Raw genomic sequence first — 70935 nt, forward strand, 5'->3', positions numbered from 1 at the left:
TTAAGTGACCTCTCCCAGGCCTACGGCATGATGGGGATCAATCCAAGGTTGCCTAATTCCCTCAGTTAAGATCAGGATTGATTGCACTGGAGGCATAAAGGGAATTAACAGCTCCCTTTTCTAGGCAGCTTTCAGGCTTATGATAACCTTGGGAAGCAGGCAAGACAGGTTATCATTAGTCCCCTGTTTTACAGATGAGGAAAACAAGCATTTATTAAGCACCTACTACATGCCAGGCACTGTGCTAAGTGTCTTGTAAATATTACCTCATTTGAGCTTCACAATAGGCCTGAGAGGTAGGTGCTATTATCATCACCATTTTACAGATGAGGAAACTGAGGCAGACAGAGGTAAAGTGACTTGCTCCGGGTCACACAACTAGGAAGTGTCTTAGGCCAGATTCAAATTCAGGTCTTCCTGACTCCAGGCCCAGCACTCTATCCACTGCACCACCTAGCTGCCTCTAGAAAGGGGAAGTTACTCGCTCACAGTCTTACATACCTAGGAAAGACCAGACCTGGGGACACAGATCCCAAGCTTTCCAACTTCCACTGGCCTTGGCATGACCTGGTAAAAAGACTTTGGTTTTAGCTCTGCTCTCTGTCTTATAACCACAAGACTCCAGACAGGTCACTTTCATCCTTCAAGCTATAGTATCCCCTTTTCAAATTAGGAAAAACATCATAAAAATTCAAGCCTCAATGACCCAAGGGGTATGTCTTTCTGTTTCAAGTGTGTCTCCTGTAAACGACACATTGTTGGATTCTGGTTTCTGTTCTGCTATCTGCTTCTGTTTTATGGGTGAATTCATCCCATTCACATTCAAAGTTATGATTACTAAGTATTTCCCTCCATCTCATTTTCTTCTGTTTCTTCATCTCTGTTTTTCATCCTATCCCTCCCCCAAAGTATATTTTGCTTCTAACCATTGCCTCCCTTAATCCAGACTCTCTTTTATCATCCTACCACCACCTTCTCTTATCCCTTTCCCCTTCTATTTCCCTATTGGGTAAAGTACATTTCTATACACAACTGAGGGTATATATACATATATATATCTATATATCTATATAGATAGATAGATAGATATAGATATAGATATAGATATAGATATAGATATAGATATAGATATAGATATAGATATAGATATATTCTTCCCTCTTTGAACCAATGCCAATGAGAGTGAGGTTCAAGCATTGCTTGTCACTCCCTCATCCCCATTTTTGCCTCTGATGAAAAAATTCTTCCTTGTGTACCTCTTTTATGTGAGAAAATGTACCCCATTTCTACCTCTCCCTTCCCCCTTCTCCCAGTGTACCCCTCTTCCTTACGTCTTCATTTGTTTTTGGAGGCTATTCCAACATAATTGGCTTGCACTCATGTCCTCTGTCTATGTAAAGTCCCTTTAACTGCCCTAAAAATGACAAAGTTCTTCCCATATAAAAATGTAAACAGTTTAACTTTATTGAGTCCTTTATGCTTACTTTTTCATGTTTACCCATTTATGCTTCTCTTGCATCTTGTGTTTGAATGCCAATTTTTTTTTTTACTTTTATGGGATTTTTTATTGGTGAAGAATTTCCCACACTCATTACATTTATATCCTTTTTTCTTCACTATGCTCTTTATTAGAGTAAATAAAATCTGAAGGGCAACTGAATAAATTGCTGCATATATTAAAATTAAAAAGGTTGTTCTCACCAAAGATGTTCCCTATGTCTGAATACTGTTGTAAGTTCGGTCCATATATACCACACTCTTAAAGACTTTGACTAGTGTGAACCCCTTCTTGTGGAACAAGGATTGACGCCAGACTGAAATAACTTCCAAACATAGATTCAGTAGAAATTTCTCTGTGGATAGTTGTCTCTTGACTGGCTTGTCTGGCCTGATTAGAATTCTTTTGTTCTACTCTGACATCTTGTTCACAGGCTTCTCCCAATCCATATTCCCAGGAACCATCTGTCTCAGCCCCCTCCTTAGATGACTCTTCTGGAGAAAAAGATGGATTTACAGTTGACTCTGCTGTTTCATACCTGGCCATCTGACTAAGAAACTCCAGGTTTGAAGGCTAACTTCTTTACCTTGAGCAGAATGTGCTGAACCTGGGTGATGCTTCCAGGCAAAGGCTGCCCCAGGGCCCAAGGTCATTGCCAGGTGGGCCCATGCTGTAGCTGCTGCCCCTCCTCCCTCCTTCCTTTCCCAGGTGGGAGAGGGTGAAATCAAATGTGAGGGGGAAAGGGTGAAACTCTCTTTTCTTTTGAGAGGGGTTAACAGTTACCCTCTTGACTCAAGGGAAGGGAGTGGGAGAAAGGAGTGACCAGGGTTATAAGGAGGAGTTTCAAAATAATCAATCACAAAACCTCCAGAATCTGCCAAGATATTTTTAGGTGTTCTAACTTTTCCCTGTAATGTCCATGAAGGAGGATTCAGGGGTGTATAGGGAAGGAAGGAAGTAAGCCTCAGGGAACCAAAATGCAACTGCAGTTTTCCTCAATTCTCTAACACCAAGACAACTGACAGAATTGCACATATACTTCCAGATAGGTCGTCTGTCCTTGTCTTCTGTGCTTCGGAAGGTGTACTCAGGTCCATGGCCTCAAACCAACTCAGTGGACCAAGAGCCTGAGAGTGTCAGGCTGAGAGCGAGACAGCCTCTTAACTGTCTGCCCAAAAAGCACCTCCAAGCCTTGGTGCTTGGAGAGCGACCCCAACTGCAGAGCAAGAAAGGATGTCTGGGCGGGGAGGGGCTTACATACCTTCCAGTCTTGGCTGGAGAAGAACTTGGGGTTAGGCAGTTTCCCCTTACGGGCCACCAAAATGATGCAGTTTAGGGGTTTTGGGGGTTCTGGGATCCCAATGAAATTTGGTCCTGCTTGAAAGAATTTGACCCAAGCCTTCTTTCAGGCAAAGACAAGGTTTATTAGAACATCCGTCATATTGGGCAGACTCTTAAGGAGTCTGAACATTAGTAAGCTATTGGCTAGATTATAAGAATCTGACCAGTGGCTAGATCTTAAGTATCTAAGCCTGAATGTCAAATTTTCTATTCAGCTCTGGTCTTTTCACAAAAATGCTTGAGTGTCCCTCTATTCATTAAATATCCAATTTTTCCCCTGAAAGATTACACTCAGTTTTGACAGGTAGGTTATTCATGGTTGTAATCCTAGGTCCTTTGCTTTCTAGAATATCATATTCTAAGCCTTCTACTCCTTTAATGTGGAAGTCTTTAAATCTTGTGTGATCGTGACAATACTTGAATTGTTTCTTTCTGGCTGCTTAGAGTCTTTGACCTTAGCTTAAAAAGGTCTCCCATTGCATCCTGGGCCATCTCCAGTTGTCCTGATCCATATCTGGCCACTGGACCCAGATGGCTCTGGAGGAGAGAGTGAGCCTGGTGACTTTGCACAGCCCTCCCTCACTCAAATCCAATTCACTTACATGACATGGCATCACCTCCCTGATGTCATTGGTCCTCTTCAAGAACAAAGGACAAACACTACCAACAACCCCAACTGTGAGTGACATCTCTTTTACGTATGAGGCACAATGATGATGACAGTAAATATCTCTATTGTTTTTCAAAGGAGAGGATCATAGAGTTGTAAAGGACCCCAAAGTCTGTCTAGTTCAACCCCCTCATTTTACAGAGGAAGAAACTAAGGCCCAAAGTCATGCCAAGCTTCTTAGATCTAGAACTGGAAGGGACCATGAAGTCCAACCTCTTTCATTTTACTGAGGGCCAAGGAAAGGAAGTCACTTGTCCAAAGTTCACTGCTAGTAAGTATTAGAAGCAGGACTTAAACCCAGGTCTTTATGACTCCAAGGTCAGTACTCTATCTACTACACTGTGCTTCCTCTACATGAAAAGACTCATTATAAATGTTATAGGAATGTGTGCAGAGAATACTGACTGCATCATTCACCCTAACAATTCAGATAGAATCTGGCCCAGAAGCAGACAGAGCATCCGGATGCTGCTGAAAGACAGAGTGCTGGGCCTGGGGTCAGGGAGACTTGAGTTCAAATCTGACCTCGGACTTAGCTGCGTGACTTAAGTCACTTAACCTCTGTCTGCTTAAGTCTCCTTATTTGTAAAACAAAGATAATAACAGCATTTACTTCCCAGGCCTTTCATGAGGATTAAACCAAGCTAATATTGGTAAAGTACTTTGCAAACCTTAAAGTACTATAAAAATGCTAGCTATTATTATTTTTATGAGGAACACTTAATACAACTGTCTTATAACGTGTGTTTTGCATGCTCAAAACACATTTGAGGTCCATAAAGGAAAGAAGTTGTTGTTCAGTCATTCAGTTGTGTCTGACTCTTCATGATCATAGTACACCAGGCCCTTCTATCCTTCACTATCTCTTGAAGTCATATTCTTCCTTTTTTTTCTTTTTTTTTCTTTTTTTTTTTTGGCTAGGCAATGGGATTAAGTGACTTGCCCAGGGTCACACAGCTAGTAAGTGTCAAGTGTTTGGTCTGAGGCCAGATTTGAACTCAAGTCCTCCTGACTTCAGGGCTGGTGCTTTATCCACTGCAGCGCCACCTAGCTGCCCCAAAGTCATAGTCCATGTTAAAAATCTCTCTTAATCACAGACTCTCGGAGCCTTTTGAGGTATAAGGTGTATTTCTTGCATAGGGAATTCTTTAGCAGGCACAAGTTGAACTAGATGGCTCCAGAGGCCCCTTCCAACTCAGAGCTTCCATGATAATTCTCTTTCTAGCACTCTTGCTAAATCTCTCTATTTTCCTAAGTAGAAATTAAGTGAGCATGCCTGTATTCCCTCATCACCCCCCTACCCGGACTGTTCCTTCCATCATTCATGTCTTTCCCTCTCACTGCTAGTTTCCCAGTGACTGTGTTTTACCCACTCCTTTCCACAGATATCTTTTGGCATCATATTCTTGGCATTGTGCTCCTTCTCAGGGAGGAAGCCCTTCTAGAGGGAAACTGGTTAGCTTGGCATGTTACCTGCCCATTAGAGAAGTATTCATGTTCAAAGATGCATAGATAATCATCTTGGGTAGATTCTTTTTTAAAGACCTGTTTGTCAAGTTTGTAACACTTGGAAAGTTTTTCTGATGATCTCAAGAACTAAGCGAGTGCCGTTGGGTTCATGATTGCCTCATTTGGATGCATTTCTTTTCGGGAAGGTAGCACAGAGTTCTTTTATATAAATATGATCTTCCTGGAACTTTTCCCAATAGCAAAGATATTTAGGGAGAGATGAGAGAGAGAAAGAGAGAGAGAGATAGAGAGAGAGAGAAAGAGAGAGAGAGACAGAGAGAGAGGTGGGGGAGGACACTTGAAGGAACAAGTTCCTGAACGAGCTAAGATGGCACAAGTAGAGGTCTTGACAAGGAGAAGAGACACCTCTTTGCCAGACAATGGACCAAAGGAGGAAAGAATCCGGAATAGCTGCAGAGGGGTTTTGAGAGATCAATGTAAAGTCTTAGACTTAGGTTGAAATAATCAAAATCCAAAGTTCAAGATAGAGGAGATGTGGTGGTGTTCAGTCATTTCAGTTGTGTCTGACTTTTCATGACCCCATTTGGGGTTTTCTTAGTAAAGATACTGGAATGGTTTGCCATTTCTTTCTCCAGCTCATTTGACAGATGAAAAAACTGAGGCAAACAGAATTAAGTGACTTGCTCAGGGTCATACAGCTAGGAAGTATCTGAGGCCAAATTTGAATTCAGGAACATGACTTGCCCAGGGTCACCCAGCTAGTAAGTGTCTGAGGCCAGATTGTAACTCAGAAGAGGAGTCTTTCTGACTCCAGGACTGGCGCTCTATCCATTGCACCACCCAGCAGAGGACAGGTACCTTCTGTAAATACTATTTAGAGTTTTGTGTGAACTGAACAGAACTCATTATCCTTCCCCTCTTCTGAACTTCTCTATTATAATCTGCCCAGTCAGCCAAGCTCATAACCTCGGTGCCACCCTTGGCTCCCCTCTCTCACTCAGCCCATATATCCAATCCATTGCCGACTTTCCTTATTTCTCCCTTCAGAACATCTTTCCGATACAGTATGTTCCCTTACATCCACTCATCCTACTTCAGGCCTTCATTGTCTCTCGTCTAGACTGTTGTAATAACCTAATTGGTCTCCCTATGTCAAACGTGTCCCTTCTCCAATCCGTTTTCCATTTCACCATCGAGGTGCCTTTTCTAAAAATGGATGTCTGCCCGTGTCGAGCCTCTGCTCTGGAATCCTTGGTAGCTCCCTATTGTCCTTAGGAGAAAATGCTAACTTCTTGGTTGAGTATTTAAAGGCCCTCATAGGCCAGCTCCCACTTGCCTTCCCAGACACCTCACTTTCCCCCCTCTCCACATCCTCCACATTTCAGCCATACTGGCCCGCTTGTGCCTATGCTCATGTTGTCCCCTAGACCAGGAATGTATGACGTACTCCTTCTTCACCTGGGCCTCCTAGAAATCTGAGCTCATTTCAAGGCTCAGCTCAGGTACCTCCCAGAGGAAGCCTTTCCTGAACCTCCCAGTTGCTGGGGTTCTCTTCCTCAAATAATGTTGCATTTACTTCTCTGTTCGAATGCTATATCCCCCAGTAGAATGTAAGTTCCCTATAGTCCGGGACTGTTTTGGGGTTTTGTTATGCAGTTCTCACAACAGATGGCTCATTGGGCCACTTACTTGGGCATCTCCTTTGGATCTCCAGTCTGGTGGGTTTATTGGAAAAAGCACTGGATTCTTAATTGGAAGACCTGAGTCTGAATCTTACAGTACTTGTGTGACCTTGGTCAAGTCACTGTGCTTCTCTGGGTTTGAGTTTCCCCCTCAGTAAAATGAAGGGGACTGGAACAGATGAACAAGGTTTATTCTGGCTCTGACACTAACAATCCCTCGATGTTGCTCAGTAAAGGTAGTGCATAGAATCACAGAAAGTTAGAGTCGAAAAATGCCAACCCTCTCATTTTACAGAGGAAGAAAACTGAGAAAACTCTTCCCAGAGAGAAGAGATTCACTCAAGGTCCACATGGGTAGACCCTCTGCTACCCCATGAAATACATAGAATGGTTTGGATGTTTCTCCCACTATATGAAGATCGCTACTGTCCAATGATGCCTCTATTTCCCGCAGCATCAGCTTGGCTCCAGTTCCTGGAATGATGCCCAAAGCCACAGAGCTTCAGGAGACCATTTCTCCCTGCCAATAGCCTGGCACCCCCAGATCCCAGTCCCTGAAGTGGCATAAGCAGAATGCAGCTTCAGATCCTATTCTGAGCAGGGAAGGATAACTAGAAGGGTTCCCTGACCAAATGGCAGCTGTATGGGGGCATGGTGGTGCTGCCTAATTTAGCTGCTGGCACTGGCATCTAACCTCTGCCTTCTGAGATTGAATCGTAACCCACACCAACCCCTACACCACAGCACCTTAAGGGATGAGTTCCCTGGGCAGGCCCAGAAAGGAGGAAGGATGGTGTCATGGAAATCAATCAACAAGCATGTATTAAGTAGCTACTATGTGTTTACTATGTAGTAAACTATACTACGTATACTACTTGTGCTGGGAATCAATAGACAAAAAAATAAAAATCCCTGCCCTCAAGAAGTTTACACTCTACTGGGGAAGTGGAAATAGCAATGCTTTTGGAGTTGGAGGACATGGGTTCTTACTGCCTTACATGGGACACTTACTGCCTGTGTGATCTTGGGCAAGTCACTTACTCTCCCTCAGCCTCAGTTTCCTCAACTGTATAATGAAGGGGTTGGACAAGATGGCCTCCAGGATCCTTTCCAGCTCAAAATCTATAATCCTATGATTCTGTGTATTTACTAATACCTAGGAAAAACAATAAAGGCCTCATGTAAGAGAAGGCACTTGAGCTAAGCTTTGAAGGAAGCCAGGAATTCTAAGAGGTGGGGATCAGCATGTGCCAGGCCCTGTGCTAAGTACCGGGGATACAAAGAAAGGCAAAAGATAGTCTCTGTTCTCAGGGAGCTCACACTCTAATGGAGGAGATAACAAGCAAACAAGATATAGACTGGACAAATTGGAGAGAATTAACGGGGGAAAGGGCAGCTAGGAGGCACAGAGTGCTGGGCCTGGAGTCAGGAAGACTCGTGTTCCTGAATTCAAATTTGGCCTCACACACTTCCTAGCTGTGTGACCCTGAGCAAGTCACTTAATTGTTTGCCTCAGTTTCCTCATCTGTAAAATGAGCTGGAGAAGGAAATGGCAAAGCACTCCAGTATCTCTGCCAAGAAAAGCCCAAAATGGGATCACAGAGAGTCAGATACAACTGAAGCAACTCAACAATAACGACAAGGGAAAGGCACTAGAATTCAGAGGGATTGGAAAAGACTTCCTCTAGTAACACGGCCGCTGCAGTGGTGAGCAAGAGACCAGCTCAATACTCTTAACCCAGAGGCGCATTGATGAGGCGGGAGACAGCAAGATAGCAGAAGCTCCATTTATTAAGTGCTGGTAGCTTTCTTTTATATCCTCAGTAACACCTGATCAAAGCATGATCTCCACATGTTAGCCAATCACCAAGTCTGCTGGACACCTGCAGCCCTCATATCAGGGGTATGCGTAGGATTTTTCTCCCAATGAGAGGAAAGCCAAGCCAACTGTGGGAGCTGCATGTCAGCAAAGAAGAGGTCTTGTGAGACTTCCTTGTTTTTGCCACACAACAGGTTGTGACCCTCAGCTTCTGCCAAGAGAAGCTAGAACTCCCATGGGAAAATTCTCCCAACACTCTAGAAGGTGGGATTTTAGCTGGGATGTGAAGAAAGCCAAGGAAGTCAGGAGGCAGAAGTGAGGAGGGAGAATATTCCAGGCATGAGGGACAGCCAGAGAAAATGCCCAGAATCAGGAGATGGAGTGTCCTGAGTGAGGAACAGCCAGGATCCGCTGTCCCTAGATCACAGAGTAGTGGAGGGGAGGAAGGTGTAAAAAGGCTGGAAAGGTAGGAAGGAGCCAGATTCTGAAGGATGTCAGATGCCAAACAGGATTTCGTATTGAATTCTGGAGGTAAGAAGGAGGCACTGAATTTATTTATTATTTATTGAACGGGGGGAAGGGTGACATGATCAAACCTATACTTTAGGAAGATCAATTCGATAGCTGCGGGGAGAAAATGAACTGGAGTGAGGACAAACTTGAGGCAAGGAAGCCAACCGGAAGGCTATCGCAATAGTCCAAGTGAAAGGTGGGGAGAAAATGAACTGGAGTGGGGACAGACTTGAGGCAAGGAAGCCAACCAGAAGTCTATCGCAATAATCCAAGTGAAAGGTGGGGAGAAAATACTTTCCATGTATGGAAGACAGACTGTGAAAAGTTACTGAGATGGGAGATAGAATATTGTGCATAAGAAACAGTAAGCAGGTCAGTTTGGCTGGATGGTAGAGCTCTTGAATGAGAGTAATGTGTAATAAGCCTTGAAAGGTAGGCTGGAGTCAGGTTTGTCTTTACATGTCTAAGGAGTTGGTATTTGATCAGCCTGTGCTTTAGGAATATCACATTGGCAACTGTGTGGAAGACAGTCTGGATAGAGAAGAAATTGGGGACAAGGAAATCAATGAGAATGTTGCAACAGTCCAGGCAAAAGGTGATAAGGTTTTGAACCAGGATTCTGGCCATCATGGAGGGAAAAGGTCAGAGGCTAGAGAGTTCATGGAGTTAAGAGTCAACAAAATTTGGAAACTGATGGAACATGGGGGTGGGGGGGATTTGAAATCAAGACCGACTCCATGACAAGCTTGTGAACCCAGGTGAACCTTCCATAAAAGGATTTGTTCTGTCAAATTTGGACTCGGTCAAAAGGCCACACTTGAGGACCTAGAGGGCCACACTGGCCTCAAGGCTGCAGGTTCCCCACCCCTGCCCTAGAGGTTCTCTAGTCCCTTCTAGCATGAATATTCTTTGGTTCTAATCATAATACATGACCCCTGCCTTTAAGGAACTTAGAGAAGCAACTATAATTCAATGTAGTCTGCTAATTGCATCAAGAGGTAGCAGAAAGTGCTGTGCGTTTGGCTGGGCTCACAGGAACTAGAGGCAAGGAGCTAGGAAAGAAGGGGGAGGTAGCACTAGAGCTAGGTGTTAAAGGATGGGCAGGAGGAGATGGGAGGGCAGGGACTGTGTTCTTATTCTACTTTTCAGTCCTGTGGAGCAGGGCACAAGTGGTTGAATGAGAAAATAAAAAATCTGTTGTAGGCCTAGGGCACAAAGAGCAATTTAACCCACCAATTAATGTGTGTGTGTTGTGACCTGAGGCCTTTCTCCACCCTCTAACTCAGTTTCCTCATCTGTCAATTGAGGATATTGGCCTAGGTGTTTTTTAAAGTACCTTCTGGCTCTAAATTCTAAGATGTATTTGTTGAAGAAACCAGTCATGCCTTTATAAATCAGGAATAACCTTACTAGAACAAAGCACTGCCTAATCATGGCATCAAGGTCATTCTGAAACTTGTCTCTGTTTTATTAAGGCCCACTGAGCAGACATTATCTCAAACAGAAATGCCTGGCCTAGGGAGGGGAAAGATGGGCTGGTCTTTGAGGAGCCTGCTGATCAGCAAGTCAGATCCCAGGGGCTCACATGATTGTACCAGCTCTTTCCAATGGACAGATCTCCAACCTGTTCCTCCTTTCTGGGGCTGTAACAAATAACTTGAAGGAAGTGACTGTTCTGAGGAGCCAAATCAGGCCAGTGGTGAAGCATTCTAATATCTTGCAATCAAATGCACTCAACCTCCCTTCCAGCTCCAGTTGTGACTCAGTGCCTGGAACAGACCAAAGGCCTTTATTATTCTTGAAGACGCAAGCCAATGGCAACAGTTAGCTTTCAGGCCTGGGCTCAGTGGGGGTTCAGTGGAAAAACAAATTACCCTTCTTGTCCACCAGAATGGAGCTGAAACGCTGATTGAAATAACTGGGTGACAGAGACACCTAGTAGGAGAGGAGAGGGGGACAGGGCTGGAATTCAGACAACCTGCATTATGTTATTACAAAATGTTGACTACATGGGCGTGCAGAGGGTAGGTGCGTTTCCCAAAAAAAAAGAGGATGTGAATGGGATTAAATACTCTATTTCCACAAGGTTTCCCCTATGTGCTGCAGACACCCCCATCCCTAATCCCTAAAACTGGGGGTGGGAAAGGGAAGGGCTCCTGATAAACAGTATCCACAGAACCCAAAGCAAAAAATCCCTATTAAAGGTTTGGCATTAACCAAGCTGTGGTTACATCAGACCCACTGTGTACATCCCATGCCAGCGGACTACGGTTTCATTGTCAATAGAGGTGGTGATTCCTTCACCTTGAAAACTCTTGGAGGGCCCCTCTTCAGGTTCCTTCTCTTCTAGTCTCCTTGCATAATGCTCTAGTCATCTCTAAATAAAATGCTAGGGATGGAAGGTCCATGGAATCTGGAAGGGTCTTAGGTACATGGAAATGTCAGCACTAGAAGGAACCTTAGAACACAGAATACTAGTACTGGAAGAGAACTCTTCGTATGAAATAATTCAATTTAATTTCCAAAGACACTGGGAAACCCTGTCTACTGGGTCTTTATTCAGTTTGCTGTGCCTTTCGCATTGCTGATGGGTTAAAAAAAAATTAAGATGATGATTTATTTGCCTGATATTGTTTTTACATGTTTAGTCAGGTTGAGTAGTAAATCAAGTAGATGGTGTTAATCCTTGACTTCTTCATACACCCACTGTGGATCACCAAGCTCTCTAGAAGAGCAGATTCCTCCCCTCTTCAACAAAGCACTAGCATTTAAGTCTTATGTTCAACTAGGTCTAGTTACACCTGGTTACTTGTCTTTGCTTTTCGATTCCACGGTGAAGAGGTAGTGTTCTGGATCAAGAGCAAAGTCATCTGAAATCACCTCCCTTCTTGGATGAATTCCAAAGCACAGACACAACCCAAAGTACCTAAGAGCACTGCAAAATCAGGCATGAATCCATCATGGACTCGCAGTGAATTGATGACATGCCAAATTAAGGCTGGAGAGGAGAGCCTCGAGTATCTACTTTGTAAGGATTAGTACAGAGGGGAGGGAAAGATACCCCCCCCTGCCAAAAACAGGACTTAAAATGACTATCATTGGTTTGTACTTGACTTTTATTTTGCAATCCTGAGATAATCAATTTTACATCTGACAAACGAACAAAGACAAAAGCAGCACTGAAAGTTTCATAAAAGCATGTTTCTTCAGTTTTGGCACAGCTATATAAGAGTTCTTCTGGGGGGGGGGCATTACTACATTCTATAGGAGGGAAAAATAGAATTCGACAGGTTACGTAACATTTGAAGATCCAGGAGAATTCTTGGTTTGGATAGAAATGATTATCATTCTCCACTGGTAAAGCTGTTCCAACAAGAGTCCTCTGCCACGAAACAGAAAGAGTGGGCAGTTCGACAAAGTGTCTTGTGAAATGGCTCCTCTCTGGCTTTTTGGCCTTGCTGTTCGATCATCGTTCCAGGAAACACCTTGGAATCCTCTGATGCCTCTGTTTGGCAAATAACTAGGGGTGCCAAGTGAGCTTGGAGATTATGCTTCATTTAAAACATCCATAATTAGTTTAAAAGCTTCATCTATTTTAAAACACTACATGATTTATTGGGGAGACAACAAATCAAGTTTAAAATAATTTTTTTACAAAATAAACTGAAAGGATGAGAACACAAGTAACACTTGAGACATTATTGCTTTAAGTTGCTGTTTATATTAAGTTTCCAAGCAGAACTGATTTTAGTTGAAGATATTTGGGAATTCCAAGTCCCATGCTGGAGCATAACAGTGCAACATTCTCAATATCTGCAGTACTTTGTATATATACTAAATGAAGTCGTTTAAATATTTCTTGTCTCAAGCAGAAGCAAATGCTAACCTGAAGCTACAACACATCCCCAGTGTGGCAAAAACAGATCAAGAGTTTGTCATCTCAGACAACACTTACAGTCTGCATAAGTGGGGGGGAGAGAGAAATACTGTGTGTTTGAAATCGAAGGGTGTTTCTGTCAGCAAACCAAGTCGAATAAGAAGGGAAAGGATAGTACAGACACATAAGAATATGTGAAGTACAATCTGCAGGGGGAACTCCCAAACCACAAGTGTTTGTCTAACAGGTAGAAAGCCACAGACATAGAGAACCTCAGAGCTGCCCTAAGCCAAGCTGTGGCACTCATCTTGTGTGGTTCAACTAATAAACCAAAGATGGATCTAAAGGGATCACTTCTGAAACATCCACAATGGTGGCATTCAGAACGTCCAGTCAGTAGTCATCCAGAACACTAATGCATGAAATGAGCCTCAATTCCCCTGTGAGGTAGGTCCGGATTTGTTATCCTACAAGGACATGAGGTACAAAGGAATTAAGTCACTTGTTGAAGAGAACTCAGCAGAGCCCTGAATTCAGCCAGGAATGACTTGCATTTGAATTTCTAAACCACTTGACTTTCCATGTCTCCATAGCATCCATCCTATTCCCATAGATCTGTAGGGTGTGGCTCTTTGAAAAAAGTGAGCCAGATGCCAAGATGTGAAATTCTTACCCTATAAAATGTCAAAATGGGGCTTCCCTCCCACCCCCATCTGCCCCTGTCATCATAGTTGGGATTCTTGCCTGGATAGCAGTTAGCAGCTGTGCATTCAGATTCCACAGACTCAAGGAGCCAGAGTCCCTCAGGGCCTTAGCCCCTCCCTGGTGATGAAGAGGTATTAGTGCTTACCACTAGGGAGGGGCTCAGGTTGAGGCAGATGGAGGGGGTAAGGGGATGGAGAGGAACTTCAGCTTCCTTGGGTCTTTGGGATCTAAATATGCAGCAGCCACTGAACACTAAGTTGATCACCAAATATCTATCTGGTCAATGGCTACTAAGTGTGAGGCATTGAGAATTGAAGCTATGTGTGGCAGAATTAGGGAGGACCCAGGTGGTGGTGGTGGTGGTTCTTAGGCGTTCTTCCTCTAGGGTAAGAATTCAGTATGAGGTGTTCCACTCCTGAATTTCCCACGATCTGGGGGACTGGAACCAACAAAACAGAAAACGTGTGCTCAGAGTCAGGACGCACAAAACTAGAGAGGGAAACATAAAAAACTCCCTTCTCTTTCATCTGCAGAACACAGATCCCAACCAGGCGCTCCCTTCTCTGTGGAGATGAAGCCTTCCAAGCCAGCCGAGCTGGGCATAGTCCTTGATAAAGGCCAAAAGGCACCTGCCTGCATGGCCATCAGAGGCTTTCCCTCAGGCCTCACATCTGAAACTTAAATGAATTAAAAAATAGCCCCACAGGTCAAAGTGCTCCAATTAACCAGCTGGGAGTTAAGTTCTGCCTCCCTGACCTGGCCCAGGCAGGTTAATACAGTACAGTCTCAAAACAACAAGCTTGTATGATTTTAAGCTCAAGTAGTGAGGGACTACTTTTTTTAAAGTGGCTTTTTTTTTTACTTGTAAACAAAATAAAAGTGTTAAGAATTGGAGAAAAATAAAAACTATTTTCGTAAATCTACAAATGTTACAGCCTTTTTCATTAGGGCAAAAAAAAATACCCCTCAAACCTTAAAAAAAAAAGTATTTCAAACACAACTCAGTAGAAATAGCAAATATTGCTGATCACAACTAACAACAGTGGGAGTTATTGCTTGAAGTCGGGCAATGTATCTACAAGTGACTTGTCAGTGGTCACTCATACAAGGCTCAATTTCCCAGGGCTTCTCTTTATTCCAAAAGGAGGTACAATGCCACTTTCCCATGCTCAAGAATTAGCCTGAACACTGGTTTATGGGGCAACATGGAAATGAAACTTCCTCGGGGGAGTGGAGGGCAAATATTAGTGAACTGCCAATATTTTCTGACACTGACATTCACCATATGACTGAATTTTCCCCTCAAAAAAACCTCCCAAAGAACAGACCTTAAACAAGAAAAGAATAATCTAGTCAGATGGTTTATAGCTATTTGAAGAGGGTGACTTTTTTTTAGCCTATTTGTATATAGTCCTATCGACCAATTTGTTTTGCTTCTCCCCCGCCCCCAACTTCAGCCTAATAGCTTTACTCAAGACAGACAAGGCACTTTTCCAACAACACCTTTACACAACAGAGGTCCACCAACCTCTGCTAGTGGACTCTTATGGTTGTAATCCTAATCTATCACAGGGAAGGGAGGATGGGAGACGTGAGGCATGAAGCACCCCTGACCCCCTGACCAGGAGAACTATAACCGAGGAATGAATGAACACTTGCCTGTATTGGCTAGCAAAACCATATAAACAGTTTCCCTTCTACCAAAACCGAAACATAATCAGTTGGACCAAACTGTCCACCCAGGACTGGGGGAGGGAGGGGTGGGCAAGGACATCCATCCATCCTACCCTCTCTGTCCTTGAAGATATAAGTCTCATTGAGTAGAGAAGCACACACAGTGTACTGTCTCAAAGTGGGGAAGGGGGTGTCCAAGGGAGAAAGGAGAGAGAGAGAGTTGGGGGGAAAAAAAGAAATGTGATAGGAAGGCAAGAAGAGAAGGCAGGAAAGATGAGCTTGGGGAAGGACAAATATCCTGCGGCCTCTTGGGCAAAAAGATCTCCAGGCTGTGGGTAAGGAAACATTACTTTGAACTTTCTCCTGGCACTGTTTTGTGAAAAGGGCAGCTAGCTGCATGAGCAGGCAATTCCTTTGGAATTCCCTCAGTCTGGCCCTACCTTTCACAAAATGTGACAAACCCAAAGGACAGATCCTGGTGGAATCAATGAAAACCGAGTTCTAACTCTGTCTGGGGAAGCAATGAGCAACCACAGCACTCCAGTGTCATCATCTATCAATAAACCATTGTGACAATGTCATTGAAAAGAAAACAAAATCCTCCAAATGCTCGACTACACCTAACTTTTTGTCTGACTCCTCCAAAGAAAAACCATTTGAAAACACAAGCAAACCCAAAAATGAGAGAAATCTCAAGAAAGAAAACTGGGTAGGTAGTGTCTGGATAACTTAAGAAAATGAGATGAGCCCATGAGTCAATTCTAATGTAATGAACGGCAGCATGAGAATTACTTTTATAAAGCTATCAAAGTCCTTTTTCACAATTAACTCTCTGTGCTAGCACAAGACTCTGCACCCCACACTCACTCCTCCCTTGCCACAGGCTTCCCTCACCCTGGATAACTTCTGCTCCTGGTTATCTACACTTACGTGTTTCATGTTTCATGGAAACAATTCCAAACTTGCTGTCATTCTTCTGACAAAACCAAGGTGGGGCGGGTGGGTGATGTGGGTTATAAAAATGACAGCCAAAGGGACTGACCAAATTTCAGTTCCTCAAAGAAAATGAGACTTGTGAGGTTAACACTCCACAGCTATTATTATATTAATGAGAACCAGAAATTTCACACTAGGCTGGAAACCAATTTTTGGTATTCAAATGTCACAGTCTAAAAAGGCGTCATTTGGATGATGCTGGTTGGAAACGAAACCACAGTTTTCCCTAACCTCCACAGGGAAACAAAACGTGTTAGATGAATTTTCAGAGGTGTCCACTTTACTACCTTGGCAAATGAACCTCTCATTTTGCAGTAGGCAAACATGTAATTATTAGCAGGCACACATAAGTATATTTTTATTTTGCTTTTTTGAGGGGGAAAGGGAAGAGAATAGAGCTGAAAGTAAAGGCAGGAGGGAGTCTGAACAAAATATCTGTAACATGACAGTTGGATGAAACAATCTTGGCCTTTTATGGTCTCTAACAGAAATTGTGCCTAAAGGGCTCCTGATGGCCACTATCATGAACACCATGGACCAAACAATGCTGCTCAATTCTAGATGCTCATTCCTTATCACTGTGCATCTCCCTATGTAACCTTATTAATTTGATCTGGGCCTCCTAATATTTCATTTTTAAACTTTAGAGGAGTTAGGGAACGGGGTTCCTTCCTCTCACACTTAACCAGGGCCCAACTGGGTACCCTGACATGGAGAATGCAGAAGCTACAAAGAGCTCTAGCTAAATACATGCGTTGAATTACTGCTAGTATCCAAATGTTTCAAATAATTTTCAAATTTCTCGTTTGGGGCAGTTTGAAAAAAATGCCCTTAAACACAGATTTGGGACCCTCAATCGGTTCTGAATCAACTACTGTCTAATCTTAAACTGTAGCTTCTCCATTTCAGGCTAAGCAGAGCACCCAAAGTCCAGACAGCAGTGGTCAGTGGCTCACAATGATGCCTTCCCAACTCCCCCAGACACTGTTATGAGGCACCAAATGTATAGGGGAGGACCTAGGGTTTTGTCTTCTTTTTTCCTGACAGGGGAAAGGTAAAGAGAGAGGCAGGGACATGGCTGATGTCATTAAGGGCAGAGAAATTTGTGTGGGGAAAAAAAAGCAAGGTAGAAGGGGGCCGCAAAATGTCCTGGATGGCACAGGGAAGTGTGTATTCTCTGTGTGTGTGTGTGTGTGTGTGTGTGTGTGTGTAAACAAGTAGTCCAACTTTTCCAAACTAAGGTTTTTGTTTCAGGAACAGTGCAGAACATCAGTACGGTTATGCATTTTAAGTCTACTGGTTACAACAGACAACTTAGATTAACACCTGAACAATGCCAAGACAATTTGTTACGGCTTGGCCATAAGCTGGCATATACAGGTCTATACAATCAAGAGGATGCTTCCAAATGTCATTCATAGTTTCCAAATCTACGCAGACTCATTGGCAATGCAGTAAAAGTAGTTTTACATTCTGGAAACCATGGCATATCACAGTTTAGATTAAGCAAGGAGGCAATATTTACAAGTCCTAAGTTAGGGCTTAAGGAGCCAACTCACTAACATAGGTGATGATTTTGCAAAGTGCTATCGATTGCATGCCCTTTGCAAGCAGGGTACAGTAAAATGAGCTCTGGTTTCCAAAAGCTTATCTGTAAGGGTTTACAGGAACACAGTGCTTTGAAAGAATGTCCTAGACAAATGAAACATATTGAGAAAGAGACAAGGGCTATACAAATGAAAAGGCAGCATGCTCAGGATAAGCTCTGTTTGTTTGAAATCAGCACTGATGTTAGATCCTTAGTGGAAACTATTGTTCACGTTAAAAACTCTGAGTGGAAAACACAAACCTCATTTAACAGGGGAAAAAAATGTGCAAATTGCTTTCTTCTTAAACCAACAAAAATAACTGAGTAAGGAGACTATTCTAGCTAGCATTATAACATTCTGAACACAACAAAATAGACCATCTCCTTTCCAAAATCATCTAACAAGGCACTAAGGGTAGAAAATGACAGGTAATGTGAAAGTGATTGGATTATGATGCTTTAGTCGGGTCGGAATATGGGATACTTTGGTAGGAATTCTATTAGGATTACCTGCAAAACAACCAAAAAAGAACACAGTGAGAAAATTATTCCATTTAAACATTGACATCTATCCTCACTTGCTGTGGGAGCATACTTTGGACTCAGTAATAAACACAAGGCAAGCCCAAGTCTATTCAAAACAGTCTCTCACAAATAAGTTTGTCTCTAAAGAGTAAAATGATCGTCCCTTTAGGTTACATATGATACAATGGCAAGGCACATAGCTAAATCGTTCCCCCCACCTCTCCAGACCACAGTTTTCTCACCTGTAAAATGAGGGGGCTGGCTGAACTAGTCAGTTTCTCGGGCCCCTCACAAATCAAACCCTCTGTAATACTGTCAATACTAAAAGTCTTAATTGTCTAAGTAGATGTTTGTTTATATTCATCAAAACAACATCTTTAACATTATCGCTGCTCTTTTGGGGGGGCAGGCACTACAGAGGGGTTCAGTATCGACAGGAGAAAAACATGCTTTTTACAGGGAAGACTGGTTGGATGAATCTGAGTCGTTTCTTAAATGAAGACTCAAATGGACCGATCCCAAATCTGAACAGGAGATATGATATTCGACAAGGCAAGATACTCCACTGGGGAGCTGTTTATATCACAGCTGTGATCCTAGGTCTCATCCAACAGTGAATTTTGAATTTGTGATTGTGGGTGTTTTTTGGCTCAAAAGGGCTCGAAAGAGAGATTACAGAATTCTTAAGAGCTTGAAAGGAACTTCAGAGACCATTTAGCACAGGGATTTTTAACCTGAAGTGAGTAAACTTTTATTTTAATATTCCAAAAACTGTACTCTAATAGAATTGGTTTGCTTTGTGATCCCATGTATTTTATTTTTTGCATATAAAACCTGAATTCTGAGAAGGGGTCCACAGGCTTCCCAAGGGGACCATAGCAGAAAAAAGGTGTAAAATCCCTTCTAGTCCAACATCCGAATTCTACAGCAGAGGGAACTGGTGGGGCCCAGAGAAGTAAAACGTCCAAGGTGACAATAGCTAGCAACTGCAGAAAGGGCACCCAAACTCAGGGACTTCAGACTTTGGGGCTAGTGGTCCTTTTTTCTCCACCACACCTTTTCATAATTCAACTTGAAAGTCCTCATAAAAATAGATTTTTATTAAAACATCCACTGAAGGAAAGCAATTTGCTGTTCTGGACATAGGAAACATAATACTCCACATGTAGTTAAATGGCTCTTCTGTCTCTATGTAACTGACACTAGGGTTTCTCAGGTTGACCATATGTGGGGATCAGTGGTTTATGAATTAAGAACACTTAAGCCCATCTTCAAGTCAAAAACACAATTCACAATCTGTTTTCCTCTGCTTTCATCAAAGCTAGGTAGCCAGAAGAAGCCAGGGCCCCTTCCACAAAGACTCCAAGTCTGCCTGGTATTTTTCATGCATGTTTTCACAAGATGCCATTCCCAAATTCTGCATCATGCAGCAGCAGCTGTTGCCGTCACATCAACTTTGTTGCTATGGCCTGTGAATGTTTCACGAGTGGATTATTAAACTGGTACAACATTGTTTGTACCAGCAGAGACTTTTCTAAGGTATAACAACTGGTTGTAGATTTCAGGATAATTATGTTATTACCCATAACTCTAAAAAGAAGACTGATGTTTACAGTAAGCATACCAAAGTAAAAAGAAATGGGGGGAGTCAACAATAATATCTGCTGAATTATACATTTTAGAATGGATACCCTCAAAGTAATGAGAAAAAACCTATTTTTATACATACTTACACATTCCACCATGTTACTACTTTCACATTTCCTTTTACTCAACTTCCAGTGCAGACCAAGCTAGGCAAAGAAAATCCGTTAAAGGTGATGTCAGTTTCCTTCTGCAGAGATTTGGTCAGGTAACTTCTCTGCTCAAAACTCCTCAGGGGCTCCCTAGTCCTTCCTAAGGAAAGAGAAAACTCCTCTGCCCAGCTCACAGGGTCCTCCATAATCTGGCATTCTACCTGGCCATCCTTAACTCATTCTACTCCCCTCCTTACGCTCTCCATCCCTACTGCAATGAGTTACTGGCCCCACCCTCTCCTGACTCTACAGCTGTGCTCTTGTCCCCTGTGGTCCCACCACCCAAATAAACCACTGGCTTCCTCCCCGTCCATTCCAACACCACTCGAATGGCCTCCCTTCTAGTCAATCGAGAAACGTTTGTTAAGCATTTGCCACATTCCAGGCCCTGGGCTAAACACTGAGGTTAAGAAAGGCAAAAAGCCACAGGCCCTTGGCATCAAAGAGCTCAGAGTCCAGTGGAGGAGGCCATACACAAACAGCCATGTACATAACAAGATAAATACAGTGTGCTTAGAGGGAAGGCACTAGTAGTGGGGAGGAGTGGAAAAGGCTGACTGTAAAGGTGGGACTGGAGAGGCAGAAGTGAGGAGGAGACCGTTCCAGTGTGGGGGGCAGCCAGAACAAACACACAAAGGGAAGAGACGAAACGTCGTGTTTGAGGAATGGCAAGGCCAGTGTAGCTGGACTACACAGTGCACAGAGGAGAGGAAAGGATAAGAAAACTGGAAAGGTAGCAAGGGGCCAGGTTGTGAAGCGCTTTGAGTATCAAATGGAGGTAAGAGGAAGCCACTGGAATCTGGGGGGGGGGAGAAGGGTTCACATGATCAAACCTATGCTTTAGGTTTGATCACTTTGGCAACTAAGTGAACTGGAATGGAGAGAAACCTGAGGCAGGGAACCCAATTATGGGGTTACTGAAACAGTCCAGGTGAGTTCGATAACATTCTAATGGGGGAAACAACAGGAGTAGAGAGCTTACATGGTGAGACCTATATTTTAGGAAAGCTGAGGGAAAGATGGAATGGAATGGGAAGAAATCTGAGGCAGGAAGATCAAATAGAGGCTATTGCAATTGTCTAGGCACAAGGTGATACAAGCATGCACCGATGTGATAGCTGTGTGAGTGGAGAGAATGGGACATATGGAAGAAAAATTGTGACTGTAGAAACAAGACTGAAAACAGACTGGCTATGTGGGGCAGCACTTGGAGACTCAAGACCAGAGATTATGAAAGAGAACAGGGCTGGACAGAAAAGTGGACAGACTTGGAAAGACTTGTAGGGTCTGATGCTGAGTGAAGTGAGCAGAACCAGGAGAACATTGTACACAGTAACAGCCATGTTGTGAGATGACTAATATTGATAGACTTGGCCCTTCTCAGCAATGCAAGGATCTAAAACATCTTCAAAGGCCTCATGATGGAAAATGCTATCCACATCCAAAGAAAGAACTATGGAGTTTGAATGCAGATTGAAGCATACTGTTTGCTATTTTTTTTTCTTCTGTTGTGTTTTGTTTCCTCTTTCTGGTGGTTCCTCCTATTGGTTCTAACTTTTTACTTACAACATCACTAATATGAAAATATGTTTAATAGGAATGTATATGTATAACCTATATCAGAGGCTTGGGAAGGGTGGTGGGGAGGAAGGGGGAGAAAAATTTTAAACTCAAAAGCATATGGAAGTGATTGTTGATAAATCAAAATAAATTAATTAAAAAAAAGAAAAAATAAGAAAAAAAAAGAAACGTGGACAGAGAGCTGGGCCTGGAGTCAGGAAGACCTGAGTTCAAATACAGCCTTAGACACTAGCTCTGTGTCACCTTTTTTGTGGCATGGATCTTGTCTGGCAAAATCTATGGACTTCTCTTCAGAATAATGTATTCAAATGCATAAAGTAAAATACAGGATTTTACAAAGGAAACCAATTGTAATGAAATACTGTTATCACAATATTTTAAAAAAAACCATGTAGTGGACACAGTCAGCATAGATTTGGGATTTTCTTCAGCTCTATTAGCAGCATGTAGGTAGAAATGAAGGAGGCAGATGGTGAGAGTAATCCAATATTGGGGTTTGGAAAGGTGTGATCAGCAACAGGACAAGGGAGAAAGAGATTCAAGTGTGGAGGATATTGTAAAGTGGAACTGAATTTACCAAGAGGTCAAGATAGGAAAAAGAGAAGAGTGTAGACGGTGCAGGCTGAGGGAAGGAGTGGCAAGAGGTCATGGTGAGGCTGAAGAACAGAGTTAGAGGTTAAAAGGCTGAAAGAAAGGTGGAATGACAAGAGATTATAATCAAAGAAGGGAATTTCAGAGTTTATGAACATGGAAGTGGAATATTTGAGGGTGATGGCAACACCATCCCTGAGTATAGATGAGGCGGCTGGGAGGTAACGATTTTGCAAAATACAGGGCAACACCAGTGCAGTTAAGTTGCAAGTCCTTTACAAACAGGTTTGAGTAAAAATATATCTAATTACCAAAAGCTTATTTGAATGGAACCAGTAAGGGTTTACAGGAAAGTGATGCTTTGGCTAAAAATCCCATTCAACATTTCTTACCTTGTGGTATAATCTGTTATTTTCCCATTCCAACAACTTCTGAATTGATCTTCTTGTCTACAGGAGGAGGGAGAGAGAGGAAAAAAGAGCCAATAGCTTTTTAGAATATAGTTTACATACATTTTAATCTACCTAGGAAACCGTATTATTTAATGTTTTCTATCTATAAGAACCCATTACCTCCCATTACCCATCATCCCTTCCCCCTCCCATACTTTCTAAGTCAGGAAAATGATAACTCTAACACAGGCTAAAATAGTTGGTGCTATTGGAAAGATCAGATTTCCATGAAAGAGCTCTGTGCTACCTTCTCAAAAAGAAATGCATCCAAATGAGTCAATCATGAACTCAAATGCACTCACTTAGTTCTTGAGACAATCAAAAACTTAACCAAGTGTTTCAAGCTTGACAAACAAATCTTTAAAAAAAAGAACCAATCCAAGATGATTATCTATGTATCTTTGAACATGGCTACATCTCTAATGGGTACATAACATGCCAAGCTAACCAGTTTTCCTCTAGAAGGGATTCCTACCTGAGAAGGAGCACAATGCCAAGGCTATGATGCCTAAGGATATCCGTGGAAAGGAGTGGGCGAAATACAGCCACCGGGAAACTAACAGTGAGAGGGAAAGACATGAACGATGGAAAGAATGGTCTGTGGCGGATGAGGGAATTCACTGAATTTCCATTTAGGAAAATGGAGAGATTTGGCGAGAGTGCTAGAATTTAAAAAAAAAAAAAGGATCACAGAAACTCCTAATTGGGAGGGACCTCGGGGGCCATCGAGTCCAACAAAGAAAAAACTTGACAAAGAATCCCCTCTGCACTAAATCCACCTCCAAAGCCCCTGACATCATTCCCTCCTCTCTCCTTCTTTAGCTCAGTATGGCAAAGAGGAGAACTTGCCTGTTCAATCATTCTCTCATATTCTCATTCTCTCTCTCTCTCTCTCTCTCTCTCGCCACTGCCTATAGACATGCTCAGGTCCCCCCAACCTGAAAAAGCCTTCACTTGGCCCTATCATCCCCTCAAGTTGACCTCTCCTCCAGAACAAACTCCACACTTCCTCTTCCTCTCCTTCTACTCACTTCTAAACCCTCGACAGTCTGGCTTCTGGCTTCAGCATCCAAGGTTACCAAGGACATCTTCATTACTAAACCTGATGGTCTTTTCTTAGTCTTGTGCCTTCATGACTTCTCTGCAGCACTTAACATTAGAGGCCACTCTTTCCACCAGGCCACTCCCTTTGCTCTTGGAGGTTTTCAACAGTGCTCTCTCTCTTCAGTCTCCTCCTTTCTGGTCATTCCTTCTTGGTCAGTCTCCTTTGCTGGAACGCCATCCTCCTCCTGCCCACTGTAGACGTCCCCCAAGGCTCTCTTCTGGGGCCTCTTCTTCTATACCCTTTCTCTTGGTGATTTCCTAGGGTCCCTGTGGGCTCAATAATCATGCCTATGGTGGATGATTCCCAGATCTATATAGTTAGTCCCAGTCTCTGTCCTGAACTGCAGACTCCTATTACCAACTATCAGATAGCTACAAGTAGATGTCCCGTAGACATCCCAAACTTGACACATGTACAGACTTCCCTACTTCTGTCGAGGGCACCACCATCCTTTCAGTTACCCAGGTTTGCAACCTAAGAACCGTCTCTGCCTCTTCATCCCATCTCACGACCTCAACCCTAGCCAATCAGTTGTCATCTTAGTAATTCGACCTTCAGCACATCGTTCACACCCACCCATACCACAAGCACCCCAGTTCAGGCCTTCCTTACTTCTCATCTGGACTGCTGTACTAGCTTCTTCCTTGGTCTCCCTCTATTGACACTCTCCCCTCTCTGATCTCTCTTCCACCCAGCTCCCAAAGTGCTATTTCTAAAGCAGACGTGTGCCTCTGTCACTCCCCCAGTAAAGAAGCTCTGGAAACTCCTCATTGTCTCTAGCATAAACTACAAACTGTTTTCTGGGGCCCTTCAAACCTTTCTCAGTTTGACTGCCAACAACTTTTCATAATTTCACATCACTTCCACTCCAGCAGTACTGAGCCCCAGCCCTGCTAACCTGCCTGCTCCTTCCTCTACTGGCTCTGGTGGGCCACAGTGTCATGCCTCTTTGCCTGCCCCTCTCACAAGCCCCAGCTTTCTAGCTCAGCCATAGCATCGCTTCCTCCAGGAGGCCTTTCTTGAGCTCCCCAGTTGTGAGCCATCTGCCCGCCAACATAACTTGGTACTGATGTGGCATCTATTTTAAACTGACTTATATACTCTTTATCTCTAACTGAATGTAAATTTCTTGAGGACAGGGGCTCTCTCAATTTCATCCCTGTACCCCCAGTGCTTGGCACAAAGCAGATACTTAATAAATATTGGTTGGATGAATATGTTAACAAACCCTGAAATCTTGAAAGAAGTAATAGCTCCCATTTCCCAATTTACTTACAAAATCACAGATGAGCAAAGAGAGGTTTCAGGAAGTGAAGTGACTTATACTCCATATCACCATCCTCTATATGCCCAAGGTTTCTGATGACAGGTGTGAGCTGGCTCTGACAACCAAAACATCCCCCCAAAACAGAGTATGTGGGGCCTAACCCTCCAAAACCCTTTGTCTGAGGCTCCATCCTGACTCCAAGTACCCTGGCTCACTTCTGCTCTGTCAGAGGAGTGCCAGTGCCAGCCAGGCACTGGGCTGGGGGTGGAGGTGGTGTGGCCTGCTCCTGATTATCTCTTCCAGTCTAAACCAGTGAGGGAACACCAACAGACAAAGGCAGGTCTGTGCCAGCTGTGTATGGGTAGGGGAATCTCCCAGAGGCAATCTAGCTGGAGTCAACTCATGTGGGATTCAGAGTTACTGGTGGCATGGGACAAAGAGCCCCGTAAGGAAGAATGCCTGGCTTTGGATGGCAACCTTGACACTTAGCAAGTCAGTGACCTGTCTGAGGGGCATCTAGGTGGTGCAGTGGACACAGCGCTGAACCTGGAGTCAGGAAGTCTCATCTTCCTGAGTTCAAATCTGACTGCAGACACTTCCTAGCTGTGTGACCCTGTGACCCTGGGCAAGTCACTCGACCCTGTTTGCCTCAGTTTCTTCAACTGTCAAACGAGCTGGAGAAGGAAATGGCAGACCAAAGTCTTTGCCAAGAAAACCCCAAATGGGGTCATAAAGAGTCAGATACAACTAAATCAAATGAATGACAACACCCCAGGGAAGGTTATGTGGAAGGTTGTCTGGCTCTTGTTATACTATATAAACACAGCAACAGTTCTAAGCCCAGCAAAGGGACAGACAATTTATTCCTTCAGTCACTTGATGGCTATTTATTATGTGCAGGGAACTATGCTCAAAGCTGGGGGATATCGAGATTAATAATGAAGAGGTATTTCATGGAGCTAACCCAGGGAGGGGGAGACTGGATGAGAAAGGCTGGCGAAGGAAACTAGGATGACAAGAGTCTCTGGGTTTGTTTTTGGTCTGGACCTGTGCTTCATCCAGGCAGGGAACTTTGGGTGTGGAAATTCCCTCCACCAGTACAAATGAGTAACTCTCTTATAAGCCAGGCAACTGCCTAGAGCATGGAGAATGAAGGGACCTGTCACCTAAGACGTTTGTGGCAGAGGGAGGAAATGGCCTCACTGGCCATTGTCCCCCCTCCCCCTGCCCCAGTCTGACCTTCTTTCTCTCCTTCACTTGTGATGCTCCAGCCAGCATTTCCAAGCACTCCCTCCCTCTCTCCTTACCTCAGGCTCACTGAGTCCCTGTCTTTCTTTAAGGTGTTGCTTAAGGACCATCTTCTATATGAAGTCATTCCTGAGCCTTCCAACTCTTCACAGTCTTCCCTCCCAAACCGCCTTGGATTCAAATGCTCTGTGTGTGCACAGGTGCATATGTGTGGAGATACACATTAACTTTATATCTTCGTTGTATATATACTTATATTATTTAAGTATCTATATATATGTGTGTATATACACACACACACACACACACGCTCCTTGTGAGAGAACAAATTGTTTCCTTCTTTGTCCCTGTATTCTTGGCAGCCAGCACACAGTAGGTGCTTATTAAGTACTTGATGACTGATGGAGTAGAGATTCCATGACTGCAGCCCTTTATTCACTAGGTCAGGTCGCCTCTCATCAGTACAAAAGGTACTGGCACTAAGTTTCTAGTCTTTGACTATCTCTGCCCAAAAGGATGAAATGTACTCTGTAAGGCATGACTGCAGGGCCACACCATGTTACGACTGTCTACTTAACTCCAAGCAGAACCACTTGTCTCTCATTTTAAAGACTGAAATGGAAAGTGGGGGCTCTGAGGTTATCCACGCACTAAAAAGTTATGACCTTTTGTTTCTGTATAGCTGATGCTAGGGGGGTTTTTCCCTTTCTTTTTGGAATTCAAACATGCAAACAGAACCAGAGCTAGACTAGCCTGTCTATACTTTAACAGTCAATTTCCTCCATCTGCATGTGTACACACACACACACATCCATTCTCTCTGTCAGTCTCTCTCTCTATCTCTCTCTTTCTCTCCTTCTATCCCTCCCTCCCTCTCTAAAACTTAGTCATGATAAATGAAGACAAGTTAAGAATAGGTGACGTGACTAGGTCTAGAAACAGATCTACAATCACAATTGTTCTTTTGAGTAATCTAAAATGTCTGAATTCAGGCAATAATCACAGGCTAATTGACTCAGAGCTGGAAGGACCCTTACAGACCATGCAGTCCAAACCCCTCACTGTGCAGATAAGGAAACTAAGAGGACAAGGGAATTGGCAAACGTCAGCCAGGCAGTCTGTGGAGGAGCCAGAATTCTCGGCAAAATCCTCAGACTTCCAATCTCGTGCCCTTTCCAAGGCATCATGCTGCCTCAGATTGTAGATTTATGAAAAGGCCCAGCCCAGGCTTGCTGCCAGTCGAGAAAGCTAGCAACAGACTTTCAGCAGGAGCCACATATTAAAGGGGAGTCGCGTCCTTAATAAAATCTTAGTTACTCAATACAAGAAATTCATTTATGCATGTTAATGAACAAAAGCAATAGCATATATGATCCTAAGAGCCTTTCTATTTGAAATCACTAAGTACTTAAGTTCATGTATTAGGACATTTATGCTGCAGGTTAAGAGAGAAGGCCCAAGTATGTTTAACTTGGACTACCATTGGTAGAAAGTAGGGAGCAATGGGCAAAGTTTTAGAAAGCCCCAGGGAGTCAGTGTGTTTATCCTTCTGCCACAGCCTAGGAATTGTGATTCCTGCCCAAAGAGCAGCTGGATCTCAGGGACAATGGAATATTCTTTTAAGAAACTAAAGAGCTTCAAAGTGAAAACCAAGAAAAAGGCTCTGAAGTGTCCGAAGGCTGGAGCGTAAAAGAATATGACATAGAGAAGGAGGGAAAGAGGTCTACAGAACACCAGGAGACTGGCAAAAGAGCCCCCGCTTTTCCCCAAGGGAGTCTGGGTGGAAGTGGCTACTTGTCCTTCAAGGAGAGATGCTGTGGAGCTCAGCTGAAAGCTCTCCCACAAAGGGCCAGGGGAGAAAGAACTAAGCAATGGTGGTCGGTGATTCTCTGCTTATCTGATGAGAGAGAGATTTCTCTTCCTGGGGTGTGCATCCAGAACAGAAGCGAGTCTCCAAAGTTTGTTAAAACAGATGACTACTACTACCCATTCCTGGCAATTAGACGGGGAGGTATATACAAGGAGGTGTGGCACAGCTGGCCTCGAAGTCAGGAAGGCCTGGGTTCAAGTCCCTCTTGTGACACACACTAGCTAAGTAACCCCTCAGGGCATTAGGTGCCACTGTGAGATTCTAAGTGGCAGAGAAAGTGCCAAGCTGCATTGGTAGAGAAAGCTTCCTATACCAATGACATTCCTTGCCCTCTGGAAGACAGGCTCAGAGCAGGGCTAGGACCAAGAAAAGGCTCCATTCTTATGTGGACACTTTTCTCTGTCAAGAACGATTTTTGGATTGGAGAGGACAAGAAAACAATGGCGAGTCAAGAGATGAAGGCCAAGCTACGTAAGAAAAGAATAAGTGAACATGTCTCTTGTCAGCAGGCCATACCCTGGGAGTAAGTCTCAGAGCACTGAAAGAACCAAACAACATGACTGCTAAGTCACTCTTCTTGTGGTTGCTGTCTAGTCGTTTCAGTCAGGCCCAACTCTCCATGACCCCATTTGGGGTTTTCTTGGAAGGGATAATGGAGTGGCTTTCCATTTCTTTCTACAGCTCATTTCACAGATGAGGAAACTGAGGCAAAAAAGATGAAGTGACTGCCCAGGATCATACAGCTAGGAATGTCTGAGGCCGGATTTGAACTCATGAAGAGGTCTTCCTGACTCCAGGCCCCACACTTTATCCACTGAGCCACCTAGCTGCCCTAAGCCATTCTCACAGATCTAGAAACCATCATGGAGAACAGCAGAGGGATCACAGACCTGGGAAAGGGTACATATTTCCCAATTTTTAGAAAACAGAATAGACTGAATTCAGCAAACCAAAGTAGGTAAATTTGACTTCACTTTCTAGCTGTCTGCCATCTGTGTGATCATGGCCAAGTCATTTCCCCTCTGGGCCTGATTTTTTTCATCTGGAAAAGGGGATGGGGGCAGCTAGGTGGCGCAGTGGATAGAGCACCAGCCCTGGAGTCAGGAGGACCTGAGTTCAAATCTGGCCTCAAACACTTGACACTTAATGAGCTGTGTGACCCTAGGCATGTCACTTAACCCTGATTGCCTCACCAAAAATAAAAAAAAAAAGGGGTGGGGATGAGAATGGTTGATCTCTAAGGACTCTTCCAGGTCTAAACCCCTTTGATTGCACCTAGGATTAAAAACTCTTTAACTGAGCATTTCAAACCCTCTACCATCTGACTCCAACATACCGTGAGTAACTTACTTCCTATTATTTCCCTTCCACACTCTGACATTATAGTTAAACTAGCCCAGGGGTGGGGAACCTGAGGCTACGTGTGGCCACATGTGGCCTCAAGGCCACAGGCTCCCCACCCCTGAACTAAGCCTATCTCCCCAGGCCACATTCCATTCCTTCACCTTGGGCCCACACTTTGGCCACGTCTGGAGTACACTCACTCCTTGCTTCCACCTCAGGGCTCAGCTGGGGTGCCACCTCCTAGGGGAGGCCTTCCCCAACGGCCCCCAGCTGTTAGTGTTCTCTTCCTCTTGGCATTATTTTGTATTTATGTTTCTGTGCACATCTGACATCCCCTAGTAGACTGGAATCTCCCTGAAGGCAGAGGCTAGTTCATTTGTCTTTGGATCCCCAGTGCCCAGTACAGAATAGAAACTTGATAAATGTTTGTTCACTTGTTTTGAATAACTGCAGAGACTGATAACTCACAGAAGCCCTACTGAGTCTCAGACTGGTGGGAGAGTGCTTTAGGGAAACCACAGCTGTGTCCAAGGAATGACTGTACTGCTTATTCCCTTTGGGTTTAAAAAATGAGGGGCAAGAGGGCCCCAAAGGTAGACACATACCTCTGCTGTAACAAGTTGTACTCACTCTTTTGTTAAGACAAACCACAGGCCACAGGCTGCACCCCAGGGTGCAGCAGCAACACAGGCATCCACACAGCAGCCACTTAATGCTGACCGGAAGGTTCTTCTGTAAGCATCCGTTCACACGGCCAATACTGGTCTTGAATTCTTCTGGGGCCACCTGCAAGAGAAGCAAAGCTCTTGAGTGATTTGCACTGGAAGGCTCAGCACGATTATTTTAATCACATGCAAAACAAATGTGTCTAGTGTCCTCTTCCATCTCCCATATAATTACAAACAAGATGCTTAGAGGATGTTAAAAAGTAAAAGGATCTAAGGCCATTTCCACAGAAGTTAGTCAACTCTTCCAATAATGGAGGAATGAAAAGCAAGCCAGCAGAAGAAAAGTAACCATTAGTGATATTTATAGTAAACAATAATATTAAATAACCCCCTTCAGATCCCAGGAAATGGGCACATATGCCTGTTTTCTTACCATTTGTCCACACAAATAAGAATCTTTTTTTGCAGCATTCATTGATTCTAATTCAATATGCCAGACACTGCCAAAGGAACAGGAGTAATAACTGAAAAAAAAATCAAGCTTTTGGTGGTCTCTCAAAATTCAGGGGGAGAGGCAGTCTGACAGAAAGGAAAGAAAACTGAACCTGAGATTAAGACTGGGCTCAAAGCTTCACTCTATTACTGAACAGGGAATGCTGAGGCCCAACCACAGGGCCAGAGGGTTACATATTCCAAGCTGGAAAAGACCTCAAATGTGAAGTCCAGCAACCTCTTCATTTTGCAGAGGTGGAAACTGAGGCATGTTACCTCTTTTCAAACTGAAAGGTGAACGTGTTTAAAGGCCAGAACACAGACATCACTGATAAATATTAAACTACAGGCAAAATTTTCTGTGGGAACCTAACAAAGCTTACAGTACCCTATAAACAGCTGTCAATTTTCTCATCTCTAAAATGTAGATTACAGTTACCTGCCTACCTCTTAGGGTTGTTTTGATAATCAAATGAGATTAATTCAGAAGAATACAGTGCCTTGTAAAATGTGTTACATAGATTCTGGCTAGAATTATTATTAGTGTTGTTCATAAGCTGTCTCAAAAACAAGGTGCTCCTAGGAAACATTTTCTCCCCCCAGAAAACCTTTGACATGCCAAGCAAACAGTGCCGAGCATTTGCCGAGGATTAAATTCATGCATGTTTTGTTAATATGTAACATGAGAAGCTGCTGCTTTGGGTCTGGATAGGAGCAGAGTGGTAAAGGATACTGAATCCAGAACTCGGGGAACCAGGTTTGAAGGCTGGCCAAATGAACCTGTTACCTGCCCTCTGTGGGCCTCAGTTTCCTCTCCTGTAAAATGAGTGGGTTAGACTAGATCTAAGAGCTACAGCTTATGAACCACAAAATGGTTTCAAATTCCTGGGCCTCAAATTTCTCTAATCATTCTTTCTCCTCTTCCCTTCTTGCAAATAACCTCTGGGGTCTCACCACTGAAAATAACAGAAGCAATTCAAAAGTGGTAGGTACTACAGGTTTCATTAGATTTGCATGGAAAATGTAACCTCACATTTATGCAAGTTAGTGGTATGCTGAAAGCCATGCACCTCAAAGTGAAATCTTTATTCCGGACTTGAGAACCAATTCCCTTTCAGGGTCAACTTGTCCGTCTTTGTGAGTTTGGGGCCCAAAAAATCCCATGCCAAGCTGTGAAATGAACAAGTGGTGAAATGATGCCTTTGGAAAAGGAAAGGCACAAAAATACATACAAATCAAAAAAGGTAATTTTGGCATCAAAAGGGATTTACTGGCCTTCAAAACACTGTCACACCACTTGCTCCATTTCCATCATTAAGCATCAAGATTTTGGGCCCAGTATGAATCAAGAGGATGGCAGAGGCAGATAATTGCCATAGAACCCAGTGCCATCATTTGCTGTTGTGGGGCAATCTAGGATATTAAGTATATAAATAATCAGACACATCTTCGACTAGTTCATAATAACCAATTTGCTTAATTGCTTTGACTATAATTTGGCACACTGCCCATTGAATCAACTGCCTACTGTTGTGACAGGTAAGAGCTTGAAGCTTTATTTGCAGAGGAAATTTCAAAAGAGAGATATCCTTAGGATTTTCAGCAACATTTGCAGAGCTAAATGTCTTAACAACATTTAGTTTAAATGTCCATTAAAAAAATAAGGTTTGGGGGCTGCTAGGTGGCGAAGTGGATAGAGCACCAGCTCTGGAATCAGGAGGACTTGAGCTCAAATCCAGCCTGAGACACTTACTAGCTAGCTATGTGACCCTGGGCAAGTCACTTAACCCCCATTGCCTCCAAAATAAATTTTTAAAAAAGGTTCATGAAAGTACAAATTTTTTTATATGACACAAAATCTAAAATTGTTTATACATACACACACACAAAGACACAATTTAATTTATACAAGTGATAGACCAGCTGAAGACCTGTAATCTAATATAAATTGGAACCAGCTTGCAGTGATTTTAACACTCTAGGTACTAATTAGCAAGTACAGTCAAAATCTAAGATAAAACCAATCTTGGTAACATTTTTATTTTAAGTAATATTATGGTGATCAGAAAACACTCTACTTACTTGAATTGTACTTACTTAAAAAGAGCTGTGCTTTCAATGGTGTGGATACTTCTGCCATGCCTTCGACTCTGGTCTTCATGAATTTCCCCCCACCCCACCCATCTCGCTCTCCAGGGGGAAGCCATCCCCTGATGAGCAGCCTCTGCTGCTGGGCATCTCCAACCTTTGGCTGGCCAAGCAACCCATTCCCCAGGCTTTCTACTTTTCTCCCTTGTCAGAATACAATCAAGTCTATGCTCTGTCAGCACAGCTTTTAGGAACCCAGACAGTCATGATGAGACTTAGATTGCATCATGTGTTTTCAGTTTGTTGTAAGGCAAAATACACTGACAGTCTCCAAGAAAGAAAATGGATTTACACAGCTTGAAGAAGAAAATGTTTAGAGGGTATTTAATATTTCAAGTACATAAAAAGGTCTTCTCTATGTGGGAAGCACGACTGTCACAAGGGGAAAGCAGTGGACTAGGGAGGAGTCAAAAGATCTGCATTGTCATCCTCAACCTATCATTAACTAGCTGGGTGACTATGGGCAAATCACTTCATTATTCCAAGATTCACTTTAAGAAACAAGAGTCTCTGAAGTAAGTATCTGAGCATCCATCTTATCTACCCTAGAGGAGTGAGAAAACCCAACAGTTAGGTATGGGAAAAGTGTTTTGCAGGGCACAAAATGATAGAAACATCGAGGCTTCCAACCACTCTTCTCTCCTGAGAAGAGAACAAAAAAGGGATGAGCTTCCATTACAGCCTGCTGGATTAGGAGCTGGATGGTAGGAAGACTGCGAAGTCTCTCTGTAGACGGTCAAGGGAAGGAAAAGCGAGGTTATCCTCTGGGTGTGGTTTGCATCCAGTCTCACCTGGAAGCAAACAAATGGCAATCCACTGTGTGGCAAGGTGAATAGAGCACTCAACTTGGAATCAGGAAGAGCTATGCTTGAATCCTACCTCTAATATTTATTAACTATGTGACCATGGGCAAGTCACTTCAATTCTTTTGAGTCTCCATTTCTTCATCTGTAAAATGGGAATAATGAATACCTAAAGCATTGATATTATAGAGTTTTGTGAGGTTCGAATGAGATAACATACAAAGTACTTTATAAACTTTAAAGGACTTCATTAACAATGGGTTTAAAAGGAGCTAGATAAATGTAATCTAGGTCTAGGCTGAGTAAAGGGGGAAAGGATTGAGATTAGACAGTTCAGATTATTAGGATTGATTTTACTCTCTTTCTTTCCCCATTTTTTTTCCTTTTAAAGAAAAGGCACGGGGGACAAAGAGAGGAAAGAATGGAATACATAACAGGGAGGGAAAAACAAACCTAACAATCATATCTGTGAATATGAATGCAACAAACTAGTCCATAAAACAGAAAGTAGAAACATGTTATTTATAAAGAAACACATTTACAACATAAAGAGTCACAAGGAGTAAAAATGAGGGGTTGGCCTAGAATCTATTATATCACTACTGAATCCAAAAAAGCAGAGGCGGCTACCAGCATCTCAAACAAGGCTACAGTAAAAACAGATGTAGTTAAATGAGATAAACAGAAAAGATGCTACATTACACTTAAAGGCATCACAGATTATGAAACAACATCAATACTAAATATACATGCACCAGGCGGCATAGCGTTTAAGTTCTCAAAGGAAAAGTCAACTTAATTACAGGAAGAAATAGACAACAAAATAATTGTTGGAGGATTTCGCTGTGTCCCCTTTCAGATCTATAAAAATCTAATAAACAAGAAGTTAAGGGACCTAAATCAATAGAATTTTCAAAAAATTAAATATGCTAGGTTACTGAATGGGAATCATAAGGAAAATGCCAATTTCTGGGCTCTGCATGGTACCTTCATAAAACCAGACCATATACTCAGATACAAATAACTCATAACAAATGAAGAAAAATTAAATGTCCTTTACAGGCTAAAGTGAAAAAAAAAATTAAATGAAGATCAATAAGGGGAATCTGAAGAAATGAGTCAGACTTATACGTAAACTAAATAATATAATCCTACAGAATGAGTGGAACAAAGAACAATAAACATAAAAAGAAACAAATAATTTCATCAAAGAAAATAATAATGAGACAACATACAAAAACTTTTGGGATGCAGCCAAAGCAGTCCTTAAGGAAAAATTTTTACCTCTAAACATTTTCATCAACAAAAGAAAGAAGTCTCTTAAGTTAGCTTGCAATTAATGTTTTTAAAACCTAAAAAATATCAACAAATTATAACACTTTGAATAAAGAGAAAAACAGAAACTCTGGAAATCAAGGAAGAGAGAAACAAAATTGAAAAAAAAATTATTGTATTGATAAATAAAGCTAAGGGAATGTTTTTTTCCTAAAACAATAATAAACTCTTAGCTAATTTGATTTTTTAAACCATAGAACACTATAAATGTCAGTTAATATCATCATCAAGAAACTGACATAATCCTTTTTACAATGAGAAACACATATTAAAACTATGCTGGGCTACGTTATAGTTAATTCTTGACTTTTCAGGGATAATAACATAATTGAAAATAATATTTGAGACCATGAATACAAAGCAATAGTTCTAATAATAAAGATACCTCATATTTCTACAACATTTTAAGGTTTATAAGCATATGTTCACAACAGTCCTGTGAGGTCAGAAGTAGAAGTATCATCTCTATCTGAAAGATAAAAAAACTAAGGCTCACAGAGTAGAAGTAACTTGTCCAAGGTTCACAACCTAGAAGTACTGAAATAGGTATCTAAACCCCGGCACTTTTTTTCCCTACACTGCTACTCAAAGCAAATAGAAACAGAAATGTGGTAGAAAGGATGAATGCTGAAATCTGGAGTCAAAAGATTTAGGTTCAAATCCTAGCTAATTAAAAGTTATTTTCTTTCTCATGAACTCTATACTCTAGTAGAGACCATCTGCCATTCCCATATACGGTATTCCACCCCTTTGCACAGGTTGTCCCTGGGACAGAAGGGAATGTTCTTCCCCTCCTCACCTTCACCTCTTGAAACCTGGAGCTCCCTTAAAAGCTCCACCCAAGTGTATCTTCCTACAAGAAGCCTGCCCTATTTTCCCCAGTTGTTTACAGCACCCCCTTTTCTCATGAAAATTTCTTTCTGTCTCAATAGAGATAGCTACAGATAGAAATGAAGATATCTATTCACCAGTTTATCTGGGAAGACTTGTATCCTTGCAGAAGAATGTAAGGTCCTTAAAGGCAGGGACTCATTTTTGGCACACAATAGATGCCTAATAAATGCTTGCTGAATGAATGAAATGAAAACAAAAGTGTATACAGAGGAGGTCAATGCTGGAGACAAGCCAACTGTGAGGGGATGGAGAAATCAATTCCCAAGGTATGTGAAGGCAGGGAAGAAGCCAAAAGCATAGGGAAAAAATCTCACATATTATTTAAAGGCAACTGACAGAACATTACTAACTGCTGACCCATGTAGCTATTTCCAATCTATATAAAATTTTTATAAGAATAGTGTCCACATTTGAAAGCTAGAACTAGAAGGGATTGGGCAGGTTGTTGCTAGGCATGAGACACAGCAAACAACATCTACTGTCACACAACTGACTAAAAGAGGTATAGAATGCAAGATCTCAAGATCCCACTGTGTTTATTGTTTGCTGGCTACAAGAAAGCTCTTGATTCAGCACAGCAAAGCCACCTTAGAGCTCGGATCTCCTCCAATCATGCGTCTCCCAAGAAGATGCCAAAATGATGCAAGATTCCTTCAAAGTTATAACAAAAGAGAAAGTTTTGCTGATCTAAAGGTGATTTTTGTTTTAAGTGAAAAATGAAAGAGGAAAATAGATAAATTAAGTTCAAAACACTCTCTCTGAGTCTATCTGACTAGATTCTCAAGAAGAAGCACGGTGAAGGCACAAAGTCGTGAGACTGAAGTCGGGGTGCTGTGATTTAAATCCTTGTACTCTTACTTTCTACATAGATACCCATAATGCCTCTCTGAGCATTTGTTTCTCCATCTGTAAAATGAAGAAGATGGACTAGCTGATCTCTCAGGTTCCTTTTAACTCTGAATTCTATGAATTAGGCTTTCAGATTGAGTGTCCTTCGAAAATAACAGATACATCACTTCAGGTTTGGGGGTGGGAATGAGACTGGGATATGGATAGTACGGCATGACATCATAGTAAAAAGAAGCCACTAATATCAGCAGACAAACTTGATCCCCAGAGGCCTCCATGTGCTACTGAGTCAGAAGGAACTAAGAATTCAAAGGGACAGGAAATGGCCTAAAGCAGCAGCTCCAACCTTGGCTTCTCTATATGTCAGATTGTCTACAATTTTCTCTGAGGAGCTATTATAACAATCTCAAAACAATGTTTTAATACACATTAATTTACAATATAAATATATGCCATAAAAAACTTTCAGGAGGAAGGAAGACCAGTGCAAAGCCAACATTTCTGTAGCCCTTTAAGGTTTACACGGCACTTTCTGCACACATGCACCCTGCAAGGTAAGATCCTATCAATCATGTAATTTAGTCCTGGAAGGAGTCTGGTGAGCAACCTGGTTCAACAAGCAAGGGTTATTAATTCCTTTTTACGGTGGAGGAAACTGAGGCTCAGACAAATTGTTCCTTGCCTTCACAGTGTTAGCCCTAGAATTTAAGACCAATTCTCCTGAGTCCCAGCAGTCCAATGCTCTTTCTACTATACAGCACCCCTAATTAGGTGCAAAAACAATAACTGACATTTATATGGTGATCTAAGGTTTGCAAAGCACTTTCCATACATCATCTCATATGAATCTTCCAACAACCTTATGAGTTAGGTGCTAACGTCAGTTCCATTTGACAGATGAGGAAACTGAGGCTCAGATAAGTTAAGGGACTTGCTCATGGTCCCACAGCTACTACGTGTCCAAGGCAGGATTCAAACCTAGATTTCTCTCCATTACAGGTCAGCACAGCTATCTAGTATATCCACTACTAAAAAAAAAAAAAAAAAAAAAACAGATTAGCTCAGAGCATGGAACTACATGAGGGAAAGGGGAGGAGGGTCTGGTCATATGATAAGGTTCTACAGATAAAGAAATGATGGCTGTAGAAAGGAAGATGATTTAGGCACAATAACTGGTCAAGGGACAGCTGTTGCTAGAACACTGACATTCAGTCAGTGTGTTTGTTCAGTGTATTCAAGTCTGGGTTTATAAGCAGTGAGCCAAGACACTTCTGAAATGGCCATCTTTTTACTTTAGTTTGATTGTCTTTGGCATCAAAATGTTTATAGTTTTAAATTTTATATCATAACTTATTTCTCCTTTAACCCTTCACCCCTTCATACTCTCTCTCAACACACACACACACACACATACCCCTACACCCAATCCCACCCCTTCCCCCAAACTCCCACCCACCCCCAACACCCCCCCCACACACACCCCTACCCATCCCACAAGCACAAATGCGCGCGCACACACACACACACACACACACACACACACACACACACACCCCCTGAATTCTGTGGTAGCTGGTCAATTTCCTCAGCTGTTCCTTGAGGCTGAGACAGATCATTACAATTAAAGGTTCAACTGAATTTTGGGGCCGTTTTCCCTTAGATTATTGCAGTTATTATGTACATTTCCCTCCCGGTTCTGCTTTGTTCTCAACAATCTTTTTTTTTTTTTTTTTGGAAAAATTCAGTATGAACTTTTACTTACCTTCCCTGTTAGAACTGAGGGAAATTCAGTATCAAACTTGTTGCTCAAGCCAAACCTTGAAAACAAAGAGACAAAAGATACATTCCACTCAACTTCTTTAAGTTGATTTTTAAAATCATGTTACTTTAATAGGATGGCCTGGTATGTAAAACACACACAAACACACACACACACACACACACACACACACACACAAAATCCTTGGCTTCAATTTTTCTGGATAAATCCATTGGCTATAATTTTGAAAATTAGCTGAGATAATGTATAGTTCAAAAAATTAATCTGGGAAGTTTTAAAAATCATACCATAGGAATTCAAATCCTGGAATGTTAATCCTAATTAAGCGCCATGAGCATGGCAACAAGGAATAAAGTCAGATTCTGACTGAAGTCTGCTTTTTCTAAGTGAGTTGAAGAAATGCTGATGTGTATCTAGCAACCTCCCAATGGCAGAATAAAATGCTTTGCCTTCAACACCTTCAGTTGCCTATCTGACAGCCAGGCATTCTTGGTGGGGGGGGGGGGGAAACAAACCATCCACTTTCTGCCCCAAATACAGCAGGGCCTTTTACCAGCCTACCTGCTCGATTTTGAAGGCAAACATCCCAAGCCCATCTCCTCCCAAAACCTATCAAATGTTCCTGAAGAAACCCCTTGTGAATTCCCTGACTCCAAAGCTACACCTTCATCTTCTGATCTTCTACAGTAATGAAAAGTCCAGAATCATGAAGAAGTGGAGAACTCTGTATGGAAAATGATTATATTCTACCAGACTGGACTAAATTCTACGGCACAGATTGCTGGATTACAACCAGTTGTACTAGATTGGAAATTTGAGTATGGGAAGTGTATGTTTCTAATTCCTGTGACCACCACAGCACCTCACACATGGATATATGAGGCATTCAATCAATACTTGTTGATAAAAATGAATGTTAAAAATTGTTTTTACATGGAATTGGAAAAAAATAAAATACTAAATTAAAAAAGAATAACAGAAAAAAAATACTTGTTCAATGAATGACAACAGTATTGCCTCTATTTAGTTAATCTAGGAAACTGCTTTATATAGCACAGTTACCTCATTTATGGTAGGTTAAATATGGTATTTGTGGTCAGTTTTATTTTTTAAAAGGGCATCAGGCCATTGTTATGGTCTAGAACAGGGATGAGGAACATAACCCCCTATTATACTATTATTTCTAAGGAGGAAAAAAAAATCAGGTTACACTTCAAACAATAAAGCCTTCTTGCCTCTCTGCCCCCTGAACCCTTTCCCATCACTTAAAGTCCAATTCAAATACCACCTCCCCAAGAAGCTTCTCTTGATTCCCCCAGCCCTCAGGCAGTAACAATGTGCTCCCCACCCACATCCCTGACCCTCAGATAGAACCTTATTTGCACCTACCTCCCTTCCTTATGCATTTATGTACTATTTTAGGTGGCATAGCAGAGGGCTGGGCCTGGAGTCAGGAAAACTAAAGTTCAAATCCCACCTCAGACACTAGCTGTGTGACCTTGGGCAAGTCACTTCACCTCTGCCTGCCTCTGTTTCCTTATCTGCCTCAAATATAACCTACCTCAAAGGGTGGTTGTGAGGATCAAATGAGATGTTTGTAAAGCACTTTGCAAACCTTAAAAGCACTCTACAAGTGCTGGCTCTGATCACTTTGTATTAGTATTAGTAATGTATATGTCTTACCCTCCAACAGATTGTAAAGTCCCACAGAGTTTCTGCTCCTTGGGGACATGGGCTGGTTTCTTGGCATTGTACCACCATCTATCACCACAGGCTCTGAATGCTGTAGGGGCTTAATGGATGTCTGATGAATTGAGAAGTCCAAATAGCCTTCCCTTCCCCAGATGCTCACTAATTCACTCAAGCTAACCCACATGACCTTACTCGTCACCTTAACATATCCAAACTGGGGGCTTCTACACTAAAAGAATGGAGTCCCCTGTTAGAGGGCCCAAAATGCAGACCAAAACATAAGATCACCCCAAAAGCAATAACCATGAGACATAGGCTCGGCAGGGATCAGAGAGGGATTGTTCTTTTACAAGGATTACAACAGGGGCCAACCCAATGTTACCACTTTCCTTGTAGATGGAGCACCAGAGGCAGAAGAAAGCATACCAGCCTCCAAAGAAAGAGATGAATCCAAGAAAGAGACATCTAGCAAGTCCAGTATGTGTCAGGCCAGCCAAACTTTCTGGCCACCATGTCACATTAAACTTCATCTCCTGAAAAATGGTGTCAAGGTAATGGACTGACAGGTTTTCTTTATCTGAAAAACGCATTTTCCAACCAAAGAAGGGGTATTTTGTGTTTCCTCAAATAAGGAATGTGACAAGAGCTGAACATTTTGAATAGCTAAAGGAGGTCCATGAAAATCATGTTTAAAAGGGACCAAAGAACTTTTGGGGAAACTACAAGACAGAAAATGACCAAGAAACTGTCAACAAGCTTTTCAAAGCCTATAAAGTTATGGGATGTAACATGTCACTGAAGAGCCATTTCTTGGATTCACATTTGAACTTCTTGGAAAATATAGGTACAAGTCTAAGGAATGCTTCCATCAAAAAATGCCCCCAATGGAAAAGCTAACAACAATACTGGGTGACAAGTGGAGTCCAAGCACAGCATGGCAGTGCTTGAGTAGGCTGGGACCTCCTACTCGACTTGAGCAATGCGCCATACTAAGGCAAAATACAATTTGTAGCTACAGTTTGGCTAAGTTCAATGAGCACTTTTGATCAGCTAAGAAACAATTTCAAAATACAAAACAGTGAGTCCTGTGAAAATGCTATGTATGCAATGGACAAAATCTGAAGCTGTATTTGAAATTTGAACAAAAGCTGCATTTAAAAATCAGAACAAAAACTACTATAAAATTCACCTAAAATCGCAGGACCTACTTTTTACGTGTAACAGGAAAAAAAAAAGCCATCCAGTGCTATAAGCTCACATCACCACGGTATTTTAAGGTTTACAGAGCACTTTCATTACAACAACCCTTCGAGGTAGGTAGGCCAAGTATTCTCTCCATTTTAGAGAAACAGAAAGTAGGCTCCCAGAGCTAAGTAACTCGTCCAGGGTAGAACATCTCACTGGGGGCAGGGTTCAAACCCAGGTGTCTGGTGTTCTTTCCACTACCATACACAGCTCTTAATGCTATCTATAAATACTCACACAGAGTAACAAACCTAATACCTAAAAAAATAAAAATAAAAAATCTAAGGCCTGAGATTTGCTTTGTGGTGTCTTTAGACTTTATTTCATCATATGAGGAATCTATATTATAGTATTTAATTTACAATGACGTGCTAATCCAGGAATCTGGAACACAAATATGTAACAGAATAAAAGCAGGCCATTCCATCTAAGTTATGATACAAATCTTTGAAAGCATTAATCAAGAAGGCTTCATTTAATCTACTTTCCCACAAAGAAGTTTTTTATGCGACTCGACCTCAGAGATAGCCTTGGGCTCCATTCTGAGAAGGTCGACACCACATATTTTAAGCAGTGATGTATTTTAAACTCTTCCTATATACTATTCATATCCAAAGGTAAGAGTTTTAGTAAAATGGGTTCATATAACTTAGAGCTAAAAAGGAACCTTGGGGAGTATTCAGTCCTTTGTCCACATTTTACCTAGCAAGAGCATGAGACTAAAAAACTTTATCTTTGTGGGCTCAGATTGCTTTAAGACAATTTCCAAGAATTCAGTGTGCTACAAAACCCAGCACTGCCTGAACTTTGATTAACAAGCATCTTCTCTCTGGAGGCAAATTTACAGCTAAAGAATGAAAAGAAGCATCATTTGAACGGTTAGTGAGTGCTCTGCACTGGCTAAACACCAACTCCCAACGGAAATGGGGTTTTGCTCATCTTTTTAAATAATATATAGACAAGTCCTTCTAATAAGACATATCGTGTTCTATTTATAAACCCCTTGCATTTTTTTGTTAAAAAGGTTCAACATGAACCTAATGCCAAACAATGCCACTTGCATTCCTTTTCCGGGGTGCTATTGGGGCATTTCAAGCCTATCACAATCTGGCTCCAGCCTGTCTTTCCAGGCTGATTACACATTACTTCCCCCATTCATTATATTCCAGTCAAACTGGTCTGTTTGTAGCTATACAGAACACTGCCTTTGTACAGACTGTGCCCCATGACTGGAATGCTCTCTCTCCTCACTTCAAGAGGCCTTTCCCGATTTCCCCAGTTATTCGTGCCCCCTTCCAAATCAGTGTAATCTTGGGGCCATATAGTCTGTATGCTGTATAGGAAAGGCACACTACATAGTGGATAGAGAGCCAACCTTCAAGCCAGGAAAATCCAAGTACCAGTCCAGACTCCAACTGGCTGGGAGACCCTAGGATCTAGGATCTAGACCCTAAGATCAGATCTCTCACCAACGCTCTAAGAGATGATAATCTCCAAGGTTTATAATCTCTAACTGCAGAAAAGCTATCGACCTGCATTGGTACAAGGTGTTGCCTATGCCACTGAAATCCCAGACCCAGCCAGTCTTTCTCCCTTCCCCCTCCACCTACTTCTCTATAAATATGCTATATCCTCCAGGAGAATGTAAACTCCCTGAAGGCAAGAGAACCTAGCACAGTGCTTGGCACATAGCGAATGCCAAACAAATGCTTGGTGACATTTTAAGCTTTAATGTATTATGGACATATTTTAAATTATACTAGGTTTATTTTGCAAAATGATTTTTGAAGTTGCTTATTTTGATCTCCCACTAGTGAGAGTTAATGTCTACAATACACTCCCATAATTGAATCCACAGAGGCTTCTCTAGAGCTCCCTTTCCCTTCACTCTTACAGAGGCAGAAATATTCCCTCTCTAAAGATCCATACAACCTCACTCTCCCAGGCCTTAACTCTTCAAGACTGGTTAACACGCTCATTCTTTTCTCTCCAGGAGCTTCACCTTCTTCCTGTTTTCAAATAAGCACCTCCTTTGATTTCCAAGCATTTCCCTCCTTGAAAAGAATGTTCCTTTATTTCTGGCGCCCCTTCCAGTGACCATCTAAATTCCCTTCTTCCTGTTACTGACAAACTTTTCGAAGAAGCAGCCTTTATCTACTGCGTCCCCATATGGCCACTGCCTTACCAAAACTGCTGAGTGCATCACCAGTGAGGCCCTTTATGGAGAAATCCAAGGGCCTTTTCTACCTTTGGCACAGTGACAACCTCCTCTTTAAAACTAGCTTCTGTGATAGGACCCTTCCTTTGGCGCCTTCTGGGTTTTTGTTTGGATTTCCTTTTTTTTTTTTTTTTTGCCTCCTCCCAGGCCTAATTGTGAGTTATCCAAAGCTCAGTCTTTGGCACTCTCCAAACTGTGTCAGAATGCTCGTCTGTTTTCACAGCATCATGGAACTGACCAAGCCCATCCCTTGACCATTCCATCCAAATTCCCTCCATTTGGCTGAGAGCAGAGAGGTCAACACCCTGCTTAGTCCTGAGAGGCCTTTAATGCCACGTGGCAGGGACAAAAAAGGTTTTGATGGGGAAAGGCAGCAGCCTGAACAGGATGGAATAACGGAAGAGCCAAGACTGACCTTGGGGAGCTGGGGAGAGACGAAAACAGGTGAAAGGAAATAAGGTACATATGGAAAAGTAGAGAGGGGTAAGGCTGGTAGCTACTGGGAAAGCCTCAGCCCCAGCCACCTTCCAGGAGTTGTGAAGCTGCCATCCCTTTCCTGATCCTTCTTAAAAGTATCCCATCAGATGGTATTCTATGGCTCATTTGCAGTTACCTAACTATTAAAAAGTCCATTATCTAAGTCCTGTGAATGAGATCAGATCCACACAAATGAGAAGAGGAAACCCCAAATGCAGAGATGGGGACTTCGAGCAGAGACGTGGAAGTTTTGAGCATGCCCCAGCTCAGATTCTCACATACATACAGAACCCAGGGACGGAAAGCTTAGGCCAGAGGGAAGGAAAAATATAGTCTGAGCACCCTCTGGTGAACAGTGCAGCCACTGGGAATGCCAAGCCACACACACTGCCCTCTGACATAGCCACTTGGCTGGTGGGTGCTACCTGATGACTAAGAGAGATTTTGGTTTTTTGTAGTTAATGGTCTTCTTGGCCCCAATAGGCCAAGAAGTCTACATGCCACTCCCTAGATGGGCAGTTTTGGTAGCACCACAAAGTGTCCACCTAGGACAAACACCATCTGTCACAATAGCATCGACCATGACTGCCAAATCTCTCATTCCAGTTTTGTCTTTTCATTTGAGCTCCAGTCTCTTGGCTTCAAACTTTCTACTAAACATCGTTATTTGGAGGTACTACCTTCAAATAAAACTCAACATGTTCTTTGCCCTGATCAGACCATATATGGAATACTATGTTCAGTTCTGGGCACTGAATTTCTAAAAGGACACTGGCAAATTGGAGATTGACCAAAGGAAGGCAACTGCAATGGGGAGATGCCTCAAAGTCATATAGCACCAATATACTGGTGAAAAATACTGAAGAGGCTCACCTAGAGAACACTTGCGAGGATCACAGCCTGAAAGTATTTGAAAGGCTATCACATTTAAGAGGTTTATTTTGTTTGGCCTCAGGAAGGAATAGGGGAAAATAGCCAAGGCAGATTTCCCAGGGAGAGAAGAAAACACTTAGACCCACCCAAAAGCAAAACGGGGCTGCTTCTAAAGATGGTTGAGTTCTCTAACATACTACACCAAATCTAAACTCCTTTGCCTGGCTCTCCTGGCCTTCCTATAATGCAGGGAGTTTACCTTTCTGATGGTACTTCCTACTACTCCCCGATATGCTTCTTCCACTCCACTCTGTCTGATTTCTGCGTTGTTCTTTGAACAGGGCAGGCTCACTGTTTTTACCTTTGCACAGAAGTTATTGCCCTCACATCTTCGGGCCTCCCCAAGCTCTCCTCTCTCAGAAAGCTTACTCTACTTGTGACCAGAGTCCCACGATCTCACTCTTAATTATATGAAACTGTCCTAATTGTTTGTTTGTGTGTGCACCCTATCTGACCCCCTACCCTACAGCCTCCCTGAAAGCAGGGACCACTTTCAGACTTTGTCTGTATCCTCACAGCACCCCACACAGTGCACACCAAACAGGTGCCAGTTACTGTCACTTTCACACTGGTTCATACATTCAACAAATACTTCATCTAGAGGGGGTAGGCAGAAATATTTAGGCAAGCATCCATTAAGTGCCCATGTGGCAAGCAGACAAACAAGAAAACAGTCCCTGTCCTTAAGGAGCATGCATTTATGGGAAAGCATCAACAAATACAATTAAATAAAATATGGATAAAGTCATTTGGGAAGCTTGGAAAAGCTATCCTATAGGTGGTGGCACCTGAGCCAATAGAGAAGCTGTATTCTAAGAGGAGGGGGTGAGGACAGAGAGCATTTTAGACATAGGAGTAGACCAGTCTAAAAGTACAGAAGCAATTTGGAGAACAGCAAACAAGGCCACTTTGGGTAGACCCTTAGGCAGGTGAGGGAGAGTAATAGTGTGCTAAGGCTGGGAAGGTAGCCTAGAGCCAGACTATAAGGGGCTTTAAATGCTAGAGAAGAGTTTGGATTTGATCCTGGAAGCAAGAGGAAATCCCTGAAATTTCCTGAGCAAAGGAATAACACAGTCAGACCTGTGCTGCTTTAGGGAAGAAGAAATACAAGGTTAGCTAAGACTCTGATCTCATAGATTTTTGTTCTGATGGGAAAGGTCACAAACTCAGAGAGCTATAACACATATTACATAAGTGCAATTGAGAATTATAAAACAGTGTGTTAAGTAAGGTTCAAAGGGCAAAGTCATTATAGACAGTTGTGAGGAGGAAAGGCTTCCCAGGAAAGGCCCCATTTGAGTTGGACTTTAGAGGACCAGAAGAAATTCATCAAAGGAGGAGATACTGCCTAGAGAACCATTTAAACTGTCAGACAGTACAGTTCTATGATTCCAAAAAAGGCAAACTAATCCTCAAGTGATTAAAATTATGATCACTATCCAGCTCTGATTACTGAAGTAACAGCCAGGGCCTGGATATTTATGTTAATGGTCCTCATTAGAGACTATTAGCTACCAAAACAATGTTAAACACAATTAGCCTTGGGGACCAAAGCTTAAGTATCACTTTGCCAGGTTCAGCAAACAGCCCCAGATGGATGGACCTGCTAACAGGTCTTAGGGAAAACTTCCTTGGCACCCCAAGTGGTAGCAAAGGCTAACGGCCTCTCCTATGAATTTCAACATCACCAGGTGGACAAGAGAGCACGAGGCATACCAAGGCCATTTGTTTATTACTACGTTTCACTTATTCAAAACAATCTCAGACCATCTTGAACCTAAAGCCAGTAGTTCTCAAGAATATTACCTATGTCAAGAGGCTCTCGTATAATAGAAAGAAAATGTATATGGAATAAGAAACTGAAGGTATGGTTCTCCCTCATCCAACCATTTTGGAAATGGCTAAGGCCAAGTTATTAAAAAAAAACCGGAATAGATGAAATGTCACTAATTCCTATTTACTCATGAGAAGTGTCTACTACACCTAGAGATTAGATGGCCAATAGCAATCAGGCCATCCCCTGCCTGAGAAATTCTGCTTAAGCCCTACGTGGCCTCACTCACTCCCCAGAGCCAGTCTACACTAGTGCTCCAACAATATGGCCAGGGAAGGGAATGCTGCTTACTCTGGTTCTGTTCTATTCTGTTAAGGCTATTTTCTCTTTCCCATGGAAATAAAGACAAGTGTTTCACCCCACTGTAGATGGCAAGGTACTGCAGAGACAATATTCTTCAATTCTCAGGAAGCTTGGATATTTTAACCACCTTGTAGAAACCGGCCTTACTCAGATATTGCTGTAATGCCCCCAAGACAATGGTCCCTCTACCACAAGCATCAAGTACTTGAATGGGAGGGGGGGCGGGAAATGCATAATTTAGGTAAATTCAGTCATCATTCTTTATTCACTATTTGATAACCTCACTTAATTAAATTTTCATCTTCCTATTTTATGCATTCTCCAAGAACTGATTCCAATTCACTGTAAAAGAGCATAGACCATTAATGGCACAAATCTATGAAAGTAAAAAGTAATGCTAAAAGATGATTTGCAAATAAACATTACTAAATACAGGGCTAAATGTCTACAAAGTGGGAAGAAAAGCAACCAAATTCAAAGAACTTTCTTTTTATTCCACACATAGATTCAGAGAGTCAAAGGGGTCCCTTAGAAGTCCAACCTACTTCTGATTAATAATCTGAATCCCCAACACCTGTGACAAATGGCTACCCAGCTCCTGCACTGTTCAATAAGGAGGAACTCACTACCTTCCCAGGCAGCCCACTTTGCTTTTGGGCAGCTCCAGTTGCTAGAAACTTTTTCTTCTCTTTCAGTTGCAGTTCTCTCTGAAACTTTTCCCTGCTGCTCATCGTCCTGCCCTGAAGGACCAAGAACGAGGTGAACCCTACTTCCAGGAGAGGGCCATTCAAATTCTTGAAATGAACAATCATATTCCCCCAGCTTCTCTTCTCCAGGCCAAACGTCCTCAGCTCCTTCAAATGATCCCTGGATGGCTTTATCTCCAGTCCACTCACCAATCCCGGTACTCTTTCCTTCCCCCCACCCACACCTTTTTAAAGTCCTTCCTAAAAGGTGTCGCTGAGAACTAAACACAATACTCCAGATTTGGCACGGCCACAGCAGAAGACAATGGGGTTATCAACAAAATAGAATGTGGGGGCAGCTAGGTGGATAGAGCACCGACCCTGAAGTCAGGAGAACCTGAGTTCAAATCCGACCTCAGACCAAACACTTGACACTCACTAACTGTGTGACCCTGGGCAAGTCACTTAACCCCAATTGCCTAAAAAAATAAGACTGTTCTACGTCAATCATTATGAACTATGGAAGCCGTTGTTTGATCACCAACATGCTTTGGGCCAACTTTATAATGACTAAGTCTGACATTAATTAATGCCTTCAATCTCAAAAACGGAGAGACTTTGGACTAGTTTTTATTTGCCCTTCCCCCAAATTAAAACTCCACGATGGAAAGCATGGAATTAAAGTACTTGGTAGTTCCACAATACTCACTATGTTGAAGTTCTACACAATTTATTGTATATTATCTAATACATTATTATTATATAGAATATATGATCTAATACAATACCATTCTATACAATTTATTTGGTAATGCGGAAAGGCACTGGTCAGTCTTGACTTTTGGTTAACAGGGGGCCAGCCTAGGGTTTCAACTTGTCTGCCACTTACTACCCTCCTCCTAATCTGAGCACCACCTGCCTCACAGGTCTTTGGTAAAAGTTCTCTCAAAACTGCAAGTTCTATGTACGGGAGCTGTTTCACTAGACTTTTCTCAGGACAGAACATACTCCCTCTGCCAGCCATTGGGCTCTGGGCCTTTTCAGCACAGCAGAAGCTACCACCATTCACACTGTGTTGGCAGACCCTCTGAGAACCCAGGACCACCTCGCTGCCTGGATTCATCAAGGAGCCTTTGGGGGAGGTGCTATGTTATAGGCATAGTCATCATTATACTATGTTATGCTATATTCACTGAGGAGGTGCTATGTCATATGCTCTTTCTATATAGAGAGTACATAACATCCATCTGAGGTAACATTTCCGTTTTTTAGAGATGAGGAAATTAGAGATGCAAAAAAAGCAACTTAAGAACATTTTGATTCAGCAACCTTTATTAACCACCTACTATGTTCGAGGCATTGTGCCAGGCTCTCAGAAAGGTACAAAGATTAAAAAGACAGGGTGCCCACCCTTAAGGAGCCTACATCACAGTCTGTGGGGAAATAAATACAACACATAGATATTCACAAAGAGCCCTAACATGAAGCAGAACACCAACGGCCCCATCTCTGCTGGACTCCAAAATCCTCAGTGGCTGCCTGCCTACCGTTTCCCAAAGCTCAACATCTCTTACCTGGCATTCCAAGCCTCCATAACGCTCTCCAACCGCTCTAATCTAGCTTCATCTGAACTCTCTTCTCTGCCCCTGTGAACATATCCTGGGGTCTTCCCACTTCTGGGACTGTTCACTCCTCATGGAACCTGAGTCCCTCTCCCTTTTCCTCTGCTGAATTCCATCCTCTAAAGCTTACCTCAAACTCTACCTCCTCCAGGAAGCTTTCCTGACCTCCCTGTTTGATAAAGACCCTTCCACAGAACCTCCCCAAGTATTTGAATCTGTCCCTCCTAAAGAGCTATGGTCCCATGCTGCACAGGGAAGCACAAGCACAGATCCCCTCACACACCACTGCCAGTTTAATAAGATTGCTTCAAGTACAGCACTAGCTCCATTCCTTGGAGGTGCTGATACTGTTATTTCCCGTGCATAAACTGCTTCTGATACAAGAACTTGGCACAGTGACTCAACCAGCCAATAAGCATTAACTGAGTGCCAACGATGTGCTCAGCACTGTGAGAAGTACTGTAGGGGACCTATTCATAGCAGCACTAGACAGTGCTGACTACGAATGTAACTGGAGTTCAGTGATGCCACAGAGCTCAAGTAGATCACAAGAAGCAGAGCTGGGAGGGACTTACAGATCTTCTATTCCAAAAGCACTTGTGTTTTCATAGGGTGCCCTTAACATACCTACAACCATTCGGGGAAACAACTCTTCAGCCATGAATTATCCTATAGCCTACTCCTACCCCTTGGTCTACTCAAGCCCTCAACCAGGCTTCAAGGCCCAGCTCAAGTGGTCTCCCTTCCACAAAGCCTGCCACTCCAACTCCAAGACCCACTAAGACCCCCTTTCTCTAAACTACTACACTTTCAGTTTGTACCAGACAATTTAGTACTTAATTATATGCTATCCTGCACTATCTGCTAATTGTCTCATGAGTTTCAATCTAATACCTTCAACTACACAGCAGAGGTTCTTAACCTTTTTTTGTGTCCTGGATCCCCTGGGCAGTCTGAGAAAGCCTATGAATGAACCCCTTCTCAGAACCATGGTTTTTAAATGCATCAAATAAAATACAGAGAATTTTGAAGGAAGTCAATTTTATTGAAATATAGTTACCAAAAAAAATATATATATATATATGTTATTTTTTTTTAAGTTCACAGACCCCAGAGGTTAAGAACCCTTAATCTAGACGTCTATTCCCTGAGACGGACATGTTTTGGACTTTTTCTGTGGAATCTGTCATCCAATCCATTAGCCACTAGCCCCAGAAGGGTCCACTGAAGTCATGTGCTCGCCACAAACCCCCAAACTAGCTGAAAGCCAAAAGTACCACCATAAAACAATGAGTGAACAAGCATAGAGGCCACTGTGTTAGTGGTGGTGACTGACTAGACCTGAAGCTCAGAAACCCCGAGGAGCTCTACTATGGAGAATATGGAATAGCTATAGTCTAGTTATACGGTCATCAGATTTAGAGCTAGAAAGAGGTCATCTAGCCTAACACTCTCATTTTAAAGAGGAGGAAACCAAGGCCCAGAGAGGCTAAATAACTTACCCAAGGCCACACAGGGAGTAAGTAGCAGAGCCACAATTCGAACCCAGGTCTTCTGACTCCAAAGTAGGCAGATAAGGCTTCATGAGGAGGTAGGACTTGAGCTGGGCCTTGAAGTGGATATGGATAGGCAGAGAGGAGGAGGACGGGCACTCTAGGCAGGAGGAACAGCATGAGCAAAAAGCAGAGAGGCAGAAAAGAGCATGGTATGTGTGGAAGACAGTAAGATGGGCCTGAATGGAATAGAAGGTAAGTGCTGAAGAGTAGCCAGAAATCAGGGCAGATGGTGGGGTGGGGCCAATACTATGGAGGGCCTTGAAAGCTGGGGAGGGGTGTTCATATCGGCTCCCCTCAAGTTAAGAGGGAGTTATAATAGGTTCTTAAACATGAGAAAGGGATGATTTTTTAAATTCTGCGAGCCCTACTGAGAACGGATTAATAAGGGAAGAAACTGGAGGCAGGAAGGTTAACAAGGGCATTGGGGGAACACAGAAGATACCAGGGAGCTGGACTGTGATGGGAGTGAGTATGGAGAGAAAGGGGCTAATCTGAGACACCTTCTAACAGGGTATAAAGCGTAGGTATTAGACTAGAGTTAGTTCTAATAGAGGCATTGGGAGACAGATTCGAATAGAACTGAAGGAGAGGCAAAAAAGGCAAGGGTCCAAAATGCCTCCTAGGTCTGTGGCCTGGGAATCTAAGAGAACGGTGCCACCATGACCAAAACAGGCTCATCTGGAACGGGAGTCAGCATAGGAAAGATGAAGAATCTGGCCTGGGACATGCTGAGTGGGAGGTGATGGTGCAACACTCCATAAATGTTAGTAAATGACCAGATATGGGGAAGGCAGATTTCGTGGAGTTAGGCAGGTGAAGAAAGACTTCAGCATTTCTAAGTTGCTTGCTTTATACCCAAGCACAGTCCTTGACACATAGCAAGTGTTCAACAAAAACTTAAGCTGAGTTTGCTCGCAGGCTTTATCAAATGCTTGGGAGAGGCAGAATAAGGCTACCTGAGAGTCACCAGCACCGTGGTTTGAGACTAATATGGACTTACACACAGAAGATAATCAATAACTATTTACTCTTTCTTCACGATGATAAACAGGTCTCTAATAATTCCTCCAAACTTCGAGTTTCTTTTTCTTTCTAAGGATATCTGGCTGTAGTATAATTACAGTAAAAGCCTAACCATTTGGATCTACGTGGAGGCAAAGCCAGTCAAAACTAGTAAAAGCTTCTTCTTAAGAATGTTAGACATTCCCCCAAAATATTTTTTAACACTACATTAATTTGTTTAGGAGATTCTTTCTTTATAGAAAGTGCACAGACAAAATTGAGTGCAGCACTGCATTCTGAACCCAGGGGCCATAGGGCAAGTCCTAGGCCGGCCAGGTCTTTGCTGTGTGGTCCTGGGCAAGTCACTTCCCATCTCTGATCCTTGGTACTCTCAGCTATATGGCCCAAAGTATTTTAATGTAAAATGAAGGACTTTACCATGCACAGTTGCTACTAGGGAGAGGGAAAATTAAAAGAGAACAACTCCTTTCTACCCAAGTTCATCTGAAAACAATCTGGGGTCTTCAGTGGCCCAAAGGGCTCCAATGAGTCCACAATGTGATATGGCAGCCAAGATAGCCAAAGCAACTTCCAGGCCGGTCCAGGGGCACTCCACTGGCCAAACTATACCTGGAAGATGGCATTCAGCTCTGTGTGCCAAATAGAAGTGACAACGATAAGCTGAGGTGTCCGAGGGAGGGCAACTAGGATGGTAAAAGGCCTCAAGATCAGACTATATGAGGAATTGGGGGTGTTGAGGCAGGACAGAAGATATAGGGAGAGCATCAAAGCTACCCCCAAGTATCTGAAGGGCTGGCACGTGGAAGCGGGAGAGACTTATCCTGCTTGGCCCCAGAAGACAGAACCAGAAACAACTGGGGGGGGAACAAAAAGAGAAATGTAGGTTTGATTTAAGGGGAAGCTTAGGAGGGAGTGGGCCTCTTCTCATTGGAGATTCTTAAGCAAAGGCTGCCTTAGGGGTTCAATCACCCATCTCAAGCTGGCAGGGACCCCAGAGGGCACCAAGCACAACTTTATCAATTGGCAAAGGAGTAAAGTCAAGGCTTGTAAAGTTAAATTACTTAACCAAGGCCACAGAGGTGGCCCTTCCACCCTCATCAGAGGCAGGGTTTGGGCCTAAGGCCTCCAGCTCTCTCCACTGTGCCCTGTTCTATGAGCAGCTGCACAGGGCAGGGGCAGATCAGATCCCAGGGGTTCTGGGGTCCTTTTCAACTCTGAGATGTGGGGTTCTCTTCATACCATACAGCTCACAAGGCGGCTGGGAGTCTTTGACGAGACTTTTCTAAACCTTAAAATGCTATAAAAAGTTGTTATTAGCAATAATAACAACCTTTATGTGAATGATCCCAATTAGCAGAATCCCAATTAAACCTTATGGTATCAGAAAACTGCAACAAGCATAAAGGAAACACAGTGTTTCTGGTGCAACTACTACATGGAAATAGCACAAAAAACAAGGTTTTCTACTGTCAGTAAGACCCAGAAGCCTCTCATCTCTGGCAGTCTTTTCTGTTCCTCTACTCTGAAAGCATCCCGCTCATGAATCAAATACCAAAATGGAGAGGCAATCTCATTTGGTCACTGGCTTCTTAATTCAAAAATAATTGTGCTGCTAAATGTTTCTAGTTTTCTTCTTACCCAACATTTGGGTTGTTTTCCACATCTTTCTAAAAAGGAGGAAAACCAAAAAGGAGCACGAGGCTTTGGAGCACAAAGAGGCCTTGTAGATCACTTAGGCTGACCAACCCTTTTCTCACGTGCCAGGGAAGGGAAGCCATGGAAAGTTAATAGCCAGGATTGGAACACAGTTCTTTGGGCCTCACAGTAACCTAATCCCACTCCCTCATTTTATAGATGGGCCTGGGTAACGGAAGTAACTTGCCCAGGGTCACAGAGGCAGTTGGCAGTTTCTCAATTTTTAATTAGAGTCTATAATTCTGTATTCTCTACTTCCTATATGCACAGCACTGTGCTAGGTGCTGGAGGAGATATGATAAATGATATCATTCTTAGAGTATAACCCAGTAGGGCAATATGCCATACACAAATATTACACAAAACAGAATATAAGAACATAAGAGAGGTAGAAAAAAAGTACTATTCAAGGTCTGGGGGACAGAGAAAAGAGAGATCATGCTTAAGGGTTGAGTAACAGTCCTTATCTCTCAAGAACTTTATTTGTCATCAAATTTTCAAAAAGATAACTTTTCTTACCGTGTCAATACAGCTTTCTAAAAAAGGTCCTACTTGGGGATTTTAATTCAAACTTAAAACTGTGAAAAGAAACAAAGTCCTTTTCAGCATAAAAAAAGTACAGACAATGGAAAATACACAAATCTTGGGAATAAAAAGGAAATCTGTTTGGATGGCCTGCATGCGCGCACGCACACACGAAGTTTATTTTGAAGACATCAACACAAGATTAAATATTTCCTAAGACTAGCAGGGTGAGGAAGGCTCATGGTAAGGTTATCCCATTCCTCATAACTAGTGAAACTTGATTCTAGTAATTTAATGTGATCAAAATTTTCAATCCAAGATCCCGCACAGCTGAGACATGGTACACAAGGATACTAAATAACTTTCCAAACTGCCCGGCAACCTAACATCGGGCTCCTGGGTTTCAGACCTTGGCTTCCATCCTGTAACACATCACATCTCTTCTCATCTCATCCCCTCCCCTGCCCCCCTTTAGCGTCACTGAAGGAACCTTGCACCTGTCATTGAAGACGATTCCAAGCAAAAAAAATTATTTCTATTTCCTTTTAATGACAGAGAAAATAGAAAGGTTGACTGTTTATCCATGTGTGGAACCAAGACAAGGTCCAGGAAACAAATTCTGCCTCCTTGCTCCTTTCTCCACTATCTGAACTTACCAAAAGAAGAAGTGCTGGTAAGCAGAGTCACGGCTTCAATGAGCAGCCTTTGACAATGTTAGCAGGGCAAAGTGGAAAGCACTCCGAATTTGGAGCCAGGGGAGTTAGCTGGCAACGCCTGCCCTTCCACTAACTACTTCCAGGATCGTGGGCAAGTCACCTAATGTCCCCCTGGGCCTCAGTTTCCTCATCTCTGAACTAGATGACCTCTAAGGCCCTTCCAGCTCCACATCTAAGATCCTATGATTCTCTCAGCCCTGAGCTACATGAAGGCAATTTGTAGATTCAAAAGGAGATAGAATCATAATTCATTTTCGGAATAAGTTCTCTCAATGGTGGCAAAAAGTAATGAAAATAAAATGGCACAGTAAGCTCACTCTCTACATTAGCTAGCTTCCTGTGGCTCGCTGCTATGCAACATTCTTGGACCCCAAAATCTGGAATTCAAGTTGCTTCATCAAAAAGTTGTCCCAAGAATAAAACAAAAACAATATGCTCTCTCTCCTATCCCCACCCAATCCCACAAGCTTTGTTCTTATATCTTTCATTGAAAGAGAACAAAGTACAGGACAAGCCCAATAATAAGCCCTGGACCATAAAAAGCTGCTAATGGGGAAGAGTGAGTATATAAACTCTTTGAAGAATCAACAGCTCTGAGGGTATCACAGAAAGTAGAGACATGATAACTTGACAGAAAAAAAGTCGGTCTGTTCCTGAAAATGTAGTAAAAAAAAAATAGTGAAAACATGATGACAACATGATCCAGTATATAAAGTTCCAAGTATTTACAGTCCAGACACATAACAATGAACAAGTAGCCTTCAAAAGCTTTCATGCCCCTTAGAAAAACTCCTTTGTAGACCCTGGGCTGTGACGATCTTTTTTTTAAACTGTGGTTGGTTGACTGTTTTACAGGGATGACTCGGAGTTTTACAGAAGAAAAAAACTACCTTGTCTAAGTTTCGATAAGTTCCCCTTGCTCCCAGAGGGGTAACTTCCTCATTGACATGGGTTCTTGGAGCTTAGCTCTCTCTTAAGCTGAAGCCAGCACTCAGAAAACATATGCACCTGACCTCTAATGTAAAGGAGTGTCACCCTGAAAAAAGACTGAGGCAGGGAAAGGGTCATCTTCTTCACAGATGTGACTCTTCATAGAGACATAAATTCTACATAAAAGTCTCTCATGTTGGGGTTTAGAAGGGTTCACATAATTGATTTCAACAACCATCAGCAATCCCTGCAGGGAAGGTCTCCCAGGTCCATTCTGCAGTTTAGAGATGTCCTGCCTCACATGAAATCAGCAACCACACAGAAAGGGCAGTGTGGTTGGTTCAATGGGAGGCAGAGGACTTGGGTTCAAGCATGTTTTGCCTCATCTACACTCTCTCCGAGTCCATTTCCTCTGCTTTCCCAGCCTCTCCACCCCTTCAGTTGTTCCTCCTCACCCCCAGTATCCTCTCAGCCTGCTTGGCTACCCCAACACAACCCCCTGAGTTCTCTCAGCTCCACCTCCCTCAACAACTGGGCCCCCTTCCCTTTAGGGCTGCAGTCTCCTACCACTTCTTTTGGCTTGGTCACATAGCATTTCATGAGAGCAGCCCCATCTCTCCTCCTGGTGGCCGCTGCCCTCCAGTCTAATCGTGCCAAAGGGGGCTGCCCTTGCTTCTCTCAACTTGCTGGGCTCCCTTTCTGGGATTGCAGCCTCTTGTCCCCCTCCCACTGCACCTTGGCTCCCCTGACTTTTCAGCTGCCCTCCCCAAACTTGGTCCTCTTTCAGGGACTGTTGTCCTTTGAGCCCCCTCCAAACTTGGCTTCCTTCAGTGCTCTCAGTGCCCCCCCTTCCTGGTTCCCCTCAATTGTCTCAGGCCCGGACCTCCAGCTTGGCTCCCTTTCAAAGGAAGCAGCCCCCTCTGCACTCCCCCGGCTCCAGTCCTCAGCCCTCTCCTCCCCGCAGTTCTCTGAACTCCACCCTTGTAACTTGGCTCCCTTTCAGAGGAAGCAGCCCCTTTTTTTAGACTCCCTCAGTCCCCCCTCCCCTCAAGTCCCCCCAATTCCCTAGTCCCTCAGCCCCACCCCACCTTGGCTCCCCTCAGTTCTCTCCACCCCCCACCCCATCCCCGGCTCCTTTTCAGGGGAAGCAGCCCCTTGTTGCAGACTTCCCCCCTCCCTCAGTTCAGCTCTCCCCCAGCTGGCTCCCTTTCAGAGGAAGCTGGCCCTTCTGAGACCCCCCTTCATTTCTCTTAACCTCCCCTAACTTGGCTCCTCCTCACAATTTTCAACACCCCCAAATTTCCCCTCTCCAATTTCCCTTTCCTTTCAAAGGAAAGAGCTCCTTTTTAAGACCCTCTCAGTCCTTAGATCCCTTTTCAGTTTGATTTTGCTCCATTCTCAGAGTCTCGCCACAACCTTGGCTCCCCAAGGTTCTTTCAGACCCCCGCCTTAGTCCCCCACACTTCTCTGAGCTCTATCCTCCCAACTTAGCTCTCTTTCAAAGGAAGCAGCCCCCTTTTGTAGAACTCCCAGGCCTTGTTAACTTGGCTCAATCTCTGCAATCTGGCTCTCCTTCTGAGGAAGCACACCCCTTTCCTTAGACTCCCTCAATCCTTAGTCCTCCCCAACGCAAGTCTCTTCAATTCCCTCATCCTTTCTCCAACTGGCTCCCTTTCAGAGGAAGTAGCTCCTTTTTTTAGTCCCCCTAAGTCCTTAGCCCCCCAACTTCATTCCCTCATCCTTTTCCCACCCTAGCTCCCCCGATTTCTCAGCTCTACCCCCCAACTTGGCTCCCTTTCAGAGAAAGCAGTGCCTTGTTCCAGATCGCCCCTCAGTTCAGTTCTCTCAGCTCTTATCCCCAATTTGACTTTCTTTCAGAGGAAGCAGCTCCTTTTTTATGTCCCCCTCTGTCCTTAGCCTTCTAACTTCATTCCCTCATCCTTTTCCCATCCTAGCTCCCCCGATTTCTCAGCTCTACTCCCCAACTTGGCTTTCTTTCAGAGGAAGCAGCTTCTTTTTAAAGACTCCTTCAGTCCTTAGTCCCCTCACCCCCCCTTGAGTCCATCGTTTCCCTCAGCACCCCCCCCACCTTGGCTCCCTTTCAGAGAAAGCAGTCCCTTGTTTCAGATTTCCCCCCTCCTCAGTTCAGTTCTTTCAGCTCTTATCCTCAATTTGGCTCTCTTTCAGAGAAATGAGCCCCCTTTTTAGACCCCCTTGGTTCTCTAATGCCCTCAACTTGACTCCTCTGTCTTTTCTGCCCCCCCCAAATTCCTTCCCCTCAGTTCTCTCAGCTCTATCCCCCCAAACTTGGCTCCCTTTCAAAGGAAGCAAGCCTTCATTTTAGACTCTCTGATCTTTGTCACCCCCACACCTTGATTCCTCCCAGTTCTCAGTACCCCCTTCCCACTATGGTTCCCTTTCAAAGGAAGTGGTCCCTTTTTCTAACCCTCATTAACCATCTAACCATCATTCTAACTATGTTCTAACCATCTAAACCCCCCCTCCAACTTGGCTCCCTTTCAGAGGAAGAAGCCCCTTCATTTAGATTCCCTTAAACCTTTTTTAAATGCCCCGTCAACTTGACTGTCTTCAGTCTTTTCAGCCCCTTCACCTTGACCCTCCTCAGTCCTCTCAAACCCCCCCCCCCTCCCCTCCCCGCCTCCCCCCCCCCCCAACTTGATTCTCTTTCAGCCGCAGCAGCCCCTTCTTTTGGACTCCCTTGGTCTACTTCATCACACCCTCAGTCCTCTCATCCCAGCCTCCCCTTGGTCCTCTTTCAGAAACTGCAGTCCTCCCCCCCCATCCTGTCAGCCCATCCTCAAACTGGCTCTCCTCTCAGCTTCACTCCCCCCAACCTCCAACCATCAACTTGACTCTCTTTCAGAGGAAGCAGCCCCTTGTTTTGGACCCCTTTGGTCTACTTAACCTGTCCTGGGCCCCCTTCCCCAGTCCTCTTAGTGTCATCCTCCCTTTGGTCCTGTTTCAGAGATTGCAGTCCCCTCCTTCATTCTGTCAGCTCCTCCATCCTCTCAGTTCCCCCTTACCCTGGCTCCCCTCTCATTTGAGGGGGGTTCCCCCCAACATGGCTCCCTTTCAGGGGAAGTAACCCCTTGTTCTAGACCCCCTTGGCCCACTTCCCCCCCCTCCCTTCCCCGCCCTTTCCGCCCCGCCCCCCCCCCCGTTCTCTTTCATGGACTGCAGCACTCCGTCCTGTGAGCGCCCCCAAACCCATCTCGTCCCCCCCGTTTTCCCCGCCCCCCACCCCCAGCTTACACCGTGATGTGGCCCGTGCCGCGCACCGTCACCGGGTCTGGCGCCAGCCGCCGCAGGTGCTCCTCGCTCACCACCCGGCCCGGCGGCGGCAGCGGCTGCTGCAGCTCCAGATCGTCGCCGTCCTCGTTCCCCTCGTCCTCGTCGAAATCCTCGTCGAAGTCGTCGTCGAGGCCTGAGGACACGGCGGCCGCGTCGTCGTCGTCCTCCTCCTCCAGCTCGGAGATGGTGTCGAACTCCGCCATGTTGGGCAGCAGGATGCTCATCACGTGACCCGCGGCTCGCGCCGCCGCGGCCGCCGCAGCAGCCGCTCGGGACAGGGAGAAAAGGAGAAAAGCGAACGGAGACACAAGAGAGCGGCCGAGCGACCGGCCGACCGGCCGACCGGCCGAGCAAGAGCAACGAGTGCGGCACGTCCGCACGCCGGGACCGGGAGCTCGGACTGAAGGGACGCGGCCTTGGGGCCCGGCCAAAGGGCCGGCGAAAGCGCGCCTGCGCTCTCCGCCGGGGGCGGGGGCAGCACGTGGGGGGTCGGGGGGGGGGTGCCGAGGAGCGGTTCTACTGTACTCCTGCGCGCCCTGGGGGCCTGCAGAGGGAGGGGGCAGAGACATAGATGACCGCTAACGGTTCGTGCTAGTGCTCCGGACCTGCTAGAGCCCAGCTGCCGCCCCTCCCCCACCCCGACCTTTCCACTGTGTCCCGGGGGAAGGAGTTCGGACCACAGACCCCCCCACGACTGGGAAGAAGGGTCCCGCTCCCGCCCCCACCCCCTCAATTGACAGCAGGGGGAACTGAGACACAGATAAGGGAAGGGATTTAGGATTCAATTTCAGAGGGCATCTAATCCAACACCACCCCCAAACATTCCCGTTTTACAGATGGGGACACTGAGGCCCAGAGAAGAGAAAGGACTTAGGATTCATTTCAGCTCATAGGATGACAGTTCTAGAGCTGGGAGGGACTTTTTGAAGGGCATCTAATCTAACACCATCCCCACCACTCTCATTTCCCAGAAGGGGAAACAAGCTCAAAAAAGGGAGTAAACTTGCCCAAGGTCACAAAGGTAGTGGTGGAACTTGAAACCCAGATCAGAGGCTCCTGGGTCTCTCTAGAGGTAGAGGAGACCTCAGAAACCTTAGGGTCAAAACCCTCACTTTGCAGATGAAGGAGGAAGCTCAGAGGAGTCACTATGCTGTGCAGATGAGGAAACTGAGGCCCAGAGAACTCAAGTGGCTTTCAGCATAGCCCCACAAGTAGCAACTCTGAGAAGCAGGACTCAGCCCCAGATCTATCTATCCTTCATTTTAGTCCTGACTTTGTTACCATCCTACAGTTCAAGGTCATCCAAGCCAGTGCTTTCCTTTGACAGAAGAAGAAATGAGCTCATAAGTGACAGCTGGGTTTTGAGCCATGAACCTAGGTTCATAGGTAGGTTTAGGCTAGAAGGGTCCTCAGAGAATATTGAGATTCTAGATCAGCCCTCTAATTTTACAGATTAGGAAACAGACCCAGAGAATTTCAGTGACATCCCAAAGTCCTATTAGTAATGACATCTGTGGTTTCGAACCCAGGGTCTTTGACTGCAGAGCCAGTTCTTTTTCCATGGTGCTATACTGCCTCGCCAACAAGCCACTGCTGAGGCACTGGGAATAGAATAACAGAAACCAAATTCAGCTAGGCCTCAGTGCAAATAATGAATCTACTGATGTGGTCACATTAATTCCAATTCCCACTGCCTATTTCCCTTGGACTAGAACCAATTTCCATGTTTCATATAATTATAACTTCAAAATAGCACAAAGTCAAACGTGGGATCACTTCAGGTGATTTGTCCTTTGTTCTAATCAGGAGCTAGCTATCATCCCTATCTCTAATGAGCTTACATTCCAGTGGGTCATAGAATCCTAAGATCTTAGAGACCATCTAGTCCAACACTCTTATTTTACAATGGAAGAAGTTTAGTCCAAGATAGGTGAAGAGACTTATCCAAGGTCACATGGCTAGTAGATTGTTAAACAGGTCTTGAACCCAGGTGGCCTGATTGAAATCTAATGTTTGCCACAACACCATGCTACTCTCCTGTTGGTGACTCCATACAATTCACAAGGCCTGTTTCTGTTTGTGGCTTGGCATTTTCTCTTCCAGGATTTGCTCAGAACCAAGGGTCTGGGCATAGGGAGTCTGATGGAAACTGGGAAACCAAGCAGTGTAATACCTGAAGTCAAAGGACTTGGGTTTGTGACCCAGATGTGACCCTTACTGTGTGACCTTGAATAAGTCACTTCCTTCTCTCAGCTTCAATTGCCTCACCTGTAAAAGGGATCTATGCAGACCACCTTCCAGACAGGATTGTTGTGGGGAAAGCACCTTGGAAATCTCAGGCAACATATAAATGTCAGAGGATTCAGAGATAAGAAAGCTCTTAGAAATCATCTAATCTATGTATATATGTGTGTGTATATGTATCTATCCGTCTATATCAGTATCATCCATCTGTCTATATCACCTATCATCCATCCATCCATCCATCCATCTATCTATATCTATCAATATCTATCATCCATTACCCACCTATCTTTTTATATCACCTATCATTCATCTATCTACATCTATCTATATCACCTATCATCCGTCCATTGATAACTCTCTTTCATCTATCCATCTATCTATCTAGCATCTATCTATAGGGTTAAAGCTGAGAGAGAACTCAGAATACATGGGTTGTCAGGGATACAAAGCCCTTAGAAATCATCTACGCAAACCTACTCATTTTATGGAGGGGGGAAACTGAGGTTTCCCCCAAGGTCACAGGCTTAGTCTGGAGCAGAGCTGGAATTCCAGCTCAGCCTGACTCCAAAGCCAGTGTTCTTTCCCCTAGGCCACACTGCCCATTTTTAAACTGAGACTCTTTTCTAGTGGCACGAGAGACAGTGGCTTGCACTCATAAATTCCCAGAATGTCCTTGTTAATGCCCTCCCTTCCTGACTACCTTGCATTCACCTACTTGGTATTCGTTTGTATTTATTCTCCTCACAGTTACACTGTATGTATATTTATGTATGTCCTTGCAGTCTCCCCTATTAGAATATGGGCTCCTTGAGGGCAAGGAGTGTTCCTTTCTTTGGCCCTGCATCCCTAGGGCCTAGCACAGGGCCTGGCAGAGAGTCAACGATTAAAAAAACACTTGTCAGTTGATTGGTTGATTGATTATCAATTGCCCGGAATGGCTGGAGCAGCCATTCAGTTCCTAGTCCCAGCTCCTCGGTGATAATGGGGTATCCTGGGGACATAGGCTGTGTGGATGTCCTGGGGAATGGTGTGGAGCCAAGGCCGGGAGTGCAGATTGGAAAGAAAAGACAGATTTGGCAGCTCTGGCCTTGCCACACTCACATTTACTCATCCTGTCTCTGCTCAGTCACCTCCTCCTCTTGCTCCAGATTCCTTGCTTGGGGCAGCGGCCAGGTCCTGCACCATGACTCCTCTAAGTTTGTAGGGGAGACCGTGAAAATTCTCCCAGGCCTAGAGAACAGAGGCATCAAGGAAGGTTGGCATGGGGGGGGTGGCTTGGAAGAATTAAGATCCAAGGGAATTTTCCAAAGGCTGTGGGGAGTGGGGGAGAGGGAAGGAGGGAAGAAGATGAAGAGAAATTGTCATGTATCCAGAGTTCTGGATACGGATGCTGCAGAGGTCAGACAATTCTGACAAGTAGGCCAAAATCTGGCCCCTTAAAACTGTGGAAGAGCAGCCTGATGTCATGGTGAAAACATCAGCTCCAGGGGCCTTGGTCCAGAGACTGGCTCATGCCTTTCATTGTCCATGTGACCTTGGGAAAGTCCCTTCCCCCTCTGGGCCTCAGTAAAACAAAGGCATTGGACTTGATGCCCCTAAATCCTGGGATTCAGAAAACTGGGGTTTTCATCCCAGTTCTGACACTTGCCAGCTGGATGATTATGGAAGTCACTCCGTCTCAGTTTCCTCCTCTATGACATAGGGGCAATGATGCCTATGCTAGCCCCCTTGTGGGGTGATAAGGATCAAATGAAATAATGGAGTAGTGTAGTGGAGATGGTGCTGGGCTGAAAAGAACCTTTGAAGATAATTCATCTGACACCATCATTTTAGCAATGAAGAAACTGGGGCTCAGAACAATTAAGTGATTGGCCCAAGATCACAGAGATAGCAACAGAGGGGGCATTTGAACCCTCAGACTCCCAGATCCTATGCTCTTTTCCAGTGTCCCATATGGCCTCTGGGTTTGAATTCTGCCTCCTCCTAGCTTCTTGACTCTGTGGGAGTTACTTGGCATCACTTTTCTCTGTAAATGAGGAATGGTAAGACCAATGCTGTCATCCCAGCATCCCAGGGGTGCTTCTGGTGTTTCATGAACCCTAAATTGCTTGAGAAAAGGGAGTGAGCAGGGTAGCTAGGTGGCACAGTGGATAGAGCTCTGGCCTTGGAGTCAGGAAGACCTGAGTTCAAATCTGGCCTCAGACACTTGACACTAACTGTGTGACCCTGGGCAAGTCACTTAACCCTGATTACCTCACCAAAAAAAAAAAAAAGAAAAAGAAAAGATAAAGAAAGAAAGAAAAGGGAGCGGGGATTCCCTAGAGATGCTAAAGGACAACCAGACACATTTAGAAGCTGGAGAGCCCTGCATGCATAGTCAAATCTGCACATCTGTCTCCATGCATATATATTGTGCTAAAACAACTTGTTTGGTTCCAAAGGTAACTAGCTTATGTGAACCATGGGAACATCTGGTATTAGGCAACCATTACCTCATTTTCCCCAACAAAGTAAAACATCCTGGTATCCGAATGATCCCTGTGGAAGACATAGAGCACAAACAACCAGCAGGGGAAAAAAAGGGGGGGTCCTAACCACTTCCCCATCAGGCTGAGCTAAGCAGGGGATGAGCATTGTTTGCCTGTTGGGTAGATGGGATATGATACCAATGAGACAATAAGAGATGCTCTCCAGGTGAGATGAAAGTCAATTTAGGGCTCTGAAGTAATGTCTATTCATTAATCTGCGTGATCTTCTAAAGGGCCAGGAGTGGGTAAGGCTTTCCAGGTAATTCAGGGAGGGCTTCCCATAGGATGTGGAAGTTATGGGCTTCCTCCTTCCTGGAGTGATCATGAGAGACAGACTGAAGGAAGCCTTAAGAATGATCTCTCTGAAAGAACTATGGAGTTTGAATGCAGATCGAAGCATACTATTTGTTCTTTTGTTTTTTTCTTCTCTTCTGTTTCGTTTCTTCTTTCTTGTGGTTGCTCCTATTGGTTCTAATTCTTCTTTACAACATGACTAATGTGAAAATATGTTTCATAGGTATATATGTGTAAAGCCTATAGCAGATTGCGCCATCTTGGGGAGGGAGGCAGGGAGGGCGGGGGAGAAAATTGAAAACTCAAAAGCTGATGGAAGTGATTGTTGAAAACTAAAAATAAATTAATAAGGGGCAGCTAGGTGGCGCAGTGGATAGAGCACCAGTCCTGAACTCAGGAGGACCTGAGTCCAAATCTGGCCTCAGACACTTACCAGCTGTGTGACCTTGGACAAGTCACTTAACCCCAATTGCCTTAAAAAAAATTAAAACAAAACAAAAAAAAATTAATTAATATTAAAATTTTTTTTTTAAATGGTCTCTCTGACCACTGAATTAACTCCAGGAGACTCTGCAGGAGCAAAGAGAAAGGACTGAGGAGGCAGCCCCTTTAATGCAGGACTTCTCTAAAGTTTTCCTCCCTTGAGAAGAGGCAGCAGGGATTAACAGCTACAGTATTTGACTCTTCAAGATCAAAACCAGATGAAATGAAACTGAGCCCAAGAGAAGTATGTAAAACTAAGTGTCCCCAGGAGACTGGCAAGATTTTGTTCACAATGTCCCCACTGGGCATCCTCCCCCAGAAGATACTGAAATGCTTGTTTAACCTAAAAAGAAACAAATGTTTACAAAGTGAAGTCAGCAGAAAGATACAATTTGAACAGCTTCTATATTTGAATAACTCTATTTGATAGGGCTTCTGATTTCATTGGGTAGAAAATTCCTTCTACCAATGCCATAGGCACCTTCTTCTTCTCCCCATTTCCTTATGTCATGCCTTGGCAATATCCAATAACTTCCTAGTTCTGTTCTCTGGGACCAAGCAAGAGAAGTCTATTCCCTCTTTCAAATATAACCCTTTGAATATTTGAAAAGAATTATCAGGATCCCCACCTTGGAGTTCTCTCCGATTCCTTCTACTGCTCTTAGTTTAACATAATATTGCTCTCACTATGCTTGCCTTCCTCTGGAAACCCATTAGCTTGCCAGTGTACCTCCTAAAGGGGATGCCCAGATTAAAGGGAGGAGCCTGGTCCTGGAACCTATTGCCCCTCTAAGACTTGGGGAGCCGGCTGACTTAGGATCACAGAGCCATCGGGTGGTAGCTGGTGGGACCTTAGGAGTCATCAAATCCAACTCTCTCATCAAGGGTGAGGAGGTAGAGGCCTGGAAAGGGGAGGTGACTAGTCTAATACATGATGGATGTGGCAGGGTCAGGTTTCAAACCCAGGTCTTCTGACTCCAAATCTTTTTTTTTTTTAGGGGGGGGGCTTAGGCAGTGGGGTTAAGTGACTTGCCCAGGGTCACACAGCTAGTAAGTATTATGTGTCTGAGGCCGAATTTGAACTCAGGTCCTCCTGACTTCAGCTGGCACTCTATCCACTGTGCCATCTAGCTGCCCCCTGACTCCAAATCTAATGCTTCTTCCATTATACCATTTACAGGTGAGAAAATGAATCCAAGAAAAAGGGAAAGAACTTACTGAAGGGCATAGAATCATAGACTCAGAGCTGGAAGAGGCCTTAGAAACCATGTAGACCAACCCCTTCAACTTACAGGTGGCGAAACTGAGTTCCACAATGGTTATGTGACTTGTCCAAAGTCAAATACAGGGGGACAGAACTAGGATTTGAACCCAGGTCCTCCAACTGCAAGAGTTAGCTAGGTAGCACTGCAGAGAATAGAGCACCAGGCCTGGAGTCAGGAAGACCTGAGTTCAAATTTGACCTCAGACACTTACTAGCTGTGTGACCCTGGGCAAGTCACTTCACCCCTATTTGCTTCAGTTTCTCATCTGTAAAATGGGGACACACTAGAGATGGAAATAGCAAACCATTCCAGCATCTTTGCCAAGAAAACCCTATGGACACTCAGTTTCCTGTTTTTCAAATGGGGACAATCCCTTCCTCACTTACCTCACAGGATTGTTGGGAGGATCAAATGAAATAACGAACATAAAAATGTTTTCTAAACTGTAAAACGCTAGACATAGGAAAGCCATTTTTATTCACTGGACATAGATAGGTCAGACACAACTGAACAACCTCCAGCTCCAAACCTGGTATTCTTTGCATCATACCATGCTGCCTTTCCAGCTCATATAGCTTTTCAATTTACAGAAATTGGGAAGAAAAAAAAAACAACTTTCCAAATGTCTGTTCTTTATTGTAAATCAGCCCTTAAAATTGTGAGGGATGGGGCAGCTAGGTGACGCTACAGTGGATAGAGCACTGGCCCTGGAGTCAGGAGGACCTGAGTTCAAATCCTGTCTCAGACCAGACACTTGACACTAACTAGCTGTGTGACCCTGGGCAAGTCACTTAACCCCAATTGCTTCACCAAAAAAAAAAAAAAATATTATTAGGAATGAAAACCACAACATTCAATTCCCCAATGATCTGTGGCATGAATTAATCAAGGAATCTGGTGGTAGTGTAAAATGGTGATTAAAAAATACCACCTACCTCACAGGGTTGTTGAGAGAATCAAATGAGATAACAATTACAAAAGGCGAGTAACACACTGCCTGTCACATAGTAGGCACTAAGTGCTTAGTCCAGGGGTGGAGAACCTGCCACCTCAAGGCCACATGTGGTCTTCTAGGTCCTTGGGTGAGGCCTTTGACTGAGTCCAAGTTGTACAGAACAAATCCTTTTCTTAAGTTTGGATTCAGTCACAGGGCTGCACTTGAGGACCCAGAGGGTATTTGTTGTGTGAAGTTTGGATTCAGTAGGAGGGCCACACTTGAGAACCTAGAGAGGATTTGTTTTGTGAAGTTTGGATCCACTGAAAGGGCCCCACTTGAGGACCTAGAGGGCCACATGCGGACTTGAGGCTTCAGGTTCCCCACCCCTGAGCTAGGCAAACTACTGCTAGAATTAGAGATCCTGCTAAGTCCATGGGATTCTCAAGACACAGAGGAGTGAAATACAGTTCTGTGGAAGGATACTCAATAACACCCTGGGGGACAATTGCAAAAGAGAGGAGTCTTACTAATGGACAGTGGAATTGGAAGGGCAGTGACCTGAATCTTGGTAGCCTTACCAAGGGTCTGATCCTCATGTTTGCAGATTGAAAAACTCCATTTTGATCAGTTCACATGAGCTCTGGGCAAAATACAACCTCAGACACTTCCTAACTGTGTAACCCTGGATAAGTCACTTAATTTCAGTCTGCCTCGGTTTCCTCAACTGCAGAATGGGCATCATAACAGGACATAACATAACATAACAGGGGCCTCCCAGGGTTGTTTTGAAGATCAAATAAGCTAATAGCTATAAAATGCTTAGCACATATAAGAAATGATGAGCAGGTAGACTTCAGAAAAACCTGGAAAGACTTGTCTGAACTGATGCTGAACGAAGTGAGCAGAACCAGGAGAACATTACACACAGTAACAGCCACATGGTGTGATGACTGACTTTGATAGACTTAACTCTTCTCAGCAATGCAAGGACCTGAGGCAATTCCAAAAGTCTCACAATGGAAAATGCTGTCCACATCCAGAGTAAGAACCATGGAGTCCGAATGCACATGTATAACCTACATCAGATGGCTTGCCATCTTGAGGAGGGGAAGGGCAGGGAGCAAGGAAGAAAAATTTGGAACTCAGAGTCTGTCAAAAAAATGCATGTTGCAAATTGTCTTTATATATATTTGGAAAAAAATAAAATATCATTAATTTTTTTTAAAAAAAATGCTTAGCACAAGGGGCAGCTGGGTGGCGCAGTGGATAGAGCTCTGGCCTTGGAATCAGGAGGACCTGAGTTCAAATCCAGCCTCAGACACATAACACTCACTAGCTATGTGACCCTGGGCAAGTCACTTAACCCCGATTGCCTCACCAAAAAAAAAAAATAGATAAAACATAAAAATGCTTAGCACAGTGTCTGTTCCTTTTTCTACCCTACCCCCTTCCCGTTAGCCAAACTCACCGCAGACTGGGTTGATAAACCAGAATGCCAATTTAATACCTTTCAAAGGGGATAGTGGTGGTAATATCTGGCCCAAAAAATGAGGGCTGGCCATAGAGAAGCAATGTGATCTCCTATGGAGTCAGCAAAATGTGGGTTTAGATTCTGCCTCTAATACTTACTAATTGTCTGACCCTGGGCTCCATTTCCTCATCTAGAAAATTGATATGGTAATGATACCTGTCACACCAACTTCACAGGGCTCAAATAAAATAATGTATGTGAAGAATTATTGAATGTACCATATAAACGTAGGCTCTTGTTATGTATGAAGGATACCATCTCCCTAGTAGGTGGGTCCACTCAGGAAACCACATGACAAAGAAGAAAATCCGTTAGTGAGTATGGAGTTTGAATAAGGGGAGTTTGATGATCTTAAAGGCTATTTCCATCTTTCCACCAAGGTGTTCTAGCCCTATCAGTTGTGCATTTCCATTCTCAGGCTATTTCTACCTCTTCAGTGTGGCTCAGTAAAAAAAAAAATAAGCCATCAGATTGTCGATTTAGGGACTCAAAGGTCATCCAGGCCAATCCCCTCACTTGTAGATGAGAAAATGGAGACCTAGAGAGCTTCAATGCTTCAAGTTCCTACAGGACATCAGAGAACCTAGGTTTGAATCCTGTCTCTCCCACTTAGTCCCTGTGTGAGTGGTGGGAAAAACTCTTAACTTCTCTTGGCCTCAGTTTCTTTTTTGGTTTAAAAAAAAGGCAATCAGGGAGCAGCTAGGTGGTGCAGTGGATAGAGCACTGGCCCTGAAGTCAGGAGGACCTGAGTTCAAATCTAGCCTCAGACCAAACACTTGACACTTACTGGCTGTGTGACCCTGGGCAAGTCACTTAACCCCAATTGCCTAAAAAAACAAACAAACAAAAAAAGGCAATCAGGAAAGGAAGTTCAGTGATCTCTCTTTTCGTTTCTTTTTTTTTTTTTTTTTTGGTGAGACAATTGGGGTTAAGTGACTTGCCCAGAGTCACACAGCTAGTGAATGTTTTGTGTCTGAGGCCAGATTTGAACTCAGGTCCTCCTGATTCCAGGGCCAGTCAGTAGTCTACCCACTGTGCCACCTAGAGGTTCCTCGATGATCTAGAAGGGCCTTTCCAGCTTTCAAGTCTATGAATCAAAATAAGCAAGATTGGTTATCTAAAATCAGAGTTTCCTCGTCCATGGACGATGCCAGAGAAACACTGAAAAACGCTTGCTCCCTACTTTTCTGTTTCTATGTTTCCTGCTGGTAATCAACATTAGCTGCCATGGTAGTCTCACCTACCTCATTTCTTCAGGATGTTGGGATTTGGTGATTTTGGAGCGTTGCTCGCACCTCCCCTTAATCACATTTGAGGGAAGCTGATTCCTGATGACATCATTCCATTAAGCCATCTCCATAGCTGACCATAGAAGGGTTTTATTGCTTCAGGGGATTCTCCGAGAGAACAAAACCCATCCACAAAGCACCACATTATTCAGTCTGCAGAGCACCCAAAGGGAGATCAGAAAATTCAGGAATTCAGTCCTCTCATTTTACAAATGAAGATACTGAGACCTAGAAAATTTCAAGTGACCCACTCAGGACCCCTGTTTCAATTGTATGTTGGAAACACCAGCACCTGGCACATGGGAAATACTTAATTAGTGCTTGTTGATTGATTGATTGACCATACAGATAATAAATATAAGAATTGGATTTTGAACCCAAATCATGACTCCAAGTTTAGACTTACACCACACTGCCTGCCTTGTCCCTTCATTTCAGGGCCCCCAGTCCTTTATCCACTGTCCACTGGAACTCCTGAGCTATGTAAGTTAGTTTCCTAGTTTAGAAATGAACATATTTTCTACTTTACCCCTGGTTATCATACTGTTTCCTATTGCCAGAATGCTACCCCACCCCTCCTTTCTCTACCTATGGATATCCTATCTGACCTCAGCTCAAATGCCCAAAGACCCCCAGGAAGGAAGGAAGGAAAGAAACCAGTATTTATTAAGCATCTTTAAGCACTTTACAAATAAGATCTCATTTGATCCTCACAGAAACCCTGCAAAGTAGGTGCTATTATTATCCCCATTTTATAGATAAGGAAACTGAGACAAACAGGGGTTAGGTGACTTGCCCAGGCTCACACAGCTAGGAAGTGTCTAAGGCTGGATTTGAATTCAGGTCTTCCTGCCTCTAAGCCCAGTGCTCTATCCACCAGTCAGCTAGCTGCAGGGAGGGAGGAAGGAAAGAAAAGAGGGAGGAAGGAAAGAAAGAAAGAAAAAAGAAAGAAAGAAAGAGAGAGAGAGAAAGAAAGAAAGAAAGAAAGAAAGAAAGAAAGAAAGAAAGAAAGA

General features: G+C 43.6%; 1 protein-coding gene across 2 annotated transcripts; it reads right to left on the reverse strand.

The window, feature by feature from the left end:
* Nucleotides 1-14545: 14545 nt before the first annotated feature.
* On the reverse strand, nucleotides 14546-59572 carry CHIC1 (cysteine rich hydrophobic domain 1). Of its 2 annotated transcripts, XM_027875847.1 has the most exons (6): nucleotides 59310-59572; nucleotides 38564-38618; nucleotides 30243-30398; nucleotides 22719-22775; nucleotides 20092-20151; nucleotides 14546-18343 (listed from the first exon to the last, which is right to left on the reverse strand). In XM_027875847.1, the coding sequence occupies exons 1-6, from the start codon at nucleotides 59570-59572 to the stop codon at nucleotides 18293-18295; spliced, it is 642 nt and encodes a 213-aa protein (XP_027731648.1). In that variant the 3' UTR covers nucleotides 14546-18292. The 2 variants fall into 2 exon arrangements, with proteins under 2 accessions (XP_027731648.1, XP_027731658.1); XM_027875857.1 differs by lacking the exon at nucleotides 20092-20151.
* Nucleotides 59573-70935: the final 11363 nt, after the last annotated feature.

This window comes from Vombatus ursinus, unplaced genomic scaffold, assembly GCF_900497805.2.
Source record: "Vombatus ursinus unplaced genomic scaffold, bare-nosed wombat genome assembly UNPS02003882.1, whole genome shotgun sequence".
NCBI lineage: Eukaryota > Metazoa > Chordata > Mammalia > Diprotodontia > Vombatidae > Vombatus > Vombatus ursinus.

Excerpts from the sequence above, each read along its gene's own strand:
- CHIC1 (XM_027875847.1), bottom strand. The coding sequence starts at position 59,572 with ATGAGCATCCTGCTGCCCAACATGGCGGAGTTCGACACCATCTCCGAG. Across the intron at positions 38,619-59,309 it reads GGCACGGGCCACATCACGGT|GTTTGGCTTGAGCAACAAGT; the intron begins GTAAGCTGGGGG and ends TTTGTTTTCAAG. Across the intron at positions 18,344-20,091 it reads GTAGTAACATGGTGGAATGT|GTAATCCTAATAGAATTCCT; the intron begins GTAAGTATGTAT and ends GTTGTTTTGCAG.